The 72,089-nt window shown below is 37.1% G+C and overlaps 3 protein-coding genes and 1 long non-coding RNA gene across 7 annotated transcripts; 3 read left to right on the forward strand and 1 right to left on the reverse strand.

Moving 5' to 3' along the window:
* Positions 1-5,531: 5,531 nt before the first annotated feature.
* Positions 5,532-7,814, reverse strand: LOC110907205 (kinesin-like protein KIN-8A). The gene is made up of 2 exons (XM_022152221.1): positions 7,650-7,814; positions 5,532-5,885 (listed from the first exon to the last, which is right to left on the reverse strand). Exons 1-2 carry the CDS (start codon positions 7,812-7,814, stop codon positions 5,532-5,534), a joined length of 519 nt encoding a protein of 172 aa, XP_022007913.1.
* A 7,430-nt stretch (positions 7,815-15,244) lies between these two features.
* LOC110909128 (epidermal growth factor receptor substrate 15) lies at positions 15,245-21,076 on the forward strand. 3 transcript variants are annotated; one of them, XM_022154134.2, is made up of 13 exons: positions 15,245-15,627; positions 16,961-17,456; positions 17,535-17,873; positions 17,953-18,171; positions 18,255-18,550; positions 18,684-18,755; positions 18,835-18,933; positions 19,032-19,100; positions 19,198-19,312; positions 19,446-19,514; positions 19,615-19,885; positions 19,984-20,092; positions 20,163-21,076. In XM_022154134.2, the coding sequence occupies exons 1-13, from the start codon at positions 15,487-15,489 to the stop codon at positions 20,814-20,816; spliced, it is 2,949 nt and encodes a 982-aa protein (XP_022009826.1). In that variant the 5' UTR covers positions 15,245-15,486; the 3' UTR covers positions 20,817-21,076. The 3 variants fall into 3 exon arrangements, with proteins under 3 accessions (XP_022009826.1, XP_022009827.1, XP_022009825.1); XM_022154135.2 differs by having other exon boundaries at positions 16,961-17,450; XM_022154133.2 differs by having other exon boundaries at positions 16,961-17,873.
* A 1,439-nt stretch (positions 21,077-22,515) lies between these two features.
* LOC110909129 (amino acid transporter AVT3C) lies at positions 22,516-24,292 on the forward strand. Its single transcript, XM_022154136.2, has one exon. It carries the CDS (start codon positions 22,622-22,624, stop codon positions 23,927-23,929), a length of 1,308 nt encoding a protein of 435 aa, XP_022009828.1. The 5' UTR covers positions 22,516-22,621; the 3' UTR covers positions 23,930-24,292.
* A 44,519-nt stretch (positions 24,293-68,811) lies between these two features.
* LOC110905795 lies at positions 68,812-70,384 on the forward strand. 2 transcript variants are annotated; one of them, XR_004878699.1, is made up of 4 exons: positions 68,812-68,987; positions 69,169-69,324; positions 69,978-70,152; positions 70,297-70,384. It is a non-coding gene; the product is annotated as an uncharacterized LOC110905795 (long non-coding RNA). The 2 variants fall into 2 exon arrangements; XR_002573423.2 differs by having other exon boundaries at positions 68,817-68,987; positions 70,034-70,152.
* Positions 70,385-72,089: the final 1,705 nt, after the last annotated feature.

Here is a 72,089-nt window from a genome sequence, read left to right on the forward strand (position 1 = left end):
GTGTTCATGGGTGTCGGGTTTTCCTACTCCCAAAAGTGGCCCCATATCTCTGATTGTGTATAACTTTGTTTGTGGTTATAGGAATTGTAAGTTGCCCTTATAACAAAAATTATTAAAATAATGTATGCTGGTTTTCGTATATTGAATCTTTAGTAGATTGGAAATTTTGTCTTTCCTACAGAGATGATGTATAAAAGTTAACAACCAATTTTTAAATACTCTCTCTCTCTTGAAAGTGTGACTTCGTTTTTGTGACGCAGATGAAACGGAGATGGACTCTGTGAAGGTTATCTTAGTCAGGTCACCAATGACACAGGAAGGCAACTAACTCAACTCAAATATTTGAGAAATTAACTGCAGATATGTCGGTAAACTTTGTTTACATTTTTTCTTGATACATTTATGATATATTTGGTTGATGTCTCTGGTTGTCGTCCGTATATAGCAGCGACAGTTCGCTGCAATGACGGACTCCAGTAGGCAGCAGTCGTGATGGTTCTTGGATAATGCGAGGAACCGTTTGGTGCATGTAGTGAAGCTCGGGTTTTGGTTAAAGGTGGGTGGTCAAGAGAAGTCAAAATGGTCAGTACACTAACCGAGAAGTATGATGCAATTCAGTCACTATATAGTTTAGTTACGAAACATTCGCGAGGGAAGGTACAATCGTACGCTAGACCAATAAATTATTTACTTAAATTATTAACATAACAATAACTGGACCGATAAATTATTTACTTAAATTATTAACATACTTACTAACTATAATCATCCTTTGTGACACGTGTAGAACGACGACACTAATAAAGTTGAACTGACCCGATAAAAATATATATATAGGATACAATAAAAGAATACAAATACGTATATCTAGGTTTCCGATAAAATGGCATTTCTCTTTGTTTTATAATTGTTATGTTCACATTTGATATGGGCCTTTTACTGAGCAGGGTGTTTGGGTGCGCATCTTGGGAGTTGGGAGAAGCAGGGAAGGGGAAGGATTTCACCAGAGATTTAGGTCTACCACCAGACATTGCAACCATGGTACCATTTCTGTTTCGTTCTTTCTACTATATCCACACGTACTCCATGTTGTTTTGGGCGTTTATATCGATGTTGTGTTAGGTTTATTGTTCAAAGCATGTTATAAATTAGAAATGTTTGTGTGAAGATGGGGAATAACAGAGGTATGTCACTGGCTACTAAAGTTGATTTAACCACATTCAAGTATGATATGGGGAAATTGGCATCTTACTTATTTTGTAGTACTTTGGATTTGCCTTTTTTATTTTGTGCTATTAATTGTGAAATTCGGTTTTTATTTTATTATGTTCTTTCAATTTTTATTTTAATATGTTCTAATTGTTGAGTTTGTTGCAGCTTCTCATAAAACTGGTTTATGGCTGTAGCTTTTTGTCAAGTTACTTAAAATGCCTATAATCTTTTGGCCAATTGATAATTATTTATAAATTGCTATTTCTGTATATTTCTTTACAACATTCCAAGAGTGTTTTCAGTTAAGGTTGGTATTTGTATTTTATTAGAGTGTTTTCAGTTAAGGTTGGTATTTGTATAGAAGTTTCTATTTGTTTTCCTCTTGACATTATTCTCAGTTACATGATATATGTTTATACGAAACCATATGCTAATGACCAGAATTTGTACTTCAAGATGTCCTCAATTATATAATACTCTATTTTGCAACATTTTGTTACAATAGAGGTTATACACCATGCTTTGTTGGTGTTTTGTGCATCCAATACTTGTACCCTGTCTGGATTGTTGTTTGTACCATGGTTGGTTTTTGTCTGATCTTCTTATCACAAAACAAAGAGAGATACACAGTAGAGATAAATGGAAGAGAGAAAAAACTAAACAGAGCCGCCGCTTCTCTGACGATTGGTCGACCTCCAGAGCGTCGTAGGCCTCGATTAACCGAACAAAGGGTAAGGAATCTCATGGTGGTGGTGATGTTTGCAGACTAGGGTTCCGGTGACCGTAGATGGTCCGGTGGCTTACACACACGATGGCAAGAGGCTATAGGTGCGACTGTTGATTACCTTCTCCAATTTTCAGGCTTCCAACCCTCCAACAAGTTAATAACACTGACAATATTGGCTCTTTAGATTTAGATCTATGTTGGTGAGTAAGGAATCTCATGGTGGTGGTGATGTTTGCAGACGTGGCGGCTAGGGTTCCGGTGACCCTGGATGGTGCGGTGGTGTACACACATGATGGCAAGAGGCTATAGACGCAACTGTTGATTACCTTCTCTAATTTTCAGGCTTTCAACCCTCCAACAAGGTAACACTGACAATATTGGCTCTTCTGATTTAGATCTATGTTGGTTCGATGTTGTTGTGCGTTTTTGAATGTAAGCCTTAATTTTTTTGGATGACATCTGATTTTGTTGTTTTAGTTGATGATTGTGATTTATATCCTAAATTTTTGGGGTGATGGCGGTGGTCTGAAGCTGAGATGACCTTGTGGGACTATTTAGCAATACCAAGGGCGGCATCTCGCAACTCATTGCCACATTATCGACATAGTAACGTGAATTTGGCAGCTGGACCGTAGCTGGATATACAAAAACAGCAACGGGTTGCACATGTGAAAGGAGTGTAACATAAACGATGAGAGAGGCGGATCTATTTCAAAAGAAAAGAAAGAAGAATACAGACATGAGAGACAGAGAGAAAGAGAGAGATGAAGGTGAGAGAAAGTGGGCAAGCCACAGGAAACTGGCCGGGTTCGTGGCAAGTCTTAACACACTAAACCGAGACTAAGGAATCCGATGGTGGTGACGGGCCATTCAACGGATCAACAGTGGTGATGTTCTCAGCGTAGATGGTGTACTGAGGGTGGTCAGAATACCACTGTCACCTTTGATCGAGATGGTAAGTATTATCTGCTACTGGACTCATTGTTATATGGTTGGTTTTATTATCTGATGCTTAGCAATGAACAGTCAATTTGTTATATGATTGGTTTGGTTCTGATCATAAGTTAGTTTGGTTAAGGATCCTTCAAAATGTCCTTCTGCAAAATATATATGCCATGATCACTTTTGTCACACTTTGTATTCCTAAAATGAAGGGATCTTTGCCTGTTTTTATAGCTCCAAATTCATTCATGTTCACTGTGATAGTGATTGACCTTTATAAATATGATAGTAGGAGATTGGATGAAAAAAGATTTGTTAGAGCACCTTTTATGCGATCCACATGCATCAAAAAGACTTTCCAAGAAGTTTATTATAAGGGAATGAGTTTTTTTATTCACCATTCATAGTTGTTATGTGTCATCTCAAATTACACCATCACCCTCTTTTAACTTTCATGAAAAATACTCATCATTCATCTATTACATAAAGTTTCAACTACCTTCTTATCAATGTTAGTACAGTAGATAGTTCTTGCACACATTTCCCTTTCATCTTCTGACTAAAAACTGTTGGGTGTCGAATCCAGCAAATAAATATAAAATAAACCTACTTGACACACTAAAAATAGTATGAATGGAAGTCAGGTTCGTGTCCACAGGGATACAGGTTAATTAAACGAATTGTGCCAAAACGTTTTAGATACAGATACGGTCGTTTTAAAAAAGGGGGGGTTTTATTTAACTAAATGTAAAAACAATTTATAATTTTAGATTAAAAAGAAAAGCTAATTAAAGTGGTTGTGAAAATTCAGATGTTAAAAACTAATTTCAACACCAGGGCAATTTCTTGATTCGGTTCGACTTACGATCATTAACGGTCACGGTGCAATGATCCTTTTTAAATAATAGTTTGTATCGACACTAGACGTCACGCAGTTCGGACATCCACTCTATCTAATGTCTAACCAAGCGCAGTTCGTTGATTAGAGCCAACCCGCTACTCTAAGCTCACGCCGTTCGGATTTTAGCGTGCGGGTTGCGGGATAGAAGTATCGATTATAATCAAACACACACGCCGTTCGGAGTGCCTAATTATATTGTATGATTCTATAATAATTTTGGGTTCATAGACAAACTCAAAATATTATTTGTTCCTTGTATCAAAGATTAAAACTTTGTTAGGGTTCTAAAAATTGATTGAACTTTATTAGAAAAATTAATAAGTTGATCAGGTTTATTAACAATCTAATATTTTTCGGATCGAATCCGTAGTAAAAACAAGAATCACACAAACAAACCACTAAAATAATCGAATCAAACGTGATCGTTTCACATAAGATTGTGAACCAAATCAAAGAAAATAAACCCTAATGTTGAAACTATAAAAGACTAGCCAGACATGATGGCTAGAACAAATAAAACATCGAATATTTAAAACTTACGAAAATCAAAACAAACTGTGATGTTCTATAAAAAATTCATCAAAGAGAAAATGCCACTTTTTCCTTGTGATTTCGAATGCCCCGCTCCTTTCTTTTTTTTTTTTTTTCTTTTTTTCCACTTGCAGCCGTCCAAGATAATGTTCCCCTTTTCTCTATTAGTTTGTTGTTGACATGAATCCAAAATACATTCGGCCCAATATCCATCCCACAAGATTTTTGTTGGTTTCCCAAGTTTAACTATATGAAACCCAATTTAGTAATTGATCCATGGCCCACTTCGACTTTATTTATTACCTCCTCTAAAACTTCAACTCAACGAATCTCTTTCCTTGAAATGCATTGTCATGCGTAGCAACCGCTCCATTCCTACAAAACATTAAAAACATCCAAAGTAGATTCCGTTCCACAAAAATATGTATTTCAAAAAATAATGATGTTTGACTATGATATATGCATGATGTGTGGTGTTATTTTAATATTATAGTGCTATAAAACATGCCTAAAAATGCAACTAACAAAAACAAGATAAAAAAAGGTGTCCACATCAGCAAAAGTGCATATACGTGGTTTATTCGCGCTTCACAAGTCACAAACATGGGTGAAAGAATCGTACCCGAGGCACGATTCGGTTTGAAACAGAACTGGTCCAAACGATACGGGTAGAAACGGTTCGGTCCGAAACGGTACGGGTCGAAATGGTGATTGCCGACACGTTTGCAATTTTTGTGGTGCTTTATTTTGGTTGGAAGAGCAAGTTTCATGTAGGATGTTTACAGACGGCTTTGGTTATAATCAATGTTGTAGAGGTGGTTTTGACGCGCAAAACCTAGTTGAAAGTTGTAAATTAAACTACAAACATCAGCCTCATAATAATGCTATAGTGATTAAGTAATCATATTTTATTAAGATAATCAAACCTAAAGAAGCATAGAAGGAGCTGCTGCGAGTTCTTTAACAACATGGCTTCGAGTTTTCCTCCCGTTGAAAGTAACAACTGACGGACTGTTCGCAGTTGTTAATACCCAAAAGCTTCGTTTTTTTTTTCTCTGACAGCCGGCAACATAAACCGCGAACTCGGGCTCTTCAAGTCACCGGTTTCCGTTTCTTTCGGTCTTAAATTTCCCTTCGTCACAACTCTCTTTCCACCCTTCTGCGATATTTCACGAATCAAATCATCTTTTTGTTTCATTTGCAGCCCATGATCTTTCTTCATTTCTCCATAGCAGCCTCTAGCATCTTTATAGTTTGTTTAAGCTCTTTAATGGTTTCTTCGGGTGCTTTTTCCTTGGATTCTGGTGTGAAACAGTTTCTGGGTAAGAAAGATTTCGGTTTTCGTTCTTTTTGTCGACATGAAGTCGGTGGGGTTGTTAAGATCGATGATATTGTTGAAGGGGTTGGTGATGCTGCTGCTAAAGATTGTGCTTGAACCATTAGTAACTTCTGCTGTTGGCGGGCCAGTTGGGCTCTTGGATCATGGTTTTCTTTTTGTGATTCGAGTAGTAGTTCCGCCTGATCGGTTTCTGCATTGTGTATATTTGTAATTTCCTCATTCGCCTCGTATGCCTAGGAATTACGGTAATAAAACCAATGGGTCGAGAATTAGATAATCAACTGTAATAAAACAAACGTGTCGTAGAAGATACTGTTTGGAGTTAATCGAATGATATGCGGTAATGATAAACGTGCGCAAGCTCACAAGACTCGGTTGAGAATTAGGAATTTCATGATCAAAAGAAAAGCTCCAAATCCAAAACCCCCTTCACCCTCATGACCAGATCCACTTTGGTACTGATATGAATTCGCCGAAGTATCTTGGGTAGAAAAGAACGAAGAAAAAAAGTATATGACCAGTATCAATAAAATAGGAATCATAACTATGTTTTGTACCATAGGACTGAAGATTATTAGTGCAAGAACATTCACTATTACAAATGGAACAATAGGTGATGGACCAGTAATTTCCATTTTCGCTCTACGTGTGGCTTGACTGATTAAACCTCTTTTCACTAACAAAGTGATAATACTTAATTGCAGTTAATTTCGGATGATTTATACCCATTGCACGCCTGTATGGGTCAATGACCGATGATTATTCCCTAGCGTGTGATTATCTATTACATTCTTTTTCTTGTATATAGCTAGGATCAGATATATTATTTAATCAAGAGATTTGGAGCTACACTTTCATTTTTAACGATCTTCATACAAAGACAAAGATTTTGTGTTTGAAAATTTGATTATAACTCTTTCTGTATGTAAAATCTAATATTTATATAATTATACTATTTTTAAGGTTAAAAGTTGTTTTATTTAACAATATTAGCAGTGAGAGTGCAACTGTTTATATAAATGTGGAGACAAAAATAATGCACAAGTTTTTAAATAATGCAGATCCTAAAATGCTTCCAAAGGAAATCCAGCCCCCGTCGCATCGCGACGGGTTACTCTTCTAGTTTTGTTCAAATCATATAGGGTAAATTACTTTTTGAGTCCCTGTGTTTTAGTGGTTTTAACCACTTGAGTCCAAAATCAAAATGTTTAACGCCCTGAGTCCCTATAACCATTTTTCTTAACCATTTGAGTCCAAATTTCTAACTCCATCCACCAAGTCTGTTAACTAAGAGGGTAATTTGGTCATTTACACACAAAGTACAAGTCTTATATGCACATAAGGACAAAGAACAAGTTTTTAATACATAACCTTTTAATATAAAATATATAATATATATATATATAATAAAATACACACAGAGCCACCATCCCCACCACTGCCCCACCATCATCCCATCACTGCCACCACCATCGCACTACCGCCACCTCCAAACACCCACCACCACCGTCTCATCTCCACCACTATTGCCGCCCCACTGCCACCACCACTGTCACCACCGTCGGCGACATTTGCAGATCACTCAGAACGGTCTCATAAATGATCATAAAGTGGCCTCATTTGCAGACCACTCAAAACTTTAACCAAACAATTAAATCATTTTCAAAACTTGATAAATGATCATAAATTTGCCCTCTTTTGCAGATCACTAACAACATAAATGCAATCAAAACCCTAACCAAATTCATCAATCCAGTTCAAAACTTCATAAACCTCAATACCTCGTAAACAACTCTAGATCACTCAAAACCGAACCAATCAATCAAATTTCATAACTTTATAGAAAACCCACAAAAAATAAAAATAAAAACAAATCACATACCCACCATCCCCATCCAACCATAAAATTTGTGATTCCAACCCATCAAATCCAACAATTCACCAAACAAACAAATACCCATATGCAAAATCACCATTTAACCAACCGAAACACATACATCATAGGCTTCAGAGATGGTTTTGAACTTGGCTTCTGCATCTTTCTTGTTATTAGGGTTTTTATCAGGGTGCCATTTCATGGCGAGTTTTCGGTAGGCTTTCTTCAAGTCATCGTCTTTAGCACTGCGATCGACCTGAAGAACCTTGTAGTAGTCCACACCCATGGTTACGATGGCTGATTGTGGTGAGGTTGGGTGGAGATTTTATGGTGGGTGGGTTCAAGAAAGTTCTGTGTAGTGAAAATTGGGTGAGGGAGTAAAGTGTGTTGGAGGTCTAGAGAGAGAATAAAAGATGAGAGAGAGAGAAATGCAGATGGTGTTTAGAGAGAAACGTAAATGAAAGAGATAATAGAAGAGAGAGAAAGAAAACACTAAAAATAAATTAGTTATATATTTATTTTTTAATTATAGGGGTAATTTAGTCATTTAACAAATTTTAACAAAATAATTCAAACTGGGTTAGAAATTTGGACTCAAATGGTTAAAGAAAATGCTTATGGGGACTCAGGTCGTTAAACTTTTTGCTTTTGGACTCAACTAGTTAAAACCCATAAAACACAGGGACTCAAAAAGTAATTTACCCAATCATATATATGCGACACTATAATGAATGAATGACAAAACTGTTATTTACATGATGAATCCTTGCAAAATTGCCTAAATAAAAGCTAACCTGTCACGTCGCGCAACGTGCGGCGTCGAATACCCCTAGTTTCTTTAATTCTTCAAAACTTTTAAGTTATTCAAAAAATTCAAAACTATTTTCACTAGTATGAGTGTAGTTAATCACAAAATTTATTTATCCAAGATAGTTTTATTTCACATTTTATATATAAAAAAAATACGTGTAATTCATATTTTTGCTTAGATTGTCACGAAATTATTTATATGATTTAAAAAAAAAATAAAAGTGTCCAAATTATAATATGACTGTCATTTACTGGCTAGACTAAACATCATCAGGTGGCTTGTTAATGGTGATTGCATGTTTGTAAGTGTGACACACTATTACCTAAATGTGAGAATATGCAAGGGCGTGGAAGGTGGGGGTGGAACCTCATATGTTTTGGTTAAAAGTGTAAATTTTTTTATTTTTCGTCTGAAATTTTTAAAATTATATAGGATTGTCCTCCCAATTTTTTTGCCTAAATATCTTTATAATATATAAATTGGGTCACATGACTTTCCGCCTCTCGAAACTTTTGGTCAAGCTCCATGAGTTGGGTTTGATGACATGTAGGTTTTAGTGACTAACCTAATCATTTGAGTTTATATTCGGGGCCATGGCCTTGGGTTTAACACAAAAATCTTTCCTTCTTTTTCGTCTAGACCACACAATCGGATCAACCAAAGAGGATACTTTGTCTATCTATGAGACTTTTTTTTTTGTATAACATCATATGAATATGTGTTTATATTTTTATTTTTTTCACTCATCAAGCATTGACATTTATGCTTGTAAATGTTAACACTTTAGGCCCGAATGTAACAGTGAAAATACAAATACTTCTTGTAAATGAAATTTACAATTTCACAATAACGAATGATGTAAACCATTTAAATGTGTGCTTTAATGTCTCCCCACAAGATATAATTACTCTTGACCACTAGGCTATAACCTAAGTGACATTCTGAAAGGAAATACTGGTGTGGCCTTTTCAATCCGAATAGAATAATTGCTTCTGTCTCGATGAAAACGCCAAAAACGAGAAAGGAAACGGTGCCTTTGATTGTTTGAGAATTATGCTTCAATTCAGCCAATAAAGTTAGATGCAATGTTTCCCATTTAGATTTAAAACTTATGGCAACGGATACGATCCATCTAGGGTGGATAGTGGCGTGTCTTGCAAAATATATAATGAATAATCTATTGACTGGAAGTCTTCATGGAGTCACAAAGGTTTTTCGAGTTGCTAGGGAGATTCTTGGTTCCGTATTGGTTTTGTTGGTCATTTCTTGTTCATTGATACGCTAGATGTTTTCGTGTATTTGTATTTTGAAAGACAAGTGTTTTAATCATTTTCAGTGTCCATTATGTTTTTGGTCTGATGCATTCTTGATATCACAAATATAAACAGGTTTTCTATCTTGTTGCTAGAAGCTTATTTTAATGAAAGTTCTTTTACCATTAAAGAGTAATATTGGATTTTAATAATCCAAACTATTTTTCGTTGGCCGTCAACAATCCCAACTTGAAAAACAACAGCTGGCAGTCCCAACTATTAATATATTGGCCTCCAATACTAACAAAACCCTAACGTCGTTAGTCTTCGGTCTCCATAAAAAACGTTTTTATTGCCGAAAACTCAACTTTTTCGTCCCAAACCTCTTTGTAACATTATTACGGACCTTTAGAAAAAATTTTCTAGTAAAAACCTCAATTATTGAAGTCGTAGGAAAACTCATTTTTCGCCGGAAAACTTCTTTTTAGTCGTAAAACTCAACATCTCAAACCTCTCTGTAACCTTAGATTGTACCTTTAGAAACCTTTTTCCGGCGACCGTAGATTAACAGCGTTAGGGTTTTGTTAGTCATGGTCCATTGGAGGCCAATATATTAATAGTTGGGACTGTCAATGGTTATTAATAAAGTTGAAACTCTTGCATCTTTAAAAAATACAACGAATAATTATGACTATTAAAATCCAATATTCCAGTTAAAAATTGCATTTATAGTGGCGCTGTGACACCTCGTAAAATCACAACCAATATAATGAACACACGTGTCATGAGCTTTAAACGTGTAATGGATTAAATATGAGGGACTAAAGTAGACAAACAAAGAAAGTATTTGTGTAAAAGGATTCAAAGTGTCAACATTTGATAATTATACCTTTCAACAACCCTACACGATGTTTATACCCTTAAACGAATGAATTATAAATCATATGAAGCCATTTGTGGAAGAAAGTGAAAGTTTACAAACCGAAAGGGTTAAATGTGTCAACATGTTTAATTTATACCTCTGAGTGACCTTTTAACGAACCCGAAGCTTTGTAACGATTAAGTATGCTCCCAAAAATAAGTGATAAAAATTTCACAAGATTTCGATATCGTATGAGGAAAATACGTTAACATTCGTAAATAAGGGGTTAAAAGCATCAACGTTGAAATTCAGGACTTTTCGATGATCGTATAACTAACCGGGGACTTAACGAAGTTTGGTTATGCCTTAGAGTCCTTAAAAGTCAAGTTTGGGGGTTAAAAGTGTAATAAAAACAAGTTAAAACAACTATTAGAAGGACCAGGGACCAAAATGGCAAATTCTGAAACTTGTGACCGGAGCCTAGCACTCATACCGGCCGCGCAGGACCCCTCTTATACCCTACGCGGGCCGCCTGGAAGTTGCCAGCTCCCAAAAAAATGCACAGATGCCTGTAACAGCAGGTAGCACCGCCATTGCATGGTAGTTTTCGAATTCAGGAGCTTGGCCAACAGATTTTCATGCATAGGGACACTTGGGAATCATCAGAGATCATTGGTAGACCTTGGTGGAGTGATCTCATGCATTCTAAATCCCTACATATTCACACACCCAACTCCCTATTTCCACACCCTTCAAGACGCCTCGTGTAGACCTATACGAAGCGTATTACCTTTTTCAATTTCCAAGAGAATCTCTGATTATGTCACCTTTTTCAGTAAGCTCCCTTAACCTCTCTAATTCATGCTTTATTAGTTTAATGACCTAAAGTCAAAGCCGTCGTAATTAACCTTTGACTTAGTGATTAATCACTAATGGTCCAATCATTTTTCGAATTGAAAGTGGCTATGAGTTGGTAATTATGTGGGTAATAAACCCTTAAAAGGGCACCCTCTGATTTCCACTCTAACTATGTCAATTGTCAGGTCAAACTTAATTATAAAAAGTCAACAGAAAGCTATTTTTCAAATAAACACTTAATTAACAATGTAGAAGCCATGAAACCTGTTTTAACACTTGTATAACTTGGTAATTAACGTAAGAACATGTCTAAGCATGTTCAACCCGACAATTTCAGGTTTAGGCTCGGTTCGGAACCGAAAGTCGCAAAAGTAGACTTTTGCTTTGACTTTTAGTTCTGACCCAATTTAGCTTAGTTTAGATATGCCTTAAAGTTCCTTTAGGACCAGGTTATAGGTTAGTATAACCCTCTGAGGTTACACAACTTGGTTCCTTGTTTATTCGATTCATTTGCATGTTTCCGTTATATGCCTAAATGTTGACCATTATGCCCTTTTGACCATAGAACGAGATTTTTGAAAATGTGAGAGGACAAAAACCTTTGTTACTGATTTATAAACTTGTCCTAAAAATTTGATATCAGTTTGAGGTCTAGATTAAGAGTTATGCTCAATAGCGTAAATTAAAAGCTTTTTATTAATTAAAAGGCATTATTAGCATAAAGCCTATCTAAACCCAAATTTTGACACCAAAATTTTTACCCACTGATGTAATATGATATTTTGGGATTTTTGAAGATTTTTATTTATTTTTAAGCTGAGCATAACATAGGGTTCTTGCTTTAATTCGGTAATTGTCGGTTATACCCTTTTTGCTAATAAAATGAGTTTTACATAATGTTTTGATATCAAACTTTTTGCTACTGATTTTATATAATAAATAAAATATTTTGAACTTTATAAACTGTTCAAAAACTCAGATTTTCTATTATAACCCGAAAATCGCTTAAAACCGACTTTTACGCGTTTTAAGCGCATAATATGGGTTAAAACTATTTTTAACATATAAGACTTAATACCTACTGATGTTTTGAGTAAACTTTTATACTTTAACAGTAAGCAAAAGTTTTGAACTCAGATTTCCAAACTTGACCTTTAAAACTTATGTGAAATTACCAAAATGCCCCTTCGGTGCATAATTTGGTTATAAATGATAAATTTCACATATAGGCAATACCCTAATGAAATGACCTGCAAAAATAATTATTTTTACTGATCATTTCAGACCTGAACCTCAGATTAATATTTAATATCTTTTATAACCTTTAAAATGATCAAAATACCCCTACAGGGCTTAAATTGACTTTAAATTCGTTTTGGGCATAATGAAAGGTATCCTACTGATATCACAACATATTTAAGGCATATTAACATAGGAAACCTGTTCATGACTCATTTGTTTACCCGTTATGCATTTTTCGCGTTCGGAACGGTTTATGTAACTAATTTGCATAAATTAACCGAAACGGGTCAAATCTTATCATTTTTATCTCAAAATCCAGAATGTGTTTAGTTTACCCATAGTATACAAGCCTCCAGCTTGTTGGGTGTAAACCATATTCTAATCCGGTCATCGCTTAATCTTGCGTTTTGAACCGTATATCTTCCTTTAAAACTAATGGGTCTAAGTTTAGGCTTAATTAAGACCCGTTAGGAATCTAATAGGTTATTAAAACCTTCGTTCCAGATATAGGAGCCCAGTAAAAGATACTTGCACTTGCTGATTTGTACGGCTGGGATAAATTTGTATAATTTGCTCAGGTAAATACTTTTAACTTATTTTCCCTTATACGGGCTTGGGGTACGGTATATAAAATACCGCTTGGTCGGGCATTGAATTTTTAATCATATGAAGGTTAAATTATTGAAATGACCCGTTTAATCTGTTTTGTTTGTTTTAAGTCTTTGGGGGGGGGGGGGTTAATGACCATGTCCTGGGTATCCTCGGCTCATTCATTGAAATGGCCACGACTTAAGCACGGGGTGTAGGCATACACCTGCCAGTGCGTATGTAAAAATAATATACCCACCTGTTCGAGAATAACTCGCCGTGGGATATATTATGTGGTGTGTCTATTAATCTTTAACCCGGTATTCAGCTCGGGCTATTGAACGTATAATAAACATGTAATTCTTTAACAAGTTTATTTTCAAATAATTATCCCAAGTTATAAAATATATTTTGTACCTTGTGCATTCAAACCAATTTTCTTTAACATTTTCAAAATGAGTCGGTTAATTGTATTTACCAGTGTAAACTGACGTATTTTCCAAAAAGGCTAAGTACAGGTACTAGACGGAATAGGCTGGCTACTCCTAGCATCAATAAAGAGTCTTGCAAGCTTATATGTTTACAAATCTGTTGAACAATGTTCCTTTTATCTTTGATCCGCCCGTGGATCCTTTACAATCGCTTTGTAAAAATTGATATTACTTTCATTCGGTTTGTAATGTTTTTATCTTTCGACTTCCGCTGTGTATTAAACTGTGATAAATTGTCTATGATAATATCAACTACGTTACGATACTCCCCACCGGACCCACCGGTAATACGTGGAAATATCAGGGTGTGACAGGCGCATCACATCTACTTTTACTTTTCAAAAATGTAAATAAAAAATAATAGTGTAAATTTCACTTTTTGTTCTTTATGTATTATCTGAATTTTGAAACGTGCCCTTTAAAAGTTTTAATATCAGTTTATGTCCTTAAATCACATGTTTTATATCACTTTAAGTCATTTACACCAAACTGAGTTAACTTACTCAGTTATGTTTTTTTAATGCAAGAGTATTATTGGTATTTTAATGGAATTTACTCTAATTAATAATACAAAACCGCCACCAATATATACTCAATCTGTCATCAACTCATCAAATCCACTTTCAATTTCCTGTTCATAACCCCTAATTTCACATGCGTTTGAAAATTTTACTTCTTGTTCATTTATGCTCTGTTTTTCATCATCTTATTTTTCCCCAATTTCCATACTTATAATCCCTACTGGTAGTCACTCAATCGTCCATGGGTCTTGTATAATTCAAATCATAGATCTGTAATTCCGACAAATTCGTATTCAAAACCCCCAATTTCACATGGCATTTTGAAAATTTAACTTCCTGTTTATCTGAACTCTGTTCTTGCTCTATTTTTCATCATCCTGTATTCCCAAATTTCCCCACTGATAGTCACTCAATCGTTCATGGGTATTCCATAAATCAGACCCTAGATCTATAAATTTTATAAATTCGTGTTCAAAAACCCCAATTTCAAATGGGCTTTGAAAAATTTAACTTCTTGTTCACCTCCGCTCTGTAATCGTGTTTTTATCTCAGACGATTTAGCTTCAAGTTTTCTTTCAACTCCACAAAATGTTTTAGTCGATACAAGATTGTGAAGTTTTGTTTTTTTATTGAAAAAGAGAGCTTACTCATTAACTGTGTGGAAGAAACACGAGCAACATTTGCAGGCTTTCCGACACAGAGACCCATTTTATGATAAGGGTTTTGGTATTGAAGCATGATCAGAAACAGAGCAATTTGTGATATATATTGGTGGCGGTTTTGGGAGTTCTTTTTTGAATATTCTGCATTTTTTAGTCATAGATTAATAGTTTATCTTTTGTATTATTAATTAGAGCAAATTTCATTAAAATACCAATAATACCGTTGCATTAAATAAATCTAACTGAGTAATTTAACTTAGTTTGATGTAAAAGACTTAAAATGATATAAAACATGTGATTTAAGGATATAAACTAAAATTAAAACTTTTAAAGGACACGTTTCAACATTCGGATAATATATTAGGACAAAAAGTGAAATTACTCAAAATATGAAAATAATATTTTGGTAATTTTGTCCGATTATTATGCCAGCGGCAGTCTCCAACTCTCCGTCAAAACGACACTGCAATTACCTTGCTACCCTTTTTCTCGCCGATGACGGCAACTCTCAATACTCAACAGAACCTTCTAAAAGCTCTTGACACAATTCTCTCTCGATCCCACGAACCCTAATTGTCACCGATCCTCTCTTCTAAACATGATCCATTAATAAATCCTCCAATCCGATCACCAATTCGTTGTTCTCAATTCTCTCGACTTGATCGAATAAATGGCGAGTGGCACACCGAATATTGATAAATTCGAATTGTACTTCAACAGAGCTGATTTGGATCATGACGGACGAATTAGTGGCGTTGAAGCTGTTACGTTCTTCAAAGCCTCTGGTTTACCTACGCCTGTTCTCGCTCAGGTTACTAGTTTTCAGTAATTTTCGGTAGTTTTTGTTCGTAGTGTTAGAATTTTGCAGTATATGAAGCTATTTTGAAGTGTTGAACCTTAGTTTGATTTGTTGAATAGAAACATGTTAATTTGAATCGGTTTGTGATGAGATGTAGGTGTGTGAATTCATCATCTGTCCGTGAAACGGTGTTTTTGTATATCTCTGTATGACTGTATGAGCTGAACTTAGGGTTTAGTATGTGTTATACACTTTTACATATACCAGCTTGTATTACAAAGTACAATCATCATCTTGTATAAGCAGGAAGTTAGCCTAACAAGTATTATATGTTTTAAATTTGAAGTTAGTTGAGTACAATTATGTTTACATAACAAATGGAATTTAATATTATGTTTGTGATGCTGCATATAGAGTACAGACATTAAGGAATTTGTGGATCCGTAGTCCATGCATATAGATAGCTTCATTTTGAGTAATTCCGGTAGTTTTGTTCGTACTGTTTGAATTTTGCAATATATGAAGTCAATTTGAACAAAAATTTCTTGATGGTGATCAAAAACATGTTAATTTGAATCAGTTTGTGATAAGATATAGGTGTGTGAATTATCAGCTGTTTGTGAAATAGGTTTCTGTGTATGTATCTGTATGAGGCTATGAGCTGAACTTAGGGTTTAGTATGTATCTTATATAAGCCAGAAATTAAAAGAGAATTTTCATTTGAAAATGAAAATTGCACAAGCATAACAGGTATTATACTATTATATGTTTTAATTTTGAGGTTAGTTGAGCATAATTATATTTATATAACAATTGCAAATAAATAGGGTAGAGGTAAGGTTGCCTACATCTTACCCTCCTCAGACCCTACCTTAGCTTTGCTGTTGGTGGGATTTACTGAGTATGATGATGATGTTGATGATGAAATAAATATTATGTTTGTGATGCTGCATATAGAGACATTCAGGAATTTGTGGATCCATAGATTGTTTCGTTTTGTTATTAAGTTCTGGTGTGATAAGGTTATCCATCAATTATCGTTAAAGAAGAACGTTTTATGTTATTAAGATGTATGATCAACGCATTTATCACACGATGTTTTTCCTTTGACATCGATGTAACAATTCTCTATGCTTATGTAGTCGTTGCAAATAAATGTTATTCATGCAATGCTACATATGCCAACATTTGACAATATATGGCTCCATATTGTGATATTATGTAATTAATAAAGTTAAGATATGACGTGTTAACGTTACTCAATATTATCAGATACCTTGTGTAATAGTTTTAGTGTGTTAGAATGGTAAAGAAAAATGAGTAAGAAGTTGTCATTTTCATGCAGATATGGACAATTGCTGATCGCAATCAAACCGGTTACCTTGGTCGGTCTGAGTTTTACAATTATCTGAAACTTGTAACAGTTGCACAAAGTAGGAGAGATCTTACTCCAGAAATGGTGAAAAATGCGTTATATGGACCTAATTCTGCTCAAATTCCTGCTCCTCAAATCAATCTTGGAGCCTTAGCGGTTCCTCAGTCAAACTTAAACATGGGCCCACCTGTCCAGCGGACGCCTGGTAGGGCCCCTGTAGCTTCTCATAGTGTTAGTACGAGTGGGCCACAGGGTTATTCATCTCAGCAAACTCAAGGCATGAGGCCACATGTGCCTCCACTTCCTAACGCCACAATCCAACCTCAGCATGGTGAGACTCATGGACCGCCAGGTGTACACACGGTGGCAGGCCCTCGCCCTTCAACTTCGAGTCTTTTCAATGATTGGCTTAATGAGAGGACGGGTGTGCCCACGCCTAATGTCTCTTCTCAAGTTCCTAGTAATGGTCTTTCTTCCAAACCAAATGGTCATACTTTTGCTGGTAGCAGGACTGGAGCTAAAGATTCTAGTACCCTTGTTGCAGGAACGTCTAATGGTTCTGTACCTGCAGGGACCCAGTTTCCCATCAAACCAACTCAATCCTCCCAAATGAATGTTTCCCAACAACCAACTGCTGGTCAAAACCAGAGAATGCAGTCAACTTTGAGATACAATCAGCAAACTCCTGTCCAGAGTTCCTCTACTGCTCCTGTTAGAGCTGAAAATGTTTCTTCTGGTCAATCTTCAGAACCTTGGCCAAAGATGACACAGTCAAATGTCCAAAAGTACACTAAGGTATTTGTGGAAGTAGATACAGACAAAGATGGGAAAGTTACGGGTGAACAGGCCCGCACTCTGTTTTTAAGTTGGAAGTTGCCAATAGGTAGTCATTGCAACGTTTTCTCTTTTGCTTTTTTTGGTTAGAACTTAGAAGTTCTGTTATGCTTATTCTTGTATTACAGATATCCTAAAGCAGGTATGGGAGTTATCTGATCAAGACAATGACGGCATGCTTTCTTTAAAGGAGTTTTGTATTGCCCTATACCTTATGGAGCGGTACAGGGAAGGTCGTCTTCTTCCTCGTGTGTTGCCAGCTGGCGTCATATTTGATGGGACGCCATTGCCTCCATCAGGTCATCCACCTGCTGCATATGGTGCTCCAGTTTGGAGATCTGAGCCAGGTAGATGCTAATTCTTGTGACACCTGTCATATTTCGAAACTCTGAATTTACATATAAAGTTACATATTCTTCTTTCTGCTTAGGAGTCCAACAAGGACATAGGGTTATTGCGCAAGGACAGGTTAGTCATTCTGCAGCAAGGCCACCTCGTCCCATTCCAGTTCCTATAGACGAAGATGTGCAGCCTAAACCCCAAAAACCTAGAGTCCCTGTTCTAGAGAAGCATCTAGTGGACCAACTTAGTACTGAAGAGCAGAATTCATTGAATTCAAAGTTTCAGGAGGCAACAGAGGCAGATAAAAAGGTGAATGAACTTGAAAAAGATATATTGGAAGCTAAACAGAAGATTGAGTTTTACAGGAGCAAGATGCAGGAAGTTGTAAGTTCTCTATCTCTAGTGTCTAGTCGTTTGTGTGGGTACATTTGCTTGCTGGGATCTTACAAAAAGATACTTATACTATCAGAAGTTGAAGCTTGAGAATCCAACTTTGTGTCATGCTGTTTAATGTCAGGTTTTGTACAAGAGCAGGTGTGATTCTCGGTTTAATGAGATTACCGAAAGGGTTTCTGCTGATAGAAGAGAGGTATATACCTGAATATATTAAAAAACATATATTCTTACATGATAGTTTTTTAGGAGAGACTGAGCAGCTTGTTATCTAGGTTGAATCACTTTCAAAGAAATATGAAGATAAATACAAGCAGGCTGGAGATGTAGCTTCTAAATTGACTATTGAGGAGGCCACTTTTCGTGATATACAGGTTTACTAATTAACTTGTTTAGGGGTTAACTTATACTCCATATTTTTTCCAAAGATGGAGCTTTTATTGAACAATTATCTTGTGCTTGACATTTTTAGGAAAAGAAGATGGAGCTTTACCGAGCAATTGTCAAGCTAGATCAGGATGGGAAACCTGATGATATTCAGGTATCCTTTATGCTGATAAACTTAATTAAAGGTATATAAATATTATGTTATTCACTTTGTTGCAGATAATTATAATGCCATGTTACTTGATTGCTAGGCCCGAGTTGATCGCATCCAAGCGGACCTTGAGGATCAAATAAAAGCCTTAAATGAACGCTCCAAAATGTATGGTTTGCGTGGGAAACCTACATTGCTGGTTGAGCTGCCCTTTGGTAATTTCAGTTTTCATGTCCACCGTATATCATTCCCAACAGTTTAACAAAAGCGTGCATGTCTAGTGGTTATTTTCAACTTTTTGTAAAAAAAAAAACTGTTTTTTTTTTTTTTTTTTTGGTAAAAAATTAGGTTGGCAAGTTGGCATTCAAGAAGGAGCAGCTGATTGGGATGAAAATTGGGATAAGTTTGAAGACGAGGGTAAACAAAATGCCACCTTAATATCCTTCTGTTACATAAGGCTTCAACATGTTACCCCTTAAATGTGAAAGTCGTAAAATATTTTACATCAAACTTGCAGGATTCACATATGTGAAAGAGCTCACACTTGATGTGCAAAACATTATAGCTCCTCCAAAACAGAAAACCTTACCAGTTCAAAACAAGTCTGCTTTCCATGATGAACATTCCTCAAATACCACCGATAAATCTGAAAAGCCTCCAGCCACTAATGAATCAGCGGAGCCACATAACGATAACTCCGTAAAAACCCCACCCAATAGCATGGAGTCAACAGAAAGCACATCTAAAATACTTGAAGATGGCTCCCCCAGTGCTATAAAAAACCAGAGGTGTGAGATTTTTTGTATCTAAATTGTGCTATTAAATGCTTGCAATTTATTGTGTTAATTAAGGGGTTGATTTCGAAATTATGTCTCCAATGGTGCAGTGAATCTGTGTTTTCGGCTGAAAAAACTTCTGATGAGGCAGTCTACGCCACATTTGACAATCGTTATGATTCAGATTCTGCTTGGGATTTTACTGCTACAAACCATCAGGTATTTGAATGCTTATATTTGATATTGTTTGTGTTATCTTGTCATAATTTAAACTGTTCTTTTATTGCAGGATATGGATCAAGAGAGTTCTAATGGAAATGCGTTATTCGATTCTTCTGATAGCTGGGGGCTAAACCCGATAAGAACGAACAAGAACACGATCCAGTTTGACTCTGTTCCAAGCACTCCTGCTTATAGTTATGCTGGATCCCCAACTGGAAACAACTTATTCCATAACCAGGGCCCATTTGCGTCATCTTTTGCGGATTCAGTTCCAAGCACGCCAGCTTATAGTAACGCTCAACGCCCGTTCGTTTCAGTTTTTGCCGATTCGGTTCCCAGCACACCCATGTATGATGGCCATGAAGATCGTTCATTCAACAATTTATCCAGATTTGATTCTTTCGCCAGCAACACTCCCCGTGATTCCTTTTCTAGATTCGATTCATTCCATAGCACAACACAAGATACGGAACGGAACCTTGCAAGATTTGATTCCATGCACAGTACGGCTGAGTCTGATTTCGGCCATTCTCTTTTCCAGCCTCGTGATTCTTTCTCGAGGTTTGATTCCATGCGGAACACTAATGATTCCTCTGACTTCAATCACGGGCTCCCATCTTTTGATGATCCGGGTCCTTTTGGGTCACACGACCCGTTTAAGACGTCATTTGATAGAGAGACGCCAAGAAAAGATTCGCTAGATGGTTGGAAGGCTTTTTAGTTTTTGCACAGTGATCATATTTGATGTTGAATGCTTTGGACATTGAGTTGGAGGTGATGATTCTTTCTTTTTACATAGATTACATATGTATAGCATATTCAAGTTTTTATGGATTGATATGACTTCGGCATGCGTTAAAAGTATAAGCTCATGTTTATGAGCATTAGTTTTGCAAGCTTTAATCGTATTTCTGCATTGTACTATATGAAATATTTTACTTTTGTATTTTGTTATTTGGTGCTTATGAATATGGTTGAATATTGACTGCTTCCAGTTTCCATTAGGCCTAGAACCGTAAATTAATCAGCGTTTAAAAAGTGAATTTATCTTTGATTAATTTAAATTCTTTATTTTAAAAAAATAAATATTTCAAAATAGTTGTGTTTTTTATGTTCAATAACAAAATGCCATGCCTCTGTAATCAAACGAAAAATTGTTTCTTATGAACATAAAAACGTTTTATATTTTTAAATTCTTTTCGTAAAGATACTCTGATTAAAGATTATACAGATTTCTAAAATATCTATTTTTACACACACTACATACCCTGAAGGTCTCTATAGATATCTATTTGAACTTTTATAAAGATGTATCTGAAATATCTGAAGTTCATTTAAAATGTGATATAATAATACAGATAATAATGATAGCAAATACAACGACAGAAGAAGACCAACGCTAAGAACGAAAAAAAAGGAATGAAATTTAGAAAAGGATATAAAACATAATTTTGATAGGATTGATTTGAGCGCTTGGAATTTTAGGGGAATATATATGATGCTATATATAGCCATGATGTAATTGTAAAGTGTAGACAGGCCAAATCGAGTGGAAAGTAGTCGTGATTGGCTCGCTACATAGGCCCAAGCCAAAGCTCAAACAACGACCATGACACCGGCCAACGACGACAATGACAAACGATAACAACCGTCTTACCTTCACGAAAATTGTAAAGATTATCTCGTGATGATTTTTCGGACATTTTCAAATATTCATCCCCATGAATCTTACAAAGTGTCGTACCCTAGTCGACGAATTTGCGGAAGTGCACTTTTGTAAACCCGTGGGACCGGGGTTAAGTTTAGACCAGTGCTTTCCCTTTGTTGGAAATATGGAAACCCTCTTCCAGACCGCCAACTATTTTTAGGAATAGTTGATGACTCATGCAAAGACAACCCTGTAAAACATTTCATCTCATACACAGGATTTTCAGAAAATATTCGTGCACTAACATAAAAATTTTTATTAAAAATGTTATGACGTGTAACGACTTCATTATTAATTAATTATAGGTTTTCTTAAGGCCATGTGTAGTCATAAAGCCCTTGTGGGGCGTTATGCGACACGTGTCGTGCCACGTCATACGGGGGGCTTTATGGGGCGTTATATCACTAGAGCCCGTAGTCATAAAGCCCCTACCCATCATTACCTATTTAATAATTTTCAATGTTATTAATTAATTATAAAAACAATAACTTTTTTTTTATTGGTCCAAGGTTTCAAACCTCCCTCCACAATGCCGCGATATCCATAGCGCTCCCCCATTTTTTTTGCCTCATAACGTCGGCCGTAGTGGTGTTCGGGACGTTATGAGAGAAAATGACGCCATATGAAGCCCCACTACACAATACCTAACAAGTCCTTAATTTTATATTGGTTTGAGGTGCTTCCTATCACCTTACTTTATTAAAAAAGCTCAAGATATTATCATCATATCATATCATAGAAGCCGTGTATCATTTCACCAGATATTCATCCCTATATCCAGATCTCCAGATCTCAAATTCATATTCAACTGAATAATCATGGGGTTCAAAGAAACCACCACCAACAACAACTCAGAAGCAACTTCATCAACCCACACACTCAATCTTCCACGAGAAACCACCCCCTTAATCAAACAATCCCATCAACAATCCTCCCAATTCAAAACCTTCGCCAACGTCTTCATCGCCATCGTCGGCGCCGGCGTCCTCGGCCTCCCCTACACCTTCAAACGCACCGGCTACCTCACCGGAACCCTAACCGTCTTCTCCGTCGCCTTCTTCACCTACCACTGCATGATGCTCCTCGTTTACACCCGTCGCAGACTCGAATCCATCAACGGTTTCTCCAAAATCAACTCCTTCGGTGACCTAGGCTTTGTTGTCGCTGGTCCTCTTGGTCGATCGTCTGTTGACATCATGATTGTCTTGTCTCAGGCTGGCTTTTGTGTTAGTTATCTCATTTTTGTGTCCACTACGTTGGTCAACATCTTCAATTTGAATCCAATAACTCCAAACCCTAACCCTAGCTCTACTATTTTAGGGTTATCAGCAAAAAGCTTTTACATTTGGGCGTGTTTTCCGTTTCAATTAGGGTTAAATTCAATTCCAACATTGACACATTTAGCCCCTTTGAGTATATTTGCTGATGTGGTGGATATTGGGGCTATGGGGATTGTTATGGTGGAGGATGTGATGATATATTTGAATGCTAGACCGGTTTTACAAGCCTTCGGTGGGTTTTCGGTGTTTTTTTATGGGATTGGTGTGGCGGTTTACGCCTTTGAAGGGATCGGGATGGTTTTGCCCTTGGAATCGGAGACGGAGGACAAGAATAAGTTTGGGAGAGTGTTGGGGATAACTATTGGGTTCATTGCTGTGATGTTTGCTTGTTTTGGGGTACTCGGGTACTTTGCGTTTGGCGATGAGACGAAAGATATTATTACTACTAATTTAGGTGCAGGGTGGTTGAGTAGTGTGGTTCAGTTGGGGCTTTGTTTGAATCTGTTTTTCACTTTTCCGTTGATGATGAACCCGGTTTATGAGGTTTTCGAGCGGATGTTTTGTGAAGGGAGGTATAGTTTGTGGGTGAGGTGGGGTTTGGTTTTGGTGGTGAGTTTGGTGGCTCTTTTCGTGCCGAATTTTGCGGATTTCTTGTCTTTGGTGGGGAGTAGTGTTTGCATTGTGTTAGGGTTTGTGTTGCCTGCTTTGTTTCACTTGATGGTGCATAAAGATGAAGTGGGTGTGCTTGGGTGGGTTAAAGATGGAGCCTTTATTGTTTTTGGTGTGATTTTGGCTGTAACTGGTACATGGACTTCTTTGCAAGAGATTCTTGCACCTAAAGCTTAGAACTTGAAAGGACCAAGTGGTCATTTCACCTGTCGGCGAAATGATGAGATCTTTATCTTGGTTTTGGTTGCGAATTTTGAATGAAAGCGCAAGCTTAGATTGCGGTGTTGTATGTATGCGGGTTATTAAGGGATAAGTCGGTTGAATCTTGGATCATCACTGTGAATCTTTTGAGCCATGTGCCATGTTAAGGAGATGATTATGGTTACATGAAGGTAATAGTAGTTTGTATTTGTTGTTGTGTTATTCAGTTATGTACAATAGTGTGTTTCTTGAATTTCCTTTTTATGGAAAGTCTTGTTTCTTGTATTAATTGGAAGTGTTTGAACAAAATCTATATATACACACACTTTTTTTATTGAACGGCAAATGATGACGTGTAAACTTATCCTGTTCGGGCTATGTCAAATGTTGACTCCTCGACCGCCATGAGACCGTGCCCCCTGATGCGCGGGAACCGGATGGAATCAGTAAACCCTCACCCCTGTTAGCTTCAAACCCAAGATTAAAGCCCCGATCTGTTCCTTAACCCATACATTGTCCCTTGAAATTGCCCAAGTGGGAATCGAACCTGCGTCTCCACTAGAAAGGACAGATCTACCCCTCACGTGGGAGGCACATGGGGAATTTAACGGTTAAAATTAACACCGTTTACCATAAAGGACTTGCAATGCAACGAAAATAAAGTTAAAGGATTTGCAGTGCAACTTTTAAACGTTAAGGACGTGCATTGTACTTTTAGTTAAACCTAAAGGACGTGCGCTGTCATTTTGTCTTTTAAAAACAAAATTAAATATTTATATTAATATAATAATAAAGAAATATTGCACTAAAAGAATGTCCATCAAAATAATATATCAAAAGTCAGATACTATATAACTTTTAACTAGTATTACGACCCGCCGCGATGCGGCGGGGATTCTTTAGTTATAACTAAGTCGATTTAGGACCCGCACGTTATGTTGAACTTGTCAAACGGGAAAAAATAGACGATGTAAAAATGTTCACCCACACACGCACGTTGCGTCGTGTTAACTCGGAAAATTTAGAACGAAACGTAAAAACGTTAAACCAGAGACGCACGTTGCGATGTGTTAAGTCACAAAATTTAGAACGAAGCATAAAGCGTAAAATTTGCGGAAAATGAAAACAATAAAGGAACAAAGTTGAAAGTAAAAAAGTTGTGAGAATATATCGCAAAAGATAAAAGGTTTTGGGTTAAAAGTAAAACAAATAGTTTTTGGTTAAAAATAATTTATGAAATACTTTTGAGTGAAAAGTAAAAAAAAAATCAATTTTTTTTTTAAAAACCGCCAAAGCCAAGGTTACAACAACCATATGCATAACCATTTTTTCTTTGAAAAACCCCCAATGCCAATATTACAACATTTCGCGATATATGAAAAGTAAGAGACCAAAGTTGCAAAAGATGAAAAGCTTTGGGTTAAAAGTAAAAAATATCAAAGTGGTTAAATCGCAAATGATGGAAACTTTTGAGTTAGAAGTGAAAAATCAAATTAATCAAAGGGGTTAAATTGTATAAGATGGAAACTTTTGAATTAGAAATGAAAAATCAAACTAATTAAAGGGGTTAAATTACCAAAGATTTAAACTTTAAAGTTAAATTGTCAAAGATTGAAACTTTAGGGTTAAAAATGAAAATTTCAATTTTTTTTTGGAAAACTCCCAAAGCTAAAAGTACAACAACCTTATGCATAGTTATGTTGCTAATTTATAGGTTTTTAATAGCTTTAAAATACGTACCTTTCTTTCCATATAATTACCCTATATATTAAATTTAGAAACAAACGAATTAATAGTAAAAAGTAGAAATGAATTAATAGTAATATCACTGAGTGATGAATAAATGGTATCGGGTACTGGTATCGGTATCAAATTTATTAAATTGGGTGTATTTTCGGTACCGGTATTCACCGGTTTACCCTCAATACCGAAGTCGTACCAATACCGACCGGTACCGAACTGTACCGTAACCGGTATATTCGGTACATGTACCCACTTTTAGGGATTTCGGTAAAGGTATTTTCGGTACCAGTAGGAATGAATAGTAACATCACTTATATATTAAAAATAGAAATGAATTAATAGTAACATTACTAAGTGATGAGTAAATGGTATCGGGTACTGAAACAAATGAACAGTAACTTCATTGTATATTAAAAATAGAAATGAATTAACTAATATCACTGAGTGATGAATAAATGGTATCGGGTACTGGTATCGGTATCAAATTTATTAAACTGGGTGTATTTTCGGTACCAGTATTCACCGGTTTACCCTCAATACCGAAGTCGTACCAGTACCGACCGGTACCGTACCGTAACCGGTATATTCGGTACATGTACCCACTTTTAGGGATTTCGATAAAGGTATTTTCGGTACCTGTAGGAATGAATAGTAACATCACTTATATATTAAAAATAGAAATGAATTAATAGTAACATCACTAAGTGATGAGTAAATGGTATCGGGTACTGGTACCGATATCAAATTTACCAAACTGAGTGTATTTTCGGTACCGGTTCGGTACCGGTATTCACCGGTTTACCCTCAAATACCGGTGTCGTACCAGTACCGACCGGTACCAAACCGTACCGTAACCGGTATATTCGGTACCTGTACCCACTTTTGGGGATTTCGGTAACGGTATTTTCGGTACCGGTTGGTACCGAGCTCATCAAATCCTGTAGCAACGTAGCAATGCAAGTAATTGCACCGTTTAGATTACTTTTTATACACACAGTAAGTAAAATGTATTTCGTTTGAATGAATTTTTATATACACAACTTATTTTGCTTTCTTTTTTGTCTTTATATGTAATTAATGAATCGTAGCACGCAAAATTTACTTTTGGATATTTAGATTATTGATGAGCAAATCGTATCAAATCCTGTAATCAAACCGGTATCGTATTGGTTCCAAATTTACTATACCAAATCATTTTCGTACCAATTTGGTACCCACCTTTTGGCGTTTTCAGAATCGTTACTTTCGGTTCGACACCGGTCTAGCACCGTACCTTTATTTATTGATTTTTACCTTCAAATAGCATACCGTATTGTAACGAGTATTTTTGGTGTCGGTACCTAATTTCGAGATTTTCCAGATCGGTACTTTCGGTGTCTTTACCAGTACCGAGCTCATCCATATTTTAACGTGTTAACGCCGTAATAGCTGAAATGAAAACAACCGAATTTCCAACATGTAGGATGTGTGGGTCCTATTATTATATATTATGTTATTTAAAATCGTTTTTTTAGGACGGAGTCCTTACCACGTCAGCTTTATTTATGTTTTGATATTCGGTATCTTCTTGCCGTTGCTGTTGCTGACACGCGTTTTGTAGTCATTATGTCCCCGCCGCAACGCGCGAACGGGAAAGCAACTAGTTTACAAAAAAAACAAACGACTAATACATCATGAGTTGTCACTATGCAATTTATTTTTAGATTTTAACCTTCCAATTTGGCTCAGATGCATATATCATACACAATGGATAACACTATGTATTGCTAAGTGAATACATATTTGACTGGAACTTACAAAAATATACCAAATGTATTTATTAAAATTTCAAAACGTAACGTACGTAGTCTTAATGGTAGACCATTACGATAACCGAATAAGTAAAATAAATAAATAAATAAATAGAACTCTATACTTGTCTTATGAGTTATGACAAATAAAAACATATCCAAGTGTCATAGTCATATGACAAATATGGTAAAGTTATGCTGCTCATAGTGTATTGCCTTGCACCATTTTAACACTTACAAATCCAAAACCAAGTTTACAAAGTACTTTAAAAACTCATATTCCCTCAAACATATAATTTAACTAAGCATAAGGTTAGTTGAGACATGAGTAGGGGTGCAAACGAGCCGAGCTACTCGCGAGCTACTTGAGCTTGGCTCGAAAAAAAACTCGAACGAGCCGAGCTTAAACGAGCTCGAGCTCGAGCCCGAGCCTAAAAAAGAAGCTCGTTTAGTAAACGAGCCCGAGCCCGAGCTTCGCTTATCGAGCTCGAGCCGGCTCGCGAGCCTAAACGAGCTTTCTGTTAATATATTTTTTATTAATATATTAAACATATATTTATATAATAATAATTACCATTTATATAAATATAAAAAATAACTTAATTATATGTATAATAATAATTATAATTAATATAAATTAATTAATAAATACTAAACGAGTCGAGCCTGAGCCTGAGCCGAGCTCGAGCTTGAAAATTTACCTTCAAGCCGAGCTCGAGCTTTAGAAATAGAGCTCGAATCGAGCCGAGCTCGAGCTCGAGCTCGAGCTTTCATATGTTAAACGAGCTCGAGCTTGAGCCTGATCGAGCTCGGGCTCGGCTCGGCTCGTTTGCACCCCTAGACATGAGTCTTGAGATGCATAAATAACATGATCACACAATAAAGTGAACCTTTCTTTAATTGAAGATTACTAAAAGTGTGTGCAAAATGCTATAGTTTTTGAACCTTTGGTTTTGATACTTTCGGTTTCCTGGCGTCAGAGGCTGTGGACCTACTTAGTGGAGTTCAAAGGGTCATACATAGTAATGTTATGATCCCGAGATCTATGGACGTAGTTTTTAAAAGACTTGGTTTTGCTATTTAAAAAAGGGGTAGCGGCGCAACTTGTTGGCCATTTGCCATCTATCTTGATGTAAATTCATAACACAATTAATTAAAGAATTAAAGTTATCAATAGTACAAAAGTTTATCTATTTTCCCCTCGATTAATTAAGAAGTTTTCTTAGGCTAGAGGGTATGGTGATGGTCCTCCTTTGGAGGATGATCCGCCACGTAGGCGCCACATCATAGTCCTCCCAAGGATGGTCAATCTCACAAAACTAGAGGGTATGGGAGGATGATCCAACCCACCACTTTTATATTTTTTATTTTTTTAAGGGTCCTAATATTAACACATGGCAAAAACTTATTTACACATGGTGTATACGGGCCGTATACAGTTATACGGCCCGTATATAATAAAATAAAACTAACAAAGTCTGTGCCTTCAGACTTTGTCAGTTTTTTTCATTCCATACGGGCCATATAACTGTATACGGCCCGTATACACCATGTGTAAAGAATTTGGCTGGTCGTATACAATGGATACGAACAACGTATACGGGCCGTATAACTGTATACGGCCCGTATGAAAAGAAACTTAGATTTTACCCAAAGTATTTAATGGATTTAAGGTGTCAATCACACGAGACATTTTACAGTCGTTAGGTGGTCAAATTTTTCTAAAAGTAGAAAAAAATAAAACTTTAACAAGTAACAAAGATTGAAAAACAAAAAAACGTGTCGTATGACTGTAATAAAAAGGAAGGGTGAGGCATTTGATGAGAGTTGTAAGGAGAAGCGTTTTAATCACTTGTTTTCAACGGGGATGTAATGCAATGATTCTGCTAGTGGTCGGGCTTCCAATGCTTACACAGGGTGATAAACAACGCTGATATGAACCCAAAGCAACTGCTTTGTCTTGAGTCGTCGGGAAAACTTTTCCTCAGGGGAGGGTGAGTAGTATTAGTCTGAGTTGTCACACCCCGATTTCCACGTGTCTCACCGGTGGGCCCGGTGGGGGATTATCGTGACGTAGTTGGCAACATTATAGTCAAACCACACAATATATGAATGCACAGCGGAAGCACAACGATAATTATAATTCAACCATTGATTGTAATATCGAATGTATCACAAATAGTCGAATGGTATCCACAGGGGATCAAAATAATAAAAAGTATTGTTCAACAGTCAAGGCATCAAAAGCTTGCGAGACTCTTTAAGATGCTAAGGAGCTATAGCCAACCGATTACGTTTAGTACCTGCATTTAATCTTTTTGGGAAAAATACGTCAGTTTACACTGGTAAATACATTCAACCGACACTTTTGTAAAATGTTTATTAAAATTGATTTGAATGCACAAGGCACAAACTCTTTTATAACTTGGGATAATTTATAATTAAATCTTGTAAAGAATTACATGTTACTATGCGTTCGGTCGCCCGAGTCGTGTCGGGTTAAAGTTTAATAGACACACCACATAGTGTAAAACCGTAGCGGGTAACCAACGGCTACACTTCTATAGTTATGGACATAATGCCGGGTGTACGCCTACACCGGGATGTCAAGGTCGTGGCCATTCATAAATGCTGCCAAGGATATCCGGGACATGGTCATTAAGCCCCCAAAGGCGTTAAGCCAACAAAACAAGTTTTTAAACGGGTCACATTGATAATACCCAACTACTAATGAGTTGGGGTCAATTGCCCGACCAAGCGGTATTTTAGATACCGTACCCTAAGCCCGTATAACGGAAAATAAGTTAAAGTATTTACCTTTGCAAGTATAATCCTTAATTGAATAAATCACAGATAGCTTTTACTGGTCTCCTATTCTGGAACGAAGGTTTAAAATAACCTATTAGAATCCTAACGGGTCTTTTATATTTGCCGTAGCTTAGACCGGTCGGTTTCAAAGGATAGTTACGGTTTATCGCGTGAAAGGCGAAAACCGTGAATGGAGTGTGATTTTGACCCAACAAGTTTGAAGACTTGTTTTATATGGGTATAATAATCATACTCAGGATTTTGGGGTTAAAACAATATGGTTTGACCCGAATCGGCTAATTTATGTAAACTAGTTACATAAGTCGAACCGTGCGCGCAAAAGGCGCAACGGGTAACCGTAAGGGTCCTACACTGTTTTCCTAAGTCAACATGCTTTAAAGAGGTTGTGGTATCAGTAGGATACCTTCCGTAATGCCCGTAACGAGTTTAAGTTAATATTATGCCCCGTAGGGGTATTTTGGTCTTTTTAAAGATTATAAAAGAGGTTTCTGAGTTGTACAGGAAATCTGAGTTTCCCGAACAGTTTATAAAGTCTAAAATACTTTATTTATTATTTAAAATCAGTGGCAACTGGAATCGGGTCAAAAGACCTTGTAGAACTCAAGTTATGGCCGAAAAGGGTATATTCAGTATTTACCGAACCGTTGCCATAACCGCAGGTTATGAGCAGGTTAAAAATAATTAAAAATCTTTAAAAAATCCCAAAATATTATTTTACAACAGTGAGCACAAGGTTTGGTGTCGAAATCCGGGTTTAGATAGGCGTTATGCTAATTGCGCTATATAATTACTAAAGTTTCGCAATTTGCGCTATTTAGCATAACTCCTATTCTGGACCTCGGATTGACATGAAATTTTAGGGACATGCTTAGAAATCAGTAACCAAGGTTATGATCCTTTCACATGTCTGAAATTCTCGTTTTAATTTATAAAGGGCGTTACGGTCAACTTTTAAGCATTTAACGGAAATGTGTAAAAGACTTGGATAAACAACGAACCGGTCACAGAGGTTTATACCATCATGTAACCTGGTCCTAAGAGAGTCCTAAGGCATATCTAAATCAAACTTTAACGGGTCAGAACTGTAGTCAATGCAAAAGTCAAACTTTTGCGACTTTCGGCTCCGAACCGGGTCAAAACAGAAAATGGTCGGATCAAACAAGCTTAGACTAGTTTATAAACTTATTATCATGTTTTATGAGTGTTCAAACAGGTTACTTATCATCTACATTACAGATTATGCAAGAAATCGCAAAATGACATTTCTGTTGACTTTTTCTAAGCACGTTTGACTCGACATTTGATCTAGTTAGAGTGGGAATCAGAGGGTGCCCTTTTAGGGGTTTAATGCCCACATGATTACCATCATATAACTATCTTTTATTCGACAAACCACTGGACTATTCGTGATTTATCGCAAAGTCAATCGTTAATTACGACGGATTGACTTTTGGGCTAAAACTATTGAAAAATGAAACCACAAAGGGTTAGGCAACTTACAGAAGCTTAGTGCACGACTTAGAATGATAGAGGAAAGCTTTGGAGCTCCAGAAGTGAGTTAGAATGCAGGTTTGAGGTGTGATTCATTAGTGTGCAATGTAGTGCCTTTTATAGTGCAAAATTAGGCCTAAGATCATTACAACACATCCTACAATGGAGCATGGATGATCAGCAGGTGGCCCTGGGTGCTTGGGGGCAAGTAGAGGGCGCTCATGCTTCATTTATTGCATATTTGATCGTTCATAACTTCAAATCATGCATCTGTCCAAAGTTTCTGCATCTGGGTGGTTCACGCGGCCCGCATTAAGATTTCATGCAGCTTGTACGGGGGCCGCATGAATCTTCATGTCAGACGCGTATATGCAGGAGGCTCGCGGCCCGCGTTAACTTATGTGTTTCACTCAGGCGGGCCGCCTGAGGCCTGTTTTCAAAGATTTTTAAATCTTTTGTAATGATTAACCGAATCTTTGGTAATTAATAACCTAACCTTTCGGGTTTGAAGGGGTAACTTTGCGATTTGGCCCTCGGTTAATTACAATTAAGGGCCTCGTGTCTTTTACCCGCACTGTCAGGTCCCCGGTTAATTTAATTACTACCCGGAAAGCCTTAACTTTCATTGTTGACGCTTTTAACCCCTCTAGTACGAATTTGAGCATAACTTTCTCGTTTTAAAACGGAACTTCGCGAAATTTATATAGTACATTCTAGTGAGCGTATTTTACTGTTACAAGCCTCGGGTTTGTCAAAGGGTCACTCAGAGGTATAATTAAACATGTTGACACAGTTAACCCCTGCAGCTTGTAAACTCTCACTTTCTTCCGCGTTTCGCTTCCGTACGATTCACGATTTATTCGTTTGAAGGTACGAGCATTGTTTAGGGTTATTACACAGTATATTTACCCTTTGTTGACATTTATAACCCTCGAATTTACATACTTTCAAGGTTTGTCAACTTTAGTCCTTTATTTAATATCTAATGCCACGTGTAAACTCATGACACGTGTTAACACATTATTGAACACAAAATTTCGAGGTGTTACATCCTCACCCCCTTAAAATAAATCTCGACCCGAGATTTACTCAAACAAATAAGGGTATTTTTCTTTCATCGTGGCTTCAACTTCCCACGTGAATTCGGGACCTCTACGGGCATACCACTTGACCTTTACTATAGGTACATGCTTTCTTCGAAGCTTCTTTACATGTCGATCTTCAATCGACAAAGGCTTCTCCACAAATTTCAAGCTCTCATCTATATGCACATCTGTGTGTGGGATCACCAATGATTCATCAGCGAAGCACTTCTTTAGATTGCAGATGTGGAACACGTTGTGAATTCCGTTGAGCTCTTCCGGTAAGTTTAACTTATAGGCAACTGACCCGACCCGTTCGATAACCTCGAAAGGTCCTATGTATCTCGGGCTTAGTTTGCCTTTCTTACCGAAACGCATCACCCCCTTCCAGGGTGATACTTTTAGTAACACTTTTTCACCTACTTCGAAGTGAAAATCCTTACGCTTTGGATCCGCGTAACTCTTCTGCCTATCTCGGGCAGCTTTGAGACGGTCTCGAATCTGGACAATCTTGTCCGTCGTTTCGAAAACTATCTCTGGTCCAGACAATTGGACATCTCCAACTTCCGCCCAACAAACAGGCGATCGACACTTTCTACCGTATAATGCCTCGAAAGGTGCAGCCTTAATGCTGGTATGGTAGCTATTGTTGTAGGAGAATTCGATTAGTGGTAGGTTCTTATCCCAACTACCTCCCAAATCGATAGCACATGCACGCAGCATGTCTTCCAACGTTTGAATAGTACGCTCACTCTGACCGTCTGTCTGAGGATGGTAAGCCGTACTAAAATTCAGACGTGTGCCCAAAGATTGCTGGAAACTTTTCCAGAAATGGGACGTGTATCTAGTATCCCGATCAGAGATAATAGACACAGGTATGCCATGCAAGGCTACAATCTTATCAACATATAACTGGGCTAACGTGTCGGAGCTATAAGTCTCCTTGATGGGTAAGAAATGCGCTGATTTAGTCAGCCTATCAACGATAACCCATATTGTGTCATTTCCTTTCCTCGTCTTGGGTAACTTGGTAATAAAATCCATAGTTACACATTCCCACTTCCATTCAGGAAGTTCAGGCTGTTGTAGCAAGCCAGATGGCTTTTGATGCTCAGCCTTGACTTGCGCATAAGTTAAGCATTTGGCTACATAAGCGGCTACACACTTTTTCAAGCCTATCCACCAATAATTTGCCTTTAGATCCTGATACATTTTATCTGCTCCAGGATGAACAGAATATTTGGAACTATGGGCCTCCTGGAGGATAACATCTCGTAGTCCTCCATAAATAGGAACCCATATTCGCCCATTCAATCGTAATATTCCGTCTTTGCTACGAGTTAACTGCTCCTCAGTTACCCCCAGCTTCTCTTTAGGATAGTTAGCTTCCAACACAGCTTCTCTCTGTGCAGCTAACACCCTTTCAATCAAATTATTCTTCACTTCAATGCTCTTAGCATTTTTTCGGATGGGTTTCACCCTTTCCTTCCAACTTAAGGCATCAGCGACCACATTCGCTTTGCCGGGATGATACCTGATTTCACAATCATAATCATTTAAGGTCTCCATCCAGCGGCGTTGCCTCATATTTAGCTCCTTCTGATTAAACAGGTGTTGAAGGCTCTTAGATCTGAATAGATCACAAACTTGATACCACACAGGTAATGCCTCCACAGTTATAGCGCGAACACAACGACACCCAGCTCCAAGTCATGGGTGGTGTAATTTTTCTCGTGCACCTTTAACTGTCTCGAAGCATAGGCAATAACTTTTCCTTTTTGCATGAGCACACACCCCATGCCAGTGTGTGATGCGTCGCAGTAAACTACGAACTCCTCGGTACCTTCCGGTAGTGTCAACACAGGGGCGTTGCTCAGCTTTTGCTTTAAAATATCAAAGGACTCTTGCTGCTTAGGGCCCCAAACAAACTTTTCCTTCTTCTTGGTCAAGGAAGTTAAGGGCGCAGCAATCCTTGAAAAATTTTCAATGAATCGCCTGTAGTATCCTGCTAATCCCAGGAAACTACGAATCTCAGTAGGCGTCTTTGGCTCTTGCCAATTCATAACAGCCTCAACTTTAGCGGGATCCACCTGGATACCACGCTCGCTGACAACGTGTCCTAGAAATTGGACTGCTCGTAGCCAGAATTCGCACTTAGAGAATTTGGCATAGAGTTTCTCGTGATGTAGCAGTTTGAGAATACAGCGAAGGTGTTTCTCATGGTCAGCTCGGCTTTTCGAGTATATAAGAATGTCGTCGATGAAAACGATGACGAATTTGTCCAAGTACGGCTTGCAGACGCGATTCATGAGATCCATGAACGCAGCCGGTGCATTTGTGAGTCCGAAAGGCATCACTAGGAACTCGTAGTGACCGTAGCGAGTCCTAAATGCTGTTTTATGTACGTCTTCATCTCTGACTTTCAGTTGATGGTAGCCTGACCTCAAGTCAATCTTCGAAAAATAACTTGCCCCTTGTAACTGATCGAACAAATCGTCGATCCTCGGCAAGGGATATCTATTCTTTATCGTGACCTTATTAAGCTCGCGATAGTCGATGCACAGGCGCATCGATCCTTCCTTCTTCTTCACAAACAGGACAGGGGCTCCCCAGGGAGACGAACTAGGTTTGATGAAACCTTTAGCTAGTAGTTCATCCAGCTGGGTCCTTAGCTCCTTCATTTCGGTTGGCGCTAGCCTGTATGGTGCTCTAGCAATAGGTGTTGCTCCAGGGATGATATCAATCCTGAATTCCACTTGTCTATCTGGTGGCAACCCAGGTAGATCTTCAGGGAAAACTTCTGGATACTCCGAAATGACGGGAATGTCTTCTATCTTCGGTTTAGGTTCTTCAATAATCACCTGTGCCATGTAGATGACACAACCCTTCTTTAGACATTTTGAAGCCTTGAGCATAGTCACTTGCTCAGGCAATCCGTACTGGGTATCTCCCCGAATGGTAAGCGATTCACCAGACGGTGTCTTTATCACCACTTGCTTTCTGTTGCAGACGATTTGAGCCTGGTTGTGAGATAACCAGTCCATACCCAATACTAGGTCAAAACCGGCCAATTTAAAGGGAAGTAGAGATAGAGGAAAAGAGTGGTTCTTAATGGATATCACACATCCATCTAACACAGTGGAGACGGTTTCTATGGTTCCATCTGCTAGCTCTACCTCATAGTTCACATTTAAGGTTTTGACAGGCATATTCAGCAATTTACAAAATTTATGATCTACGAAAGACTTATCAGTGCCCGAATCAAAAAGTACTCTTGCAAAGATATCATTTACGAGAAAAGTACATGTGATTACGTTGTCATCCAGCACTGCTTCTTTCGCCTCCATCCGGAAGACTCTAGCATTGTTCTTCTTGGCCTCTTCAGGATTCTTGGCATACTTAGGGTAGTTGCTTTTAATGTGCCCCTTCTCGCTGCAGTTATAGCAGGTAGCATCTTTTATCTTCTTGCAGTCCACGGTCTTGTGGTCTTTGGACTTGCACAACCCGCAAGCATACGACCTCGACTGAGTCTGCGAGTTTGAATCGAGCCTACACTTTCCAAAGTGATGTCTCTTGCAGTTCTTGCACTTGGGCTTCTCACCAGACTGTTGCCCATCCTTCCTTGACTCCGACCCTCTCTTGTTATCACCGTTCCCACGGTGCTTCTTGCCCGACCTCCGTGAAGTATCATCTTCACGCTTTCTCTTTTCAGCCTCCTTGTTCCTCAGCGCTCTTTGACGGACCGCGTCCTGAGTGAGGGACAAAGAAATGTCGGCTACAGATCGAAAGGTCGCTGGCCGAGAGGCCTTCACGCTTGCCTTTATTTCGGGGGCTAACCCACCGATGAAACGAGCGATTCTCTTTGGCTCCGGGGTTACCAGATATGGAACCAACCGGGACATCGTGTTGAAGCTCGTTAGGTAAGCTTGACAGTCAAGGTTTGTCATCACCAAGGACAGGAAGTCAGTCTCTATCTTTTCGACCTCATGTTGAGGGCAGTAATTCTCCTTGATGAGAGAAATGAATTCCTCCCATGTCATGTTGTATAGAACAGCTTTTCCCGAGGCCTGAACCAACGCCCTCCACCAAGCCAGGGCCTCGCCCTTGAATGATTGCGACACATACTTTACCACATCCCTTTCTGCACAGCCGCTGATGTCCACCACGGTGTCCATCTCGTCAAGCCAAGTCATACAATCGACCGCTCCTTTCTCCCCAGTGAAGTCTCGGGGTTTACAAGACACAAAGTACTTGTAGGTGCATCCCCTGGCATGAGATGCATCAGTATATACCCTTTCCTTACGGACACTGTTTTCATTGGACGAGTGATTATCATCGTCCTTTTTAGGCTTGGACAGCGGTTTGCTGTGGGATTTTGAGTGGGTTTTCGGCTTTGAGGGTGGTTTGGATATAGTTCGGCTCCAAGATTCAGTATATTTTTCATATTGTCGATCCAGAGCTGCCTTGACAGCGTTATCGACAAGAGCTTTTAATTGAGCGCCCGTCAAATTAACTTGGGCGTTATCGTATTCGTCTTCATTCGAGTGGCTATTTTCTCCACTAGGATCAGCCATAGTAACTTGAATCTGTTACAGAAGATAACGAAAATTTTATTTAGGAGTTTATTATGGAATTGTCTTTTATGGCAATTCATTGACCATGGTAACAGAGACCATATCTGGTTAATTTGTTACTCACTTTTATTTAGGATTTGAACATACTTATCCTAATTACAACAATAATGTTAGTGGCATAAAAGCCTAGTCACGAGGACGTTTTTATAATATTAGCCGAGATTACAGAGAATCAAGATATGAAGGTTTGAACCGTAGTCCTTTTACCCTTCCTGATAGGGAGTCATAGACCACCACTGTCTTTTGCCTTATATGACAATCATTATGGGCCGTAGGCACTACATCACTAATGGATGCTTAATAATTCGGCTCGTAGGCTCTACATCACTAATGGATGTTTAATACATGATCATCTTTATTGATGATTTAACCCATGATTTATTATATCATTAATTTGGGCCTTGGAATCCTTAAAAGAATTCTTATACTAGAATGACGCGTGCGATTTTAACGAATCACATCTGCCACGAACGTTAACATGATTACAGAGGTTAACTGGAATTCTGAATCTTTTAATCAGGTCTTACCATCTTGGCTGGGTCCAAAAAGACACCTGGCTAGGTTTCACTCTTAAGATTCTTTACTTAGGCAAATTTAAATTTAAAAGGAATGATTTTGATTTATTTCATATATAGTAATAACAAAAATGAAATTTATAACATAGCATTCCATAACTTCAAATATGATTACACGCTGCCCTAAACGGGACTTTTAAATAAATAACTACCTACGCAGAGGTTTATAGAAAAACAAGTCCACGCAGGGACCAATACAAGATAGATGTCCGCGCAGGGACAAAAAGATAAGTCCACGTAGGGACTGAAATACGATAAATGTCCACGCAGGGACTAAATTGCAAATACAACAATACATAAGGAGACTAATGGTCTCGTTTCTTCCTCCCCTTCAGTAGGTTTGCTAGACCCTTGAGAAATCCACGATTAATTATGTGAAGGTGTAAAATACCAATTATATTGGTCAAATCTCGCCTGGTAGCTGTCGGGACCTTGATAGGGTGTTCCATGGAAGGATGACCCATCAGAAATCTCGATTGGATGATTGGGAGTACCCCTTGCAGGCTCGACGGGGTCTGTATCCTCGTCCATATCCACTGCATTATCTTCAGAAAAGTGATCCTCTGGTCCTAGAGGGTTATACCCTATAGGTTCTTGGACATAATCCGCCGGATTAAACTGTCCTATGAAGAAAGGTGAAGGATCGCCATAACATCGGTGCGAAGCAGATCGCTGTAGAGGTAAAAAGGATGGTTGAGGGTTATTGGGATTATTTTCCGAATCTGGTCCAAATGAATGGCGGTATGAGGGTGTTGAGCTATGCGAGGTAGAATGTCTCGCAGGTTCAAAAAGGTTTCTTCGTCTCTGTGGTTCTTCACTCCTTGTACTGGAAGGAGCTCGCGTGTTCGAAGGTCCAGCTTCGTGATCATTGTGAGTAATGATCGTTCCTCTGCCTCTTCCTCCTCTTCCTCGTCTGATTGCAGGCGGCATATTCCTGCTTTCAAAACTTTAAATATATAAACAATAAAAAGACAAACTGGAATAACAATTCGAATTTGTCCTATGTTCTTGTCTAGACTCAAGTATGTGCAATTGTGTTATTAAGATTAAACACATTAGGATAGTGTTTAATTCACTCAATGTTGGCTCTGACACCAACCTGTCACACCCCGATTTCCACGTGTCTCACCGGTGGGCCCGGTGGGGGATTATCGTGACGTAGTTGGCAACATTATAGTCAAACCACACAATATATGAATGCACATCGGAAGCATAAAGATAATTATAATTCAACCATTGATTGTAATATCGAATGTATCACAAATAGTCGAATGGTATCCACAGGGGATCAAAATAATAAAAAGTATTGTTCAACAGTCAAGGCATCAAAAGCTTGCGAGACTCTTTAGATGCTAAGGAGCTATAGCCAGCCGATTACGTTTAGTACCTGCATTTAATCTTTTTGGGAAAAATACGTCAGTTTACACTGGTAAATACATTCAACCGACACTTTTGTAAAATGTTTATTAAAATTGATTTGAATGCACAAGGCACAAACTCTTTTATAACTTGGGATAATTTATAATTAAATCTTGTAAAGAATTACATGTTACTATGCGTTCGGTCGCCCGAGTCGTGTCGGGTTAAAGTTTAATAGACACACCACATAGTGTAAAACCGTGGCGGGTAACCAACGGCTACACTTCTATAGATATGGACATAATGCCGGGTGTACGCCTACACCGGGATGTCAAGGTCGTGGCCATTCATAAATGCTGCCAAGGATATCCGGGACATGGTCATTAAGCCCCCAAAGGCGTTAAGCCAACAAAACAAGTTTTTAAACGGGTCACATTGATAATACCCAACTAATGAGTTGGGGTCAATTGCCCGACCAAGCGGTATTTTAGATACCGTACCCCAAGCCCGTATAACGGAAAATAAGTTAAAGTATTTACCTTTGCAAGTATAATCCTTAATTGAATAAATCACAGATAGCTTTTACTGGTCTCCTATTCTGGAACGAAGGTTTAAAATAACCTATTAGAATCCTAACGGGTCTTTTATATTTGCCGTAGCTTAGACCGGTCGGTTTCAAAGGATAGTTACGGTTTAATCGCGTGAAAGGCGAAAACCGTGAATGGAGTGTGATTTTGACCCAACAAGTTTGAAGACTTGTTTTATATGGGTATAATAATCATACTCAGGATTTTGGGGTTAAAACAATATGGTTTGACCCGAATCGGCTAATTTATGTAAATTAGTTACATAAGTCGAACCGTGCGCGCAAAAGGTGCAACGGGTAACCGTAAGGGTCCTACACTGTTTTCCTAAGTCAACATGCTTTAAAGAGGTTGTGGTATCAGTAGGATACCTTCCGTAATGCCCGTAATGAGTTTAAGTTAATATTATGCCCCGTAGGGGTATTTTGGTCTTTTTAAAGATTATAAAAGAGGTTTCTGAGTTCTACAGGAAATCTGAGTTTCCCGAACAGTTTATAAAGTCTAAAATACTTTATTTATTATTTAAAATCAGTGGCAACTGGAATCGGGTCAAAAGACCTTGTAGAACTCAAGTTATGGCCGAAAAGGGTATATTCGGTATTTACCGAACCGTTGCCATAACCGCAGGTTATGAGCAGGTTAAAATAATTAAAAATCTTTAAAAAATCCCAAAATATTATTTTACAACAGTGAGCACAAGGTTTGGTGTCGAAATCCGGGTTTAGATAGGCGTTATGCTAATTGCGCTATTTAATTACTAAAGTTTCGCAATTTGCGCTATTTAGCATAACTCCTATTCTGGACCTCGGATTGACATGAAATTTTAGGGACATGCTTAGAAATCAGTAACCAAGGTTATGATCCTTTCTCATGTCCGAAGTTCTCGTTTTAATTTATAAAGGGCGTTACGGTCAACTTTTAAGCATTTAACGGAAATGTGTAAAAGACTTGGATAAACAACGAACCGGTCACAGAGGTTTATACCATCATGTAACCTGGTCCTAAGAGAGTCCTAAGGCATATCTAAATCAAACTTTAACGGGTCAGTACTGTAGTCAATGCAAAAGTCAAACTTTTGCGACTTTCGGCTCCGAACCGGGTCAAAACAGAAAATGGTCGGATCAAACAAGCTTAGACTAGTTTATAAACTTATTATCATGTTTTATGAGTGTTCAAACAGGTTACTTATCATCTACATTACAGATTATGCAAGAAATCACAAAATGACATTTCTGTTGACTTTTTCTAAGCACGTTTGACTCGACATTTGATCTAGTTAGAGTGGGAATCAGAGGGTGCCCTTTTAGGGGTTTAATGCCCACATGATTACCATCATATAACTATCTTTTATTCGACAAACCACTGGACCATTCGTGATTTATCACAAAGTCAATCGTTAATTACGACGGATTGACTTTTGGGCTAAAACTATTGAAAAATGAAACCATAAAGGGTTAGGCAACTTACAGAAGCTTAGTGCACGACTTAGAATGATAGAGGAAAGCTTTGGAGCTCCAGAAGTGAGTTAGAATGCAGGTTTGAGGTGTGATTCATTAGTGTGCAATGTAGTGCCTTTTATTGTGCAAAATTAGGCCTAAGATCATTACAACACATCCTACAATGGAGCATGGATGATCAGCAGGTGGCCCTGGGTGCTAGGGGGCAAGTAGAGGGCGCCCATGCTTCATTTATTGCATATTTGATCGTTCACAACTTCAAATCATGCATCTGTCCAAAGTTTCTACATCTGGGTGGTTCACGCGGCCCGCATTAAGATTTCATGCAGCTTGTACGCGGGCCGCATGAATCTTCATGTCAGACGCGTATATGCAGGAGGCTCGCGGCCCGCGTTAACTTATGTGTTTTACTCAGGCGGGCCGCCTGAGGCCTGTTTTCAAAGATTTTTAAATCTTTTGTAATGATTAACCGAATCTTTGGTAATTAATAACCTAACCTTTCGGGTTTGAAGGGGTACCTTTGCGATATGGCCCTCGGTTAATTACAATTAAGGGCCTCGTGTCTTTTACCCGCACTGTCAAGTCCCCGGTTAATTTAATTACTATCCGGAATGCCTTAACTTTCATTGTTGACGCTTTTAACCCCTCTAGTACGAATTTGAGCATAACTTTCTCGTTTTAAAACGGAACTTCGCGAAATTTATATAGTACATTCTAGTGAGCGTATTTTACTGTTACAAGCCTCAGGTTCGTCAAAGGGTCACTCAGAGGTATAATTAAACATGTTGACACAGTTAACCCCTGCAGCTTGTAAACTCTCACTTTCTTCCGCGTTTCGCTTCCGTACGATTCATGATTTATTCGTTTGAAGGTACGAGCATCGTTTAGGGTTATTACACAGTATATTTACCCTTTGTTGACATTTATAACCCTCGAATTTACATACTTTCAAGGTTTGTCAACTTTAGTCCTTTATTTAATATCTAATGCCACGTGTAAACTCATGACACGTGTTAACACATTATTGAACACAAAATTTCGAGGTGTTACATGAGTCCATTGTGGTTCGTGAATGTTTCGAATCATCATAGAAGACGTGTCGGGTTCTACTAGAAGAGTATAAGGATTTTGTTGGTTTATTTCCAAGTAGGGTTTAGAATGTTTGAAGTATTCTTGGTTCAATACCAAGTCTTCTGAAAGACAAGAATACAACGTTCATGTATCACAAGGAATAACCGATCTAAGGCAGGGAACCTGATTTAGATACACAAATCATCACCGGTTTCTACAGCACAAGCACATACACTGTTTGTTGGAAGAACCCTACACGTCTTCTGCTAGTTACTCTTTTCTTCGATTTCAACAAATCTTTCAAGGTCTTAAGTGATGGACAATTGGTTAAAAGATGTAGAAGAGTTTGTGTAGAGATCTTTACGTACAAATTTGCATCATCCTTACGGTTACAAATGAAGTATTAAAAGATGTTAGTTTCTTGACAATATGGTTTCTCGACAAATGAAGTATTATCTGTCATTGCTGCCTCTTCGGTTGGTAAAAGACATAGGATGGTTTCTAATACAGGCTCTTTTAGAGAAGCGTTGGGATTCAAGGGTTTATGAGTAAAAGATGTTAGTTTCTTGACAATATGGTTTCTCGACAAATGAAGTATTATCTGTCCTTGCTGCCTCTTCAGTTGGTAAAAGACATAGGATGGTTTCTAATACAGGCTTTTTGTCAGTTGTGGTTGATTTATAGCAGGCGGTTATGAAACGAATATATGTTTATGCGAATTCACAACATCCTTGCTTTATTCTCTTTAATATATTAGAACGATCCTTGTTTTGTCACGAACATGCGTTTAATTCCCAACATCATCTGTTGATCATTGTTCTTGAAGATGAAGATGAAGATGAAGAAACAAGGGTTTATTCTCATTAATGTATTAGAACGATCCTTGACTTGAATTTGTGGATTTCGGTTGGATCAGAAAAACTTAACAAGAAAATCAACTAAAAAAATACAATTGATTACTTGGTCGAATAACCGGTCCGTTAAAGTTGAGCTTCCTGATGCAACTTTCACAGTGGTACCAATGTCCTACTACTACAATCCTTCCAACGCCTGATTCCGATACAACCTTCGATGTTGATGAGTGAAAGAGTTAACATTCTGATTCAGATTCAGGAAGCAGATGTTTATGAGTGAAAGAGTTAACATTCTGATTCAGATTCAGGAAGCAGATGTTTATTAGTGTTTTGAGAAACTAACAAGGTAAACCTGAATTTTCAAAATTTTAGATAACTCGCCATTCTCTTGCATCTGTATACGTTGATTGTGGATTTAAGTTGCAAGAATTGTGTCTGTCGCATGGACTCAGACTCATACTACTAGCAGAAGAACCCGACACGTCTTCTGTGATGATTCGAAACATTCACGAACCACAATGGACTCAGACTCATACTACTAGCAGAAGAACCCGACACGTCTTCTGTGATGATTCGAAACATTCCAAATCACTAGCAGAAGAACCCGACACGTCTTCTGTGATGATTCGAAACATTCCGAATCACTGCCGTTTTTTCTCTTCCGGTTACCAGGCCTATCATCTCCGTCTACGTTTGGTTTCAGCTACTGGAGTGAAATATTTGTTGGAATTTGTGGATCAACTGAAATAACTGAATACAACCGGTCAAATCACACACTATATAAAGTGTAAAGTTATCGTGTGTTGTAGCTTGTAAAGATTAACTAGACCCCTCAAGTTGTCATTCATAACAACTAAGCGTCTGGAGAAGAGTATGTTGATATAGGAGAGTTGATGCAATTTTACAAGCATTTTATCGTGTGTTGTAATTTTAATGAAACAATGAAGATTGAATATGCTGTCACAGTTGTCAAGACTGTTTGTCGGGTTTCCAACGTTCTACAGCACAAGTTCATCACTGGTTTCTACAGCACAAGTTCATCACCGGTTTCTACAGCACAAGTTCATCACCGGTTTCTACAACACAAGTTCATCACCGGTTTCTACAACACAAGTTCATCACCGGTTTCTACAGCACAAGTTCATCACCGGTTTCTACAACACAAGTTCATCACCGGTTTCTACAACACAAGTTCATCACCGGTTTCTACAGCACAAGTTCATCACCGGTTTCTACAACACAAGTTCATCACCGGTTTCTACAGCACAAGTTCATCACCGGTTTCTACAGCACAAGCACATACACAATTTGTTGGAAGAACCCGACACGTCTTCTGCTAGTTACTCTTTTCTTCGATTTCAACAAATCTTTGAAGGTCTTTAGTGATGGACGATTTCAACAATACGTTCATGAACCACAATGGACTCAGACTCATACTACTAGTAGAAGAACATGACACGTCCAGTGATTGTTGATACATGGAAAAACAAGGACCATTCACCTCTTTCAACCTACCAAAACACCAAAATCTGTACCGGTGACTGTTTATCCATACTATTCTTCATAGACATATTCCCACTCACAAGTTGTTGATACTGAGCTTCCTGATACATATCGTTCGTAAGAAACTTTTCGTGCACTGAACCTTCAGTTGTGTACTCTTCAATCTTCTTGAGTATTTTTCTAACTTTATGCTTGCATCCACCACAGTGAATATTAACTTTGAGTGAAAGAGTTTGGAAACCGGACGGTAAAAACGAAGTAACTGTTGGAATTTGTGGATTTCGGTTGGTTCAGAAACTTAACAAGAGAAGCAACTAAAAAAATACAATTGATTTCTCTCCATGTTACGGAGAATGTTCTAGAAATTGAAGGAAAAGGAAAAGATTTGTTGAAATCAAATTCAACAGAGATAACTTAATACAACCGGTCAAATCACACACTATATAAAGATTACAGAGGTTTTTACCATTTTTACCATATGTATACGGGCCGTATACGGTTTATACGGCCGTATACTCTCGGTAAATTTTTTTCTACCGATAGTATACAACGTATACGAACGATGTATACGGGTCGTATATTGTTATACGGCCCGTATACTATGGGTAAAAAATGGTAAAAATTGGTTTATTCTCTTTAATCTATTAGAACGATCCTTGTTTTGAGAACCCGATTCTGATTTAAACAATGGAATTTGTGGATCAACAGAAATAACTGAAAATAACTCGCCATTCACTTGCACCTGTGTCCGTCACATGATAGAAGACGTGTCGGGTTCTGCTAGAAGAGTATTCTGAAAGACAAGAATACAACGTTCATGTATCACAAGGAATGACCGATCTAAGGCAGAGAACCTGATTTAGATACACAAATTCATCACCGGTTTCTACAGCACAATCACATACGCAATGAAGTATTAAAAGATGTTAGTTTCTTGACAGTATGTCAGTATGGTTTCTCGACAAATGAAGTATTATCTGACATCATCTGTTCATCATTGTGTGAGATTAGCCAAACGAGGATGAAAGATACTCAAACCATCTGATCCCGTTGTTGCAAACTCCTTTAATGTGAGATTCTTCAAGTTTGCACATTTTGAGAAAATACCAATGTGTTTGTCAACTTCGTCAACACACAAAGTGACAGAATGAAGCAATGAAGATTGAATATGCACTAGGATTTTTTCTCTTCCGGTTACCAGGCCTATCATTTCCGTCTACATTTGGTTTCCTCAACGAAGAACCATCAGCCATTATTTGCCCTTTTTCCTTTGGTTTCTGGTTGATTTTGAGGGTGAGGGTTTTGCATTGATTCCTGCACTCAAATCATCTGCTTCCTGAATCTGAATCTGAAAGTTAACTAGACCCCTCAAGTTGTCATTCGTAACAACTAAGCGTCTGGAGAAGAGTATGTTGATATAGGAGAGTTGAACCCAACACGTCTTCTGTGACGATTCGAAACATTCCGAATAACTAGCAGAACCCGATCCACTTACATTCGAATAACGCTGAGAATCCACAACGCTTATGGCCAGATTATTTCCTTCAATCTTGGCAAAATCAATGTCTGCTTGTTTTATTATCATGAAAGTACTGAACAACCGAGATAGGCACAATAACAACAACAGCTTTCCATGATTTGGAGACTGATCGGAATCGAATCAGTGATTTTACTGGAAGCCGTTTGATTATTTCCTCATGGATCTCGAAAGGCACGTTGTCTGACATCTTGATTTTGATTACCAACTCACCATATCAATTTCTAGGTAGTTAACAACGCTAATTAGAAAAAAACGTGATTCATATACACAACGGTCTCTTTGCTTCGTCCACTAGAACTATTTGTGTATGCATTCTTTTGGTAGTTAACAACGCTAATTAGAAAAAAAATCTGTAAAATTAATCATATCGATTGCTATAACAGGATGGATGTGACATACACAGTTAGATAAGCTGTCACAGTTGTCAAGACTGTTTGTCGGGTTTCCAATGCTCACACAGGGTGATAAACAACGCTGATACGAACACATGTGTTTCAAAATAGGCTTTGTTCTTGGTTTAATGAAGTTACACGTAACATCTACTTATATTGAGATTTAAACAATGCCCGCCTCAACTGAGATAACGGACATCCACCAAGCTCAAAAAGAAAACTTGTGTTTCCCATAGTCACAAAAGATTGCGGTTTGTATTTCGCATAGCCACTGTTTCCGTAGTAAAAAACGGTTGCGGTTTGTATTTCACATAGCCATTGTTTCCGTAGTAAAAAACAGTTGGGTTTGCACATTCAATCTTCAATACTTCATTAAAATACCACTAGTAGAAGAACCCGACACGTCTTCATGTTACGGAGAATGTTCTATAAATTGAAGGAAAAGGAAAAGATTTGTTGAAATCGAATTTGACAACTATGACAGCTTATTAAAGGTAGCAATCACCTCCAATCATTTCCTGGTCAAATCACACGCTATAAAGTTTAAAGTTATCGTGTGTTGTAGTTTGGAAAGATGACCGAATAGAGATCTGAATAACAAACTGTGGAGAACTTGTTTGTGTCGGGTTCTTCTGCTAGTTACTTGATCAACGGACTGATCGGTAACGTTACTCTACTTGTGCTCCGATTTAAGCGGCGTGTTCCGATCAATGTTGTTTAAAGGTGATGAAGAGTTTAGAAACCCTAGAATGATGGTGCTTTTATGGGAAAAAACGTGATAATTGAAAAACATCAATCTATACGGCCCATATACAGTTATACGGCCCGTATACATTTGGTAAACATCAAAAACCTCAGAAATAAATCAATTGAGCCGTATACTTTTTATAAATTGTATACACTTGTATACGGCTCGTATAACTATATACGGGCCGTATATAATAAAGTAAAAAAAAACATTCTCTGCGCATTTTCCTATTCAAAAAAATTCTATACGGGTCATATATTTTGTATACGGCACGTATACACTAGGGATGTGAAAATAAGATCTAGGGGGCGTGGGAATAAGGGAGGCCTTTTTTAATCTTCTATTTTTTACCCCACCACTAGAGGGTATGTTTTTTAGGCCCCCCTTATTCCCACACCCCCTAGATCTTATTTTCACATCCCTAGTGTATACGGGCCGTATACAAAATATACGGCCCGTATAGAATGTTTTTGAAAAGGAAAATGCGCAGAGAATGTTTTTTTTGTTTTATTATATACGGCCCGTATATAGTTATACGAGCCGTATACAAGTGTATACGATTTATAAAAAGTATACGGCTCAATGGATTTATTTCTGAGGTTTTTGATGTTTACCAAATGTATACGGGCCGTATAACTGTATACGGGCCGTATAGATTGATGTTTTTCAATTATCACGTTTTTTCCCGTAAAAGCACCATCATTCTAGGGTTTCTAAACTCTTCATCACCTTTAAACAACGTTGATCGGAACACACCGCTTAAATCGGAGCACAAGTAGAGTAACGTTACCGATTAGTCCGTTGATCAAGTAACTAGCAGAAGAACCCGACACAAACAAGTTCTCCACAGTTTGTTATTCAGATCTCTGTTCGGTCATCTTTCCAAACTACAACACACGATAACTTTAAACTTTATAGTGTGTGATTTGACCAGGAAATGATTGGAGGTGATTGCTACCTTTAATAAGCTGTCATAGTTGTCAAATTCGATTTCAACAAATCTTTTCCTTTTCCTTCAATTTCTAGAACATTCTCCATAACATGAAGACGTGTCGGGTTCTTCTACTAGTGGTATTTTAATGAAGTATTGAAGATTGAATGTGCAAACCCAACCGTTTCTTACCACGGAAACAGTGGCTATGCGAAATACAAACCGCAACCGTTTTTTACTACGGAAACGATGGCTATGCGAAATACAAACCGCAATCTTTTGTGACTATGGGAAACACAAGTTTTCTTTTTGAGCTTGATGGATATCCGTTATCTCAGTTGAGGCCAGCATTGTTTAAATCTGAATATAAGTAGATGTTACGTGTAACTTCATTAAACCAAGAACAAAGCCTATTTCGAAACACATATGTTCGTATCAGCGTTGTTTATCACCCTGTGTGACCATTGGAAACCCGACAAACAGTCTTGACAATTGTGACAGCTTATCTATCGGTGTGTGTCACATCCATCCTGTTATAGCAATCGATATGATTAATTTTACAGATTTTTTTCTAATTAGCGTTGTAACTACCAAAAGAATGCATACACAAATAGTTCTAGTGGACGAAGCAAATAGACCGTTGTTATTGTGTCTATCTCGGTTGTTCAGTACTTTCGTGATAATAAAACAAGCAGACATTGATTTTGCCAAGATTGAAGGAAAGAATCTGGCCATAAGCGTTGTGGATTCTCAGCGTTATTCGAATGTAAGTGGATCGGGTTCTGCTAGTTATTCGGAATGTTTCGAATCATCACAGAAGACGTGTCGGGTTCAACTCTCCTATATCAACATACTCTTCTCCAGACGCTTAGTTGTTACGAATGACAACTTGAGGGGTCTAGTTAACTTTCAGATTCAAATTCAAATTCAATTCAGGAAGCAGATGATTGGAGCGCAGGAATCAATGCAAAACCCTCACCCTAGTGCATATTCAATCTTCATTGCTTCATTAAGATTACAACACACGATAAAATGCTTGGAACTCACCTGATAACAAATAATCAGTTCAAACTGTCAACAATCGACATGTGGTCCTTGTTTTTCCACGTCATTATGTCACTTTGTGTGTTGACGAAGCTGACAAACACATTGGTATTTTCTCAAAATGTGCAAATTTGAAGAATCTCACATTAAAGGAGTTTGCAACAACGGGATCAAATGGTTTGAGTATCTTTCATCCTCGTTTGGCTAATCTCACACAATGATGAACAGATGATGTCAGATAATACTTCATTTGTCGAGAAACCATACTGTCAAGAAACTAACATCTTTTAATACTTCATTGCGTATGTGCTGTAGAAACCGGTGATGAATTTGTGTATCTAAATCAGGTTCTCTGCCTTAGTCGGTCATTCCTTGTGATACATGAACGTTGTATTCTTGTCTTTCAGAATCAGGTTCTCAAAACAAGGATCGTTCTAATAGATTAAAGAGAATAAACAAATTTTTACCATTTTTTACCCATAGTATACGGGCTGTATAACAATATACGACCCGTATACATCGTTCGTATACATTGTATACGATCGGTAAAAAAAATTTTACCGAGAGTATACGGCCGTATAAACCGTATACGGCCCGTATACATATGGTAAAAACCTCTGTAATCTTTATATAGTGTGTGATTTGACCGATTGTATTAAGTTATCTCTGTTGAATTTGATTTCAACAAATCTTTTCCTTTTCCTTCAATTTCTAAAACATTCTCCGTAACATGAAGAGAAATCAATTGTATTTTTTTAGTTGCTTCTCTTGTTAAGTTTCTGAACCAACCGAAATCCACAAATTTCAACAGTTACTTCGTTTTTACCGTCCAGTTTCCAAACTCTTTCACTCAAAGTTAATATTCACTGTGGTGGATGCAAGCATAAAGTTAGAAAAATACTCAAGAAGATTGAAGAGTACATAACTGAAGGTTCAGTGCACGAAAAGTTTCTTACGAACGATATGTATCAGGAAGCTCAGTATCAACAACTTGTGAGTGGGAATATGGCTATGAAGAATAGTATGGATAAACAATCACCAGTACGGATTTTGGTGTTTTGGTAGGTTGAAAGAGGTGAATGGTCCTTGTTTTTCCATGTGCTTGTGCTGTAGAAACCGGTGATGAACTTGTGCTGTAGAAACCGGTGATGAACTTGTGCTGTAGAAACCGGTGATTAACTTGTGCTGTAGAAACCGGTGATGAACTTGTGCTGTAGAAACCGGTGATGAACTTGTGCTGTAGAAACCGGTGATGAACTTGTGTTGTAGAAACCGGTGATGAACTTGTGTTGTAGAAACCGGTGATGAACTTGTAAAATGCTTGTAAAATTGCATCAACTCTCCTATATCAACATACTCTTCTCCAGACGCTTAGTTGTTATGAATGACAACTTGAGGGGTCTAGTTAATATATTACTAGCTACAACACACGAAAACTTTACACTTTATATAGTGTGGGATTTGACCGGTTGTATTCAGTTATTTCAGTTGATCCACAAATTCCAACAAATATTTCACTCCAGTAGCTGAAACCAAACGTAGACGGAGATGATAGCTCTTTCACTCATCACAGAAGACGTGTCGGGTTCTTCTGGTAACCGGAAGAGAAAAAACGGCAGTGATTCAGAATGTTTCGAATCATCACAGAAGACGTGTCGGGTTCTTCTGCTAGTGATTCGGAATGTTTCGAATCATCACAGAAGACGTGTCGGGTTCTTCTACTAGTGGTATGAGTAACGTTACCGATCAGTCCGTTGATCAAGTAACTAGCAGAAGTTGATCCACAATCAACGTATACAGATACAAGAGAATGGCGAGTTATTTTTAGTTATTTCTGTTGATCCACAAATTCCATTGTTTAAATCAGAATCAGGTTCTCAAGACAATGATCGTTCTAATAGATTAAAGTGTAGGACCGGTTTTTCGACCATTCGATTGCGTAACGAACGTTTCACGTGCGGAATCCGTGAACGTGCGTGACCGAACACACAATAACGTACTACTAACGTGATTCCATTGAGAAATACGACTTGAACGGTACAAGAATCACGATTACACCACTTTCTCTTTCTAGACTTTCTCTCTAGAAGTCTTCTACTAACTTTTCCAAAAATCTTTTCCACCAAATCTTACTAAAATTATAACATAACCTCCTATTTGTATGGTCAAGGCAACTTAATGAAAGTTCTCATTAATTACAAGTTTGCCACCTTGCCATTTCTAACTAAATATGACATTATGCGATTGATTTCTTCTGGCTTCTCACTACGACTCGGATTGACGAAGGCGATAGACAATAAATGCATCAACAATCTCCCCCTTGGATATTGCCGTAGTCAATCTCGTAGTGAAACTCGTAGCAACTTGTCTTTCTCTCTCTCTTGAGTTCCTCTTGCTTGAACAGAATCCCGGTGGATCTGTCTTCATCTTCCGTTGCTCTCTTTCTTCAGAATCTTCAGGCTCCCCCTTTCGTCAAGCTTCCGTGCTTTTGGGATCGACGCCTGGCTTTCCGTATCAACAGATTCAGAAATCTGCATATCTCAAACACACAATTATAACAAACAATATAAAGTTGTGATTCAACTTAATGAATCAACTAAACATTTGAGACTTTTCACATTTAAAACTTTTCAAAATTTGAAACATTCCAATTTCTGATTCAATTTAATGAATCATCTTAAACATTTCAAACCATTAACCAAACCGTCTGTTCATCATGTTTAGCCTTTGAGATTTTGAATGTCAGCTCTCCAACATCAGTTGTCGAAAATCTTTTTGGATTTTTTCAAAATAAGAAACATAAATGTAAAGACAGAAATTAAATGCAGAAATGAAATATGTACAAACATACTTTTTTTGTGAGTTTGTGTAAGAGGATCATATCAGTTTTTGAGACATATCACACGCACCGTTAAGCTTTTAGACATTTTAAGTTCTAAACGATTCACGTTGATTGACGATATTGTTGTCCTCTTAAATTTTCATACAACTTTCAATCTATTCAGGATACTATTTAAGTGTTTTATGAACTTAGTTCGATTCATGTGTCCCACCTCTTGAATATACTCCCGTATCCAGAATCCCAATATTCAGTCTTACAGGCAAGAATACTACAATGATATCTGTACATAAATTAGGGGTTAAATGCGAGAACTGAGGGATCTCAGGTCAGAACTTCCATTCAGCAGAGAGATATCAGCTTCGACTTAGCAGTGTGTCCCCTTTAGAGGATCTTTTTAGCTACAACAGATGATTATCAATTTTAGAGGATCTTGTATTGTAGGACTGGTTTTGAGACCGTTCGATTGCATAACGAACGTTTCACGTGCGGAATCCGTGAACGTGCGTGACCGAACACACAATAACGTACTACTAACGTGATTCCATTGAGAAATACAACTTGAACGGTACAATAATCACGATTACACCACTTTCTCTCTCTACACTTTCTCTCTCTAGAAAGTCTTCTACTTCTTCTACTAAACTCTTTTCCACCAAATCTTACTAAAATCATGACATAACCTCCTATTTATATGGTCAAGGCAACTTAATGAAAGTTCTCATTAATTACAAGTTTGCCACCTTGCCATTTCTAACTAAATATGACATTATGCGCTTGATTTCTTCCGGCTTCTCACTACGACTCGGATTGACGAAGGCGATAGACAATAAATGCATCAACAATCTCCCCCTTGGATATTGCCGTAGTAAATCTCGTAGTGAAACTCGTAGCGACTTGTCTTTCTCTCTCTCTAAAACTCGAACAAAGATGTAGTCGACAGACAACTGCACTAACAAACTCCCCCTTGAATGTTGACGGAATCTTTAGTGAGAGTCTCCAACTACTCTAGCTCGAACAGAATCCCGGTGGATCTGTCTTCAGCTTCCGTTGCTCTCTTTCTTCAGGCTCCCCCTTTCGTCAAGCTTCCGTACTTTTGGGATCGACGCCTGGCTTTCCGTATCAACAGATTTAGAAACCTGCACATCTCAACCTCTCTATTACAAACCAATAAAGTTGTGATTCAACTTAATGAATCAACTAAACATTTGAGAATTATCACATTTAAAACTGATTAAAAAATTCGAAACATTCCAATTTCTGATTCAACCTAATGAATCATTTTAAAAATTTCAAACCACTTAACCAACCTGTCTGTTCATCATGTTTAGCCTTTGAGATTTTGAAAATCAGCTCTCCAACATCAGTTGTCGAAAATCTTTTTGGATTTTTCAAAATATGAAACGTGAATGCAAAGACAAAAATTAAATGCAGAAATGAAATATGTATAGACATATTTTTGTGAGTTTGTGTAAGAGGATCATATCAGTTTTTGAGACACATCACTAGCACCGTTAAGCTTTTAATCGTTTTAAGTTCTAAACGATTCACGTAGATTGACGATATAGTTGTCCTCTTAAATTTTCATACAATTTTCAATCTATCCAGGATACTATTTAAGTGTTTTATGAACTTAGTTCGATTCATGTGTCCCACCTCTTGAATATACTCCCGTATCCAGAATCCCAATATTCAGTCTTACAGGCAAGAATACTACAATGATATCTGTACATAAATTAGGGGTTAAATGCGAGAACTGAGGGATCTCAGGTCAGAACTTCCGTTCAGCAGAGAGATATCAGCTTCGACTTAGCGGTGTGTCCCCTTTAGAGGATCTTTTCAGCTACAACAGATGATTATCAATTTTATTGTCTAATCAGCTGAGGGCTTTATGCTATGTTTCAAGCATTTTGCGGAAAGTATTAGCCAAGGACTAGGTCAGAACTACCATTCAGCAGAAGTCCCGGAATAATACCCAAGACATCATAGAGTATAAACACCTAGTATATCAGAATACGAGACCTTTCAAACGAGATTTCAGGGGTTACCTATATATCCAAGTAGTGTTCCCCACGAATTTCACAAGTTTGAAATTTTAGGTTTATATCCCGAATAAATCTACTAAATGTATAAAAACCTATCGTCACATCATCAGTGAGACCGTTTATCACATTTGGCATTACATTTCTTTAGCGTGCTGTGATAGTCCAACTGATTTACTATCATTTCCTCTTTTTCACAACAAAACTCGTTTTTAAATTTTCGATGTTTTTGACTTTTTCAAATTTTCTAATTTAAAAATTTTTCTCCCCCTAAAATCAAAATATGTTTCAATTTTGATTTTCTGAGAAAATTTGAAAACAAACTGTACAAACTTGACAACATGATGAGAATCACTTCAATTCTCCATCCACTTTGCGCAAACAATCAGAACTCCCCCTCACAACAAACTATTTTCCCATTATGATTTCAAAACACTTAAGTTTATTTTAATCAAAATGGTTTTTCCGGAAAATTAGTTTTGTGTTACATTTCATAAACTCGGGGTTTCATCACTTTGTTTTTCAAATTACCATTTGTAGGAAAGATGAATCAAGTACAACTTAATGTCCCTGACTTATCTTTTGAAAGACGAAAAATCACCAGAGTGAAATTTCTCAAGAAATGTGCCGATTCATGTTCCACGCTTACCAACCTGGGAACTCCGGCAAGTCAGGTTTTTCTATTTGAAAAGTTTCACCCAAGCCTGACTATCCTTGGGTGATTTTGAATTCTTGTTCAACAATGGTGGAAAGTTTGTATCATCCATTGTTAAACCTGAATTCTCAGATTTTACCTCAATAACTGGCTCTTCTGGTTTTGACGAACCAGAATCATTGCCTGAAAGTGGCTTGTCTGACTTTGATGAGCCAGATTCATCGCCGACATGTGGCTCCTTTGCTTCCGAAGAAACAGATTCATCGCCACAGAATGTTACCTTCTTCTTGTCCTTTTTTGTCCTCGGATTTGTATCTGATGAATTCATCTTGCTTGACTTTGCAATCGAGGGAGTTGATTCATCAGAACTCTTATTTGATCTGTCGGGTGAACCCGAGGACAAGATTTTCTCGTGATACTCTCTCGCCTTCTTCCTCTTCTTCCTCAGTCTGTTTTTCTGCCCCTGTGAAAGTTTAACTTTCTTTTCTTGAATTGTCTGTTCTTGAACTTTAGGTTTTAGAACCTTCTGTTCACGGGGCTTGACATTGACTGGAATCTTTTCCAATTTTTTAAACTTATCCCTCAATCTGTCATTCGATTTCCTTGGGCAATCTCTGGCAATGTGACCTCTGATTTGACAGTTAAAGCATCTTCTCATCTCATAATTCCAGCTTTGGCAGTTAACAGCAATGTGTCCCTGATAACCGCATCGATAACACACTCTGTTAACGTACCATGTACCACCTTCACACCAAACGCTCAGATCATAGCATTGTTTGGCTTGGTGATATTCCTTTCTCCTCTTGTTTGCTGGATTTGACTTTTGAGCACTGTGGTCCGACCTGCACCACTTATTACCAACAATTTTTTAATTTTCATTTTTTACTTTTGGTAATTTTTGATTTTGATTGGATGATCGATCTGATGAGCTGTTATTTTCTTTTTGAACAATTTTCTCCTTTTTAATTTTTTGTTTCTGTTCCGCTTTCTTCTTCAAAGGTTTTTGCTTAGAGCATTCACCTTTTTCAGTTGATTGTAGAACAGTTTTCTGAAATTTTTCTTTTAATTTCAAAAACAATTTTTGTTTTTCAATTTTTTCATTTTCATCATCAGATTTCTCATCACAATCTTCAACTTTGACATTGTCAAAGTTTGTGACATCGTCACTTATTGGACTTGAATTGATCGGTTTTGGACACGAAATATTCACATACGCTGAGGAAGTCACAAAACCTTTCAATTTATTTTCAAGCTCATTGATTTTCTTCCGAGCTTGTTCTCCTTCTTTTTCAAGTTGGATAATCTTCTGAAGATGAGAATTTATCATTTTTTGCTTTTCGATGTTATTTTTACTAAATACATTTCTCCCATCTTCAAGAATCTTTATTTGACTTTGAAAATCTTTGTCAGTTTTTACTTTTTCATTTTCTAAATTTTTTATTTGATTTTTCAAAACATTTTCTGAATTTTTAAGATTTTTGTTTTCTAATGTCAAACTCTCTAAATCCCTCAAGAGTTTGGCATTTTCGGATTTCAGATTTTCACAGTTTGAGCACTTCTTAATCATATCTACAGTTTCAGCTTTCGTCTCCACCTTGATAGCTGAAATTTCTTTAACCTGTTCCTCTACCTCTCGAACAATTTCCTCAGATTTGAATTTTGCTTCATCAATTTCTACATTGCTATTCTTTTGAAGTTCATGTTCTCGCTCTTTAATCTTTTCGATAAACACACTCAAATTCACGTCTAAGTATATCTTCCTCAAATCTAACAAATACGTGCTCCATCTATCATCCGGTAAAGCATTTGCTAACTTGTTAACCAATTCCTCATTATTCTTGATTATCTTCAATCTCACCATCTCCCAATACAACTCGATATATCTTTTGATCAATTCTTCAATCGATTCTCCATCGATACCTGAAAAATTATTGAACTTGTTCAGTGCAGTATACATTTCAGAATCCATGTTCTTGGTAATGAGAAATACACAGCAACAGATTTTCAATCAATTCAAAAAATTTCACACAAACAAAAATCTAATGAATATCCGATTGATGAAAATCCGGTGACAACAAATCACTTCGGATTACCTGCAAACACACAAACAAACAAACAATCAGTTTAAACTGAACTGAAACCGTCAAAGTGTGTGTCGATGGAATTGATCTAGAACTCGTGTCAAAGATCCGCAAACACGTTCCAATACAAAAATGAATGAATGCACACTTTTCAAAAAGATCAAGTCACATGGGCCGATGGTAAAGCAACAAACATACACAACCTGCCACCCAACAATCAATTTTAACTTGTGATTGGGCCTAAGAGATATAGTGGGGCGGTGACTTAAAAGCAATCAACAACAACATCAGTTCAAGCTTAGTGGAGCGGCAACAGTAAAACGATGATTGGGCCAATTGAATTAAATTCCAGCAACAATAAATGTTCACAAGCAATATTAAAAGATCATGGGCTGCAGTGATTTAATGAGCGGTGTATTAATGTTCGTGATTGGGCCGACTTGATAGTGGGTCGGTGCACTATGATTTAAAAACACTTTGACAGGCCTTTGTTCTAATTGGATAATGGGGCGGTACCTACAAATATATGTTTAAACAATTCACTGATAAAGCTGCCAACACAATTCAATTTATATCAAACTTTTTCAATTGTGCGCCGTAACAAAATTTGATTGTAGTGGAAGTCCACTAATTTCTCATCTGACAACTATGGGGCGGTGATTTTACGATAATTGGACCGATTTTTGTTTAATGGGTGGTGCAAGAAGACAACAACTAGCCGATACTCCACATGCAATACACCTGCCACCTTTCACGTGCAATACACTTTGGTTGAACCTTTGTTTAATTTGTTTCACGTGCACAACAACAATTAAAATGACGGTGCTTTAAGGCTGCACAATTAGTGGGTCGGTGAAACAAAGGACTTCATATTCAGATGCCGACAACAACCTGTAATGATCAGAACATCATGTGAAGACGATGACAAAAGAGCGAACCACTTTGGAACCTTATAAGCGGACCTAAATGTCAAATAAGCGAACCAAACATTGACGTTTGAGCGGACCTATTTCTGTTACCCAATAAGCGAACCTGTGTAATGTCACATGAGCGAACCTGTTTGATACCTCACGAGCGGACCTGTATGGTTTGACCAAATGAGCGAACCATGTCTGATCTGATCGTATGACGCGAATTCGGACCGAAAAACCGCGATTACTCCTAAACGACTTGGAGTTTCGAGCTGAAACTTGGTAGGGTTGTAGATCAGGTCTATACGCACAACATATCCAAAAATCAGACGAAACGGACCATGAAAACCCGTTCAATTTGACGTTTTTCAGTAAAAAACGTAAGAAATGAGTAGAAGATGAAGAAATCGATGAAATCGGATCTGATTCGGCTGAAATCTGGTACGAAAACGATGTGTTTGATCGTGCAATCGAGCTCCTAGCTCTGATACCAATTGTAGGACCGGTTTTTCGACCGCTCAATTGCGTAACGAACGTTTCACGTGCGGAATCCGTGAACGTGCGTGACCGAACACACAATAACGTACTACTAACGTGATTCCATTGAGAAATACGACTTGAACGGTACAAGAATCACGATTACACCACTTTCTCTCTCTAGACTTTCTCTCTCTAGAAGTCTTCTACTAACTTTTCCAAAAATCTTTTCCACCAAATCTTACTAAAATTATGACATAACCTCCTATTTATATGGTCAAGGCAACTTAATGAAAGTTCTCATTAATTACAAGTTTGCCACCTTGCCATTTCTAACTAAATATGACATTATGCGATTGATTTCTTCCGGCTTCTCACTACGACTCGGATTGACGAAGGCGATAGACAATAAATGCATCAACATAAAGAGAATAAACCAATTTTTACCATTTTTTTACCCATAGTATACGGGCCGTATAAGAATATACGACCCGTATACAATCATCGTATACATAGTATACGATCGGTAAAAATATTTTTTACCAGTCGTATACGGCCGTATAAATGGTATACGACCCGTATACGCAGGGTAAAAAAATTTGAAAATTCAGGTTTACCTTGTTAGTTTCTCAAACATTAATAAACATCTGCTTCCTGAATCTGAATCAGAATGTTAACTCTTTCCTTTTTATGAGGTAAAACCGGTTTCAACATCGAGGGTTGTATCGGAATCAGGCGTTGGAAGGATTGTAGTAGTAGGACATTGGTACCACTGTGAAAGTTGCACCAGGAAGCTCAACTTTAACGGACCGGTTATTCGACCGAGTAATCAATTGTATTTTTTAGTTGATTCTCTTGTTAAGTTTTTCTGATCCAACCGAAATCCACAAATTCAAGTCAAGGATCGTTCTAATAGATTAATGAGAATAAACCCTCGTTTCTTCATCTTCATCTTCATCTTCAAGAACAATGATGAACAGATGATGTTGGGAATTAAACGCATGTATGTGACAAAGCAAGGATCGTTCTAATAGATTAAAGAGAATAAAGCAACCGAAGAGGCAACAAGGACAGATAATACTTCATTTGTCGAGAAACCATATTGTCAAGAAACTAACATCTTTTACTCATAAACCCTTGAATCCCAACGCTTCTCTAAAAGTGCCTGTATTAGAAACCATCCTATGTCTTTTACCAACCGAAGAGGCAGCAATGACAGATAATACTTCATTTGTCGAGAAACCATATTGTCAAGAAACTAACATCTTTTAATACTTCATTTGTAACCGTAAGGATGATGCAAATTTGTACGTAAAGATCTCTACACAAACTCTTCTACATCTTTTAACCAATTGTTCATCACTTAAGACCTTGAAAGATTTGTTGAAATCGAAGAAAAGAGTAACTAGCAGAAGACGTGTAAGGTTCTTCCAACAAACTGTGTATGTGCTTGTGCTGTAGAAACCGGTGATGAATTTGTGTATCTAAATCAGGTTCTCTGCCTTAGATCGGTCATTCCTTGTGATACATGAACGTTGTATTCTTGTCTTTCAGAAGAGTTGGTATTGAACCAAGAATACTTCAAACATTCTAAACCCTACTTGGAAACAAACCAACAAAATCTTCTACATCTTTTAACCAATTGTCCATTACTTAAGACCTTGAAACATTCACGAACCATAATGGACTCAGACTCATACTACTCACCCTCCCCTGAGGAAAAGTTTTCCCGACGACTCAAGTCAAAGCAGTTGGTTTGGGTTCATATCACCCTGTGTAATCATTGCATTCATCCCCGTTGAAAACAAGTGATTAAAACGCTTCTCCTTACAACTCTCATCAAATGCCTCACCCTTCCTTTTTATTACAGTCATACGACACGTTTTTTTTTGTTTTTCAGTCTTTGTTACTTGTTAAAGTTTTATTTTTTTCTACTTTTAGAAAGCTTTGACCACCTAACGACTGTAAAATGTCTCGTGTGATTGACACCTTAAATCCATTAAATACTTTGGGTAAAATCTAATTTCTTTTCATACGGGTCGTATAACTGTATACGGCCCGTATAAATTATTCGTATCCATTGTATACGACCAGGCAAATTATTTACACATGGTGTATACGGGCCGTATACAGTTATACGACCGTATGGAATGAAAAAAAACTGACAAAGTCTGAAGGCACAGACTTTGTTAGTTTTATTTTATTATATACGGGCCGTATAACTGTATACCGCCCGTATACACCATGTGTAAATAAGATTTTAGCATGTATTAATATTAGGACCCGTTTTTTATTACCAGACTGTTAAAAACACACAGTCTCTTGAAACCTCTATCTACATCCATTTCTAGGGTTTCAAATCTCTACACAATATTATTCCAACTTCATTCAACTAAAAGCTCTAGAAACCTCTATCAACAATCGATCACAAATCGATTAATGTTACACAAACCCTGAACAAAATGGATCCAAAACCTCCTCTCCGATCAGCAAAACTCACCGGAAATCGCCAAAACTCATCACCGTCATCGTCGTTATCCAAAACACTGTCAGATGTAACTACACAAAACTTATCCTCCATTCTCAACAATCCACACGTCTCCGATAGCTCGTGGTCCGGCTGGTGGTCGTCGTCGTCAACTGCCGTACAGATTCCTGATTTTGCTCCACTTTCAGGTAAGAAAACTACCTCCGGTGGTGTAGAAATATCACGATCTGATTTCGCATTTTTTTAACATTTATTTTAAACGGTCACAACTGAAGGGGGCCCCCACCAAAATTGGACTGTCGCAGACGTCTTGTGCTTGCCGGAGAGGACGGGGACGTGAGAGGCCGGGATGGTGTTGATGGCGGCGCCGGACCTCGACGGTATGGGGACGTCCCCATACCGCATAGCCTTACTCTCACAATGTACTATTCAATTTATTCTTACTTTTGATTTTGATTGGTCAAGATTCTACTAACTTCCTTTTAATTGATCACCTCTATCTCTTCTTGTACCTCCACAACAGCAATCACTTAACTTTTTTATAAAGAACGTGAACGTGCACTTTACTGAATGAAACTGTATATTGTTTTTCAAGCGCAATCAAAAAGTATAAAGAATATTGTTTTTTTATATGTTAAAGATTTTAAATTTAATACCTTATTCATGTTGTATTCATATTTAATTTTCTAATCATTATTACATCCGTTATTCGTGTATTTATAAACATTTATTTTATATATCTTTACTCAAATTATTTGTATCTCTGAATACTTATCATTTATGTACAATCTTTACTCAAATTATTTGAGTTAGTATGTCGTAACGCATGTACATGGTTTAACATCTTTACGGCTATTTTTGTTCAGTTTAACGGTCCTGCCACAACAGGCGGGTCCTAAATTCGTGTTTAACAAAATCAACAATTCTCGTCAATTGCTTTGATCAAGTGATATCTTTGGAATTATCAAATTATAATCACATAGGAGATACCAACCATCATGGTGACAAGGAAATTTTTATTAAACGCGATAAATATGTCCGTTTTTCGGATAGTCTTCATTTACTAGCATGGGAGATATTACATCTGTCATATTTATGTACGATACATAATACTTAAGCAATCATTTGAACAAACATATATTTAGCCATATGCTTGCTAGTGTATGCTGCTTACTTCATCGACACAATATAAGTAAACTAATGGAATTAGTGATTTTTGAACTTCAAAGAAAGATTTGATCTATATATTTTGTTTAATTTACACTATGTACCCACCTTGATCACCAAGTTCATAAACTTGGTCAATTCTTTGTAAATGTATTGTGGGCATGCCATTTGTCCTATATACATGCTTAAGTATATGTTTTACTTCCAAACTCATATTATTTTGCCAAGTTTAAACCGGTTGTCAATTTTTTACACAAAGATTCAGTTTATAATCATTATTTTTACTAATATTTTGATTGGAAATCATTATTTTTAAAACTTTCAAAACCTTTATCTGCCAACTAGGTCAACGATATCTAGTATTTTAACAATAGATAAATTCAGTCAAACTATTCATTTTTAATTTGCATAAAATTAAGTCAAACTATTCATATTCCCCCTTTTTTATGCTAGATGATGTTTTTTTTTTTTTTTTGGATTATCATCCAAGCACGACGATTAGAATCATATATTATATATAACTAAGATCTGAACACTTAGCATATAGCGAGAGCCGAGAGGCGTGTGTATTATATAATAACATCAAGATAGGTCGGGAAATACAAAGACTGTGTAACAAACTATCCATGTTTGTTGTACTTCTTCCAACATTGATGATGGTAGCTGGTGATAGCCACCCTTTTGATAGAGAACATGACTCATGAGCGAGTTATGCGAGGATCTAATCAGGCTTTCGTGAGCTTGCACGTTGTAATTGGAGTCGATAATAGAGGATTTGACATTGTTTCAAAACATATTCGCTATAAAAAAAGTATTGTGTTATGTGTCACCCAGGTGGTGTAATCTCTACGATATTTGCAAAGTGAGTATGGGTGTAATTTGGGGTTTCGTGTGCTTACCATGCATCTTATTATTGTTGTTATCATAATATTAATACTATTAACGTTTTATTGGTAATCTTAATAATAGTAAAGAACAAATCTAACAATTTAACTAACTTGTTCCCCATCTGTTGTTGTAACTATTATTTTCTCTCAATATTATTTGTTGTCACATCTCTACCCATCTACTTCAAACATTCTTCTTTTAACTTAACTAGTATTTTATGGAAAGATGTCGTAAGGCAACATACGATTCGTAAAACGTAATGTGTAAAAGTCAATTAAAAAAAGTGTAAAACATAATCTATAAAATACAATTGCAAAAAAAAAAAAAAAAGTAAAACACAAAGGTAGACATGAAGTGTAAAACACGATAACTAAAACATTTCGTAAAACACATCATTAGTATTTGCAAGGTAGAAGCAGTAGTCTAGGGGTTAAGATAGAGTAATATTGCAAGGGATAAAAATGCAAAGTCTAAAATTTATGTGAAAATAAAAGTAGTAGGGTAAAAATGGAAAGTATAAAAGTAGAGGGGTGGTGGCGGAAAAGCATTGAAGGGGTGGTGGCGGAAAAGGCAAAGTGCAAGAGTAGAGGGGAGGTGGCGGAAATGTGTAAACGATGAGGGGGTGGTAGTATAAATTAAAAGTAGAGAGTTAGTGGCGTAAATACGTAAAAGTTGAGCGGGTGGCGGGAAAGCAAAACAGAGGGGTGATGATAGCAAAGTTTGAAAAGTGAGGGTTAGATTGTGGAAATTCAGAGTAAAGAGGGCGATTGTGACAATGCATTAAAGTGGGGTGTCGATGACGTAAAAGCTACCGACTTTGTGCTTTAAAATAGTTAAAGAATGTGTCTTTTATATGATATTTTTATTTATATAAATTTTACTTAATTTATTTTTTATTTATACTGATGAGTTACAAAAATAAATAAATTTAGTTAAAATGAAAGATGGATAGTGATATTGTTATTACGACTTCCGAAATTAGGTGCACAAACCGGGTTTTTTAATATCTGGGTTCGGGTATATACCCGGGTACGGGTATGACCGAGTTTTGACTTTTTCGGGTATTGGTTATACCCGAATCGGGTTCGGGTCCGGGTACTGGTCTGAAAATCTATATTCTGTGTACCCGGGTTCGGATAGGGTTCGGGTTTTCAATTCCCGGGTATTAGAAAACCCTATTTCCGGTTTCATGTAGGGTTCGGGTATTGGTCATGTATGGTTCAGGTTCGGGTATAGATCGGGTTTTTCAGTTCGTTTTTTTTTTGCATAAAACATAGAAATATATGGTAAGGATCAAATAGGAAGTTTATTTTGGCTATGAAGGATATGAGGCAATAGGATTATGACATGTGGCAAAATTTAAAATAAAGAGGAAGGGTATTTTAGTCAATCGCATCCTTTCTTCTTCCTTCTTCTCCCCAGTAACTTCAAACCCACCATTTTCAAAACCCACCATCTTCAACAATTTCTTCACTTTCTATCTTAATAATCAATACATTATAGTGAGATTTTCATCACCAATCAATGATTCAAACACCCGATCAACGTGTTCTTCAGCTTTTTTGAAGAAACCCAGTTGAATTTCATATAAAATCTCGTTTTTTCCCTGTGATTTCAATCGATTCGTTCGATTCGATCGCTGATAAGTGTTTCTAACATTCAAATTTCGTTAATCGGTGAAGAAATCGGCTTCGATCTATGTAAGGTTTTTTTTAATTGCATTTTTACGATCTGGGTTTTTGAATTGAGTTATTGCGTTTTACGATCTTAGCGGGGGTCCGGGGGCAGTGCCCCTGGTAGCAGGGTCCAAGGGCAGAGCCCCTGGCTGGGGTTGAGCTGTGTTTTCTGTCCATTGCGTTTTAGAAATAATAGATCAGAAAATTTAATTTTCCAGAAATTGCCTCATTTTGAAGACAGTAATTCGTAGACAGTTTTTTATTTGCTACTCTCTGGTTCAGACAATTCACAGACAGTTTTATGTGTCCATTGCGTTTTAGAAATAAGAGAGTTTTATGTGTTTTCTGTCCATTGCGTTTTAGAAATAATAGATTTTTATGTGTTTTCTCGCCATTGCGTTTTAGAAAAACACATTTTTGAAGTGTTTTTAGTTCATTGTGTTTTAGGTATACACATTTTTATGTGTTTTCAGTCCACTGCGTTTTAGAAAATACATTTTCTTTTGTGTTTTTAGGCCATTGCATTTTAGAAATAAGACATTTTTATGTGTTTTTTTGGCTATTGCATTTTAGATAAACACATTTTTGAAGTGTTTTTAGTCATTGCGTTTTAGGTAAAAACACATTTTTAGGTGTTTTCAGTCCATTGCGTTTTAGAAAAAAGACATTTTTAAGTGTTTTCTGGCCATTGCTTTTTAGAAATAAGACATTTGTTTGTGTTTTTGGTGCATTGCGTTTTAGGTAAAACACATTTTTATGTGTTTTCAGTCCATTGCGTTTTAGAAAGTACACATTCTTTTGTATTTATAGGCTATTGCGTTTTAGAAATAAGACATTTCTTTGTGTTTTCTGGCCATTGCGTTTTACAAATAAGACATTTCTTTATGTTTTTGGTGCATTGCGTTTTAGAAAAAGTCATTTTTTAACTTTTTTTTCATTGCGTTTTACGCAACTGGGTCTTTTCCATTGCGTTTTACGCAACTGAGTTTTCAAAAAAAATTTCGAAAATATAGCAATAGTATACTCGTTTTAAAGATAAAAAAACGCTCGTTTTTTGGTGCAATTTTTATAAAAAAATAATGTCGTATGAAAAAGTTATTAACGTTTAAAAAATGGGGGAGAATTGGAGGAGAGAGAAATTATTGTACTGGATTGACTACAATGTCCTTACACAAACCCACGCACCTCTTTTCTTGCCTTCATTTTCCCTGATTTAATCTTGGTCCTTGATTAAATCAATTGATGGTCAAGATTACTTTCTAGCCTTCCTAGCCAAACAAACTTCCTATTATATCCTAACCCTAGAAATATAATGGAAACATTTATTTCTACATATTGTATGCCTTGAAATCTGCCCAAAAAAGCATCACACAAGCTCTAACGTTTAAAAAAAATTGTTGTACACAACGGGTCCGGGTATTACGAAAACCCGGGTACGGGTTTTATGGAAACCCGGGTACAAGCCGGGTATGAAAAAACCTGGGTTCGGGTTCGGGTATTGAATAGAATATGCATACCTGGTCCCTACCCTACTGGTGGGTCAGATTCAGGTTTAAAAAACCCGTTTTTTCTAATACTCGGGTTCAGGTTTTTTTTTTGGGTTCGGATTTTTTTTGTGCACCTCTTCTTCCGAAACCTAGAATTTCAATTTCTTTACGCGAAATTTTTAAGGCCCATACAATCATACATAGCGCCCTCGGTCCAAACTCCAAAGCCCAGTCCTTTTGTTCACATGCTTATACTGTTATACATATTCCTATTTTTGTTCTTTTTATTAATACTAAATAATTAATATGATTTGAGGATAATTTACAAGATTATGCAATGAGCCAATTAGGCCTAGGGATGGCAAAAATACCTGAGCCCGACGAGTATACCCGAAACTCGACACAAATGGGATGGGTATACCTGATATCCGACGGGTATTAGGCCGGGTATGGGATTAGTTTTAAAATTGTCGCGGGTATGGGTTGGGTATGGGATTAGGTGATACCCGACCCGATTACCCGAAACCACATACCCATTTACCCGAACTATATACCCGATTTTTTTTTAAATTTATACTTTTATTTTTCATTAACCCTTGTCTATTAGTGATTTATAAAGTATGTTCATTATGTGAAAAAATAAATTTTCTTTTAGTATATGCATTTGATAATAGTATTTATATTTTGTACGTTGTGAAGTATATGCATGTGAATGTATAAGTATTTTAAAGTTATTATTAATTTATGATAAAACTTATATGTATGTAATGTATATTTTTAATTTATAATAGTTGTTGTATAATTAAAATAATATAATAATTACAATAGTAAAAAAATGTATTTAGAAATCCTAACGTACATCTTTTAACAAACTAATGGGTAAACCCGATACCCACGGGTATACCCAATATCCGACGGGTAATTACCCGACAAATACCCGACAGGTATTGGGTCTGGTATGGGATGCGATTTTATAACCGGGTACGGGTATGGGATTACCAATACCGAACCCGACCCATTGCCATCCCTAATTAGGCCTGTAAACGAACCGAACGTTCATGAACTTGTTCGGCGGGAAGTTCGTTTATGTTCGTTAATTTAATAAATGAACGAACACGAACATAAAAGTTTGTTCGTTTAATTAAATGAACGAACATGAACACACCTTGTGTTCGTTCATTTATGTTCATCAACATTCGTTCATTTATGTTCATCAACATTCGTTCATTTATGTTCGTGAACGTTCGCTTATTTATGTTTGTTTATGTTCGTTTAATTTTTAGTAAATACATAAATACTTATATTTATATAAATATTAGGTTTTCTAACTACTTATATAAATATAACTCATTAGTGTATCTATGAACCCTAATTTAGATATGTTTTTGGATGAACTCTAGTATGTTAGACTTGTTGTTCAATCATGCTAATTTATGTTTGTTTCTGTTTATTCAAATACATTCATTTAATTTTTTTTTGTTTATGTTCGTTTCTGTTCGTTAATGTTCGTGAACTATTCGTTTAGGCTTTAAACGAACGAACATAAACGAACACGAACATGCTCGATTTCTTAATGAACGGACACGGACAAAAAAATGTGTTCGATTATATGTTCGTGTTCGTGTTCATGTTCGGTTAAAGTTAAATGAACGAACACGAACATGCCTGTGTTCGTGTTCGTTTTATTCGTTTACAGGCCTAGAGCCAATGATGATTTTGTGTCTCCACGACCAACAAGTTCAACCAATTTACTCCTTTTTCTAGCTTTCTTTGAGAAAAGAGTTAATTACTGTTTTCGTCCCTGTAGTTTGTCAAAAATCACTATTTCAGTCTATTAGTTTAAAAATTGCGATTTCAGTCCCTGTGGTTTCACTTTCGTAACCATTTCAGTCCCTGCAGTTTCACTTTTGTAACCATTTCAATCCATTATTCTGTTGAGTATAGGGACTGAAATGGTTACAAGGTGGACTGAAATGGTTACGAAAGTGAAACCACAGGGACTGAAATCACAATTTTTAAACTAATGGACTGAAATAGTGATTTTTGACAAACCACAGGGACGAAAACAGTAATTAACTCTTGAGAAAATTATTATCTTAATCGTTTATTTTTCCTAAAAATCTATATCTATATCTTCTATATATAATAAAGAGTAAATTTCTGTTTTTGTCCCTGAGGTTTGTCCATTTTAACTAGTTTAGTCCAAAAATCTAATTTATAACAAAACCATCCCTAATGTTTGCATTTTTAACGCTTTTCATCCCTAAGGTTTGCATTTCTTAACGTTTTTCATCCCTAAGAATTAAATGATAAAACACCCTTAGGGATGAAAAGCGTTAAGAAATGCAAACTTCAGGGCTGAATTTGTTATAAATTAGATTTTTGGACTTAACTAGTTAAAATTGACAAACCTTAGGGACGAAAACAGAAATTTACTCTATAAGAAATAAAACTTAATGTGGGACACGTGTCCAATTCTAAGAGCTATTGATTTTGTGGGTTTCCCGCTCAACTTATTGAATCAGTTTTTTTTTTACCCGACCCATATCAAATACCTGTTTTGTTTCTTATCTTCCCTACTTTCTCTCTCTTTTATCTTACAACAGAGACTCAAACCATAAATGCCGTCAACATCAATACCCCCAAAATATTGAAGACAACACCTTTCTAATATCAGATCCAACAATTAATCTCAGGTTCGTTCAGTCTCCCCATCATTATTTTCTGTTTTTTTGGTTTAAATTGTTGAAACATCGCTTCCTCTAACATCGATTTGTACACTATAGCTATCGATTTGTACACATATTGTTTACATATCAATTCATGTTTGTCATTCTCTAACTCACATATAGTTTACACATATTGCCCCCAAAACAGGCTTCTTTTGGGTTGTAACAACCCCAATCGGACTCGAGACATGTCTAGGGCACGGGATTGTGGTTGCAGGCTTCACATTCGTCACAATAGGGTTTGAATTGACGATGGATTCTCTAACTCACATATTGTTGCTGTTGTTTGTGTTTTAACCACATGGTACTTCATAATTCGTGTTATACGCTTTGAATTGTTTTTTTCTGGTCCTAATTTGAATTGTTGAGTCCTTAGGGTTTATCATGATTCATTAGGTTTAAATTGTTCGGTCTCCCAATCAGCACCATGTATAAGCATTGAAATTAGATGTTAGAAAGGGACGCCCTTTCTGCTGCACTTCCAATTCTAAGAGAAATTAGATATTACAGGTTTTGGGTTCTATAGTTTTTCAGTTTATTAGTTTCTTGACAGTTTATTAGTTTCTGTGCTGTAAGATAACTTAGTATTGTTTAGTGTAGCTGAGTGATTCTTTAGAGTCAAAAGAATATGATTTCTTCTTGATGGTGTTAACTTGATAGATGAAGTTTATTAACGAAATTGTGGAAATAGATTTAAGCTTAAAGGGGGTGTTTGGAATTGTTACTAAAACGGTTGATGGCTTTTGAATAAGTATCATGATTGCTCCATTGAAAAGCATTTCAAACTTAGCATCAAAGTCTAATAAAATCATTACACCAACATTATTGTGCTACAGTTACATTATTTCTCACTAAATCACTTTGATGACATATAGAATGTTGTAAGAATATATATGTTTAGTCTTTAGAGGTGACTGCCCTAAGAGTGATTCAGTTTTTGAAATTGGTTTTGATTAGGGTTATGGAATTGGGATCATTTTATACAGTTGACATGTGCACGGTTCATTTTATAGATCCCATGAAGATGGCTCAGTATCATCACGTAAGCAGCCCTTAGATCGTTAAACAAGAGTGACATAGTTGTGAAGTACATAAAGCTTGAATGTAGCCCCCTCGGTGGAGCCTGTTGAAAGTAAGTATACATATTTTTTTCAATTAAGAAAATAAGAAAAAAGATGTCCATAACGCATCAGTTTGGCTTTTTTTTTCTTATAATAGTAAGATGCTTTCGTAGTTTATATTTATTTAAAATGTTTACTTTCTTAATGCAACTCAGATGTAGGTAACGAAACCTGGTTCGGTTAATGTGGAAAAGCATATGACCGTTGAACGGTACTCTCATGTGATGCATATTAGTTCCACCTTAAGACACTATTATTTTGTTTGTTGTTTCATGTTTTTTTTCTATTACAACAACAATCTATCGATAATATTGAATCGTTATGGCTCCCTTTTGGTTCTTAAAGGTGACTGGGAGTTGCTCGATAATCTGACTTGCTGGGACACCCTTTCTGTTGCACTTCCAGTTGGAATTGTTAGTGGTGCTCCAAAGGTTCGCTCTTCATGCCATTAGCCTCTATATATTGCAATATAAACGGGTTGGGTAACAGGTTAAAACGGGTTGGGGTCATTTTTCTATATTTTTTGAAACATGTCCGGTCAAGTTTATCCAGTTGTATTTTTTTTCCGAATATATGGTTAACTAGGTTATCTACCCGTGTGCTACACGGGTTGAACAATTTAATTTTGATAAGGAATGTAAAAAATAATAATAAACTACAAAGAATGAAAATTATATAAAGCTTAAAAAAGCATAAATAATTGAAACTAAATATTAACATAAATAATGGAAAAATGAAATATATATTAGATCTCACGAGATATACAAAGACTTCGTTAATCTATAAATGAAATATAGAAGATGAGGTTTAACACATTAAACAACAAATTTTTGGGACTTTTAACCCATTTCCTTTTTAGTTATTTTTCATTGGTCTAAACTTTTATTTTTATTTTATCCGAATATTAGGCATTTTAAAGTTTGAATGTTTTTTTAGATAATCTTCATTTTTAAAATTTTAGTCAGATGACTGTTTTTAACATTGTTATGGGTCATTTTCTAAGCATACATATCCTGACCAATATCCTGCCTTTGTTTGTTCGTTTGTGACCAGGATGCTGGAAGAGGATATTACTGACATCTTGGGTAATATCCTGAGATTTGTTAATTAACCACGTGCAGCTTGAAGACTAAGACTTACCAACAGTCGAAAGGACTTCTTCTCCTCAAGACTCGGACGAATTTGTTGAAGAAGAGACGTTGAGCCCGAAAGATCAGGTCTACAACGTTCAATGAGGGAATATCCGGTGGATCCCGCAAGTTTAGGATAGTTTGTTGGTTTATCTTTACTATAAATAGATGTGGCGGATCAGTTTAAGGCACACACTTTTTCACCAACACTTCCGTACACTTTTGCTCTCTAGCTGCTAGCAACCATTACACACAAACACTTGTATTCAAATCTCATTGTAACACTTAGTTGATCCGCACCACATCCTGCACTGTATCCTGATATTTGAAGCAATAGAAGAACAAGGCAGCTGCGATTGTCAGCTCCCGAGGTTTTATGCCGGCGATCTAGATTGATCAAGGGCTTTCCTCGTACATCTCGTGTCATTTACTTTACTTTCTGCTCATTGTTTGATCAATAATACAGCTCGATATCCTGAGCCGTATCCCGAATACTGTTTTCATAAACAACTTAGCAAGCACATTTTCAACAACACTTTCTAGCACACTACCTCACTTAACTAATTTGATCATTAAATTGCTTAGGTAATTTTTGACCAAAACAATTTGGCGCCCACCGTGGGGCAAGTGGTGCTTTCTTTACTAAAAATCTTTATCAAATCGCTAATCAGTTTTCTGTTTTCAAAACTTTTTACCACATTATCCATAATGGCCTCAAGATCAAACATGAGTTCCTCTACTGTGTCTGCTATGACTTCTGCTACTACTGGTCCAGTGCTTCCACCACCTCCTCCAAGGATGCAATCTTCTTCGCAACC

The sequence above is a fragment of the Helianthus annuus genome, chromosome 14 (genome assembly GCF_002127325.2).
Source record: "Helianthus annuus cultivar XRQ/B chromosome 14, HanXRQr2.0-SUNRISE, whole genome shotgun sequence".
Taxonomy (NCBI): Eukaryota; Viridiplantae; Streptophyta; class Magnoliopsida; order Asterales; family Asteraceae; genus Helianthus; species Helianthus annuus.

Coding starts and splice junctions, on each gene's coding strand:
- LOC110909129 (XM_022154136.2), top strand. CDS start 22,622: ATGGGGTTCAAAGAAACCACCACCAACAACAACTCAGAAGCAACTTCA.
- LOC110909128 (XM_022154133.2), top strand. CDS start 15,487: ATGGCGAGTGGCACACCGAATATTGATAAATTCGAATTGTACTTCAAC. Junction 18,934..19,031: donor CCACTTTTCGTGATATACAG/GTTTACTAATTA, acceptor TGACATTTTTAG/GAAAAGAAGATGGAGCTTTA. Junction 19,515..19,614: donor GGATAAGTTTGAAGACGAGG/GTAAACAAAATG, acceptor TCAAACTTGCAG/GATTCACATATGTGAAAGAG.
- LOC110907205 (XM_022152221.1), bottom strand. CDS start 7,814: ATGGGTGTGGACTACTACAAGGTTCTTCAGGTCGATCGCAGTGCTAAA. Junction 5,886..7,649: donor CCATCTCTGAAGCCTATGAT/GTATGTGTTTCG, acceptor CGTAATTCCTAG/GCATACGAGGCGAATGAGGA.